General features: G+C 36.1%; 1 protein-coding gene across 1 annotated transcript; it reads left to right on the top strand.

Moving 5' to 3' along the window:
- The first annotated feature begins 1,095 nt into the window (after nt 1-1,095).
- LOC103221295 (uncharacterized) lies at nt 1,096-24,922 on the top strand. The gene is made up of 7 exons (XM_007972175.3): nt 1,096-1,329; nt 8,873-9,017; nt 11,595-11,688; nt 18,003-18,121; nt 20,339-20,481; nt 22,568-22,765; nt 24,631-24,922. Exons 1-7 carry the CDS (start codon nt 1,319-1,321, stop codon nt 24,674-24,676), a joined length of 756 nt encoding a protein of 251 aa, XP_007970366.1. The 5' UTR covers nt 1,096-1,318; the 3' UTR covers nt 24,677-24,922.
- Nucleotides 24,923-60,948: the final 36,026 nt, after the last annotated feature.

Raw genomic sequence — 60,948 nt, 5'->3', positions numbered from 1 at the left:
GGCAATACGAATGAAACTCCATTTAAAAAAAAATTGTACTAATGTGGATAGAAACAAATTAATGTATAAATCTTTAGCAAATATGTTACATTATATTTTTTGGCATAGAAGATTTTTCTGCTAAGTTTTAGCCTGAAGCATTTTGTGTGTAAAATTTAATTCCTGACAGAAACAAAGTAGAGGAGAACATATTTTCAGGTTTTGATATGAAACACATTAATAAGGTTACTGAAACATTTTTAGTCTATAGATGGATTACTACTATAGACTAAAAATAATATACTATACTACTACTATATTATAAAAATAATATACTATACTACTAATAATATACTACTATAGAACAGAAAAAAATAATAAAAAGAAACATGATGCTTTTTCCAAGATATGCAAATTATCTTGTTTTGAAACTAGATTTTGAATAAAATGGTTTCCTAAATATCTTTTTCTCTGAAGCAGTAAAGACTATGGGAGAGTTTACTATGATTTTGGCAGACAACGATTTCTTAGTACACAGAAACACACCTACATTCTTCTATTTTTGGGAAAGGAGACATACAACTTTCAGGTTTAGAGAACATTCGTTTTATCAGCTCATGAAGTTAAAAATTCACAGTGCTATCTATGTACATAGCAGACACTCAGAGCAGGATAGTTGGATCAATAAGCGAGTATGCATATACTCCTTTTTTTCCTGAAAAGTTGTAAAAAATTTGCTTTGAAATAAATAACTATTATTTCTTTCTTTTTATGAACACGGCAGAATTCCCAGTCTTCAAATCACAGGAGTTTTATTTGAGCAAACTTCAAGCAAGAATTAGATATCTTTCATTTTGCTTCTTTTCCTACAGAAGAGAAGCAGGAAATCAAATACTGGGGGATATACTGCACAAGTATAATTTCAAGAAACCCAAGTCAGTGCAAACAATTCAAAAAACAATGGAACCGAAGACAGAGAACTTTCCAGGGATGCTATGGACATTTATCCCCTCTGCTGACATTTATGTTTCTGTAGTTGAGGTTCAGTTATATCACAGTTTAGACAACTCCCTAGAAACAATGATCTCTGTTAAAGCTGCTCCAGGAGCACAGGAATTCCTTTGATGAACTCTAAGAGACTGGTAACAATACCTCCTGAAGGGCCATGTTGCTAGGTAACAGCTTGTTTCCTTGGTCACAGTGAATCCATGGAAGACCCCCAAAAGAGGCTGCAGATTCTTGGTGGACAGCTCTCGTATCCCCTCCAGGGAACATGATGAAAAATGTCGTCAGAAAAATAGCTTTATGAAGGCAAGAGGACTTTTTGCACCTGCAAGACATGTCTGAAAGGTAGGAAAATTAAATTAAAAGTGACCTTCGCCATGAGTTGAGCGAGAGAAAAAAGCCAAACAAATGTAGATAGTGTTACCAGATTAAATTTCCTTTAGAGACATAAAGTCATGCAGCCTGCATTACTGATTATGGTTCCTTGAGAGAGAAGCAAACTCAACTGCCACTGTCTCCCCTAATACCTGGTTACAAATGCAACGCAGTTTCTGTGATCATTGTTGTGTTGGAGAGAGGTGGGCTTACTCCTTTCGTAATGGTATATCTAAGAGACATAGGACTCTTCAAGAAAGCATTTGTGATTTTCATGAGAAAAATAGGCAAGATAGCTGAAAGGAAGTATCTATCAGTGTTTCAGTTTAAATGAAATTACTATCATGAAAATATGACTTATACCAGCTCATTAAAGCCACAAATTAGATTAAATAGAGGCCAAAACCCAATATTTGTTTCCTCACTCTTAAATTTTATAGCTGTCTGTAAGTGTTTCTCAAACATGCTGATAATTAAACAATATACAATTGGGGATTTGCAGGTTTCTTGAATTTTTTTTTATATTAGTATATAACCTGGCTCTCACTTTTAAAAAACTGATATTTGCATCTTCAGTTTTCAAGATTAAGTACATCGTGGTTTCATAAAAGTGTATAAAACTTAATTATAGCTTCCATTTACTACCTATAATTAAGAAATGAATTTTGTTTAGGTAGGGGATTAGAATATGAAAGGAGTGACAGAAGTTCTATTTGTTTAGCCAACTCTGGATATCTCAGTCTCAAGATCCTTGATTTTAGTATTAAAAATTAAATGTGTATTAATTTGGAGAAATTAGCATACAAAACAATAGTTTAAAATGGATAGCAGTTCTATGCAAAATTGTAAACTTCATTTTTTTCTCTACTTGCTAAAACTCTTTTAGTACACTATAACAAAAGGTTTATTTGTTCTATATAAAATAATCTTTACTATCAGCATTGTTATTTTTCAACTAGTAAATCTTTATAAAATGATATTAGAGACAGCCTAAAAAGTTATATCCAGGATATGACTTATTTTTATTTATTTTATTTTATTTTATTTTTTATTTTTGGATACACAGTTTCACTCTATCACCCAGGCTGGAGTGCAGTGGTGCAATCTCGGCTCACTGCAACCTCTGTCTCCCAGGTTCAAGAAATTATCGTGCCTCAGCCTCCCGAGAAACTGGGACGGCAGGCCTACGCCACTGCACCTGGATAATTTTTGTATTTTTAGTAGAGGCAGGTTTCACCATGTTGTCAGGCAGTTCTCGACCTTGTGAGTTCAGATAATCCACCCACCTCAGCCTCCCAAAGTGCTGGGATTACAAGGGTGAGCCACCACACACAGCCTACACCCAGGATACCACATAAACTTTAATCTTCAAATTGTGAAAGGCAAAAGGAGGAAGGAAGGAAGGAAGGAAGGAAGGAAGGAAGGAAGGAAGGAAGGAAGGAAGGAAGGAAGGAAGGAAGGAAGGAAGGGAGGGAGGGAGGGAGGGAGGGAGGGAGGGAGGGAAGGAGGAAAGGAGAGAGGGAGAGGAGAGAGGAAGGGAGGGAAGGAGGAGGGAAGGAGGGAGGAAGGAAGGAAGGTAGGAAGGGAGGAAGGAAGGGAGGAAGGGAGGAAGGAAGGGAGGAAGGAAGGGAGGAAGGAAGGGAGGAAGGAAGAAAGGAAAGGAGAGAGTAAGAGAGAGGGAAGGAGAAAAGTTTCCTTGATGCCAGTATTTCTTCAATCACATTTCTGCACATCATGAAACAAGAATCTTATTCATCCCACCTTCCTAAAACACTGTCAATTTTATTTGGCATTTTATTGTTTTATTTCTGCTAGCAAGATCTACCTCAATCACATATTTTCTTTTAGTATCTATATTCTTCTAGCTCATAGTGCTGTATGTGATTAAATTTGCAAAGCTGTAACAACATAGGAAGTAGTAGATATTCCTCAAATATTGAAAATTTCACCACCTAAGCTGCAGCTATAAATGTTGTTACAATAAAGCTCTAAAAATTTCTAAATATAATTTCAAAGAGGGAACATAGAGATAGTTCAGTCTATCTTCATTGGTTCTGTTATTTGAATATATCTTTTGCTTCTATAAATGTCAGTATACCCACTAGTAGCTATTGAAGTTTACAAGTTTTACCTCTAGAAAAGTGTTATAGGTCTTTGTTCTTTTACTTTTGTTGCACCTTAGTTTGATGGCCTATAAATGTTTAAAGAATGTTTATGGGGCTAAAATAATAGGGACCTGCAAAATTTATAAGAATAAAAATCGGGTCACATAAAATCGGACTCATTCAGACTGAGGTAGAGAAAAAGCAATTGCAATTGTGAATTTTTCAAAATTGAAATTTATTGTTGTGTGCTTTTAGAATCAACAATCTAAATCATTTAGGACACATCAGTTGAAATCCTAGGCTTTGGGATAAGTGAAATATTTTTGGATATCTCTAAAACACCTAGCTTTACAGAATAGTTCACAGATAAATAATTATTTACTCAATTTACATGTTTACTTCCAGAAACTTAATTTAAAACTATCAGTATATAGTAATAATCTTCAAATTAAAAAATCTAGCAAATTTGCCAGTGTAGAAATTAACAACTTATAATATCAAATTTCTTCCTGACTTCATGATAGCTCTGAGAGTACTTTCAGTTATCCCATTACCATGTCTGGCATGTAAAGAGTACAATCATGACCCATTTTACAAACAGAATACAAGCATAGAGAGGACAGAAATTCTGAGTTTTAAATATAAAGATAAAATAGTCTAAGAAATCAGAGAGGTTGAATTCATATTTCCTTTCATCCAAATTTAATGCTATAGAGTTCATAGTAATTCTATTCTAGCCCATGCCTCAGAAGTACCTGGTTTTGGCGTGATTCCACTGAATTTGAGATTCTAGCTCAATGTTTTTTGGAGGGAGAAGGAGGCTGAGAGATTGGAAAGTGTGTCCTTTGCTAATTGAAAAATAAAGTTGAACATGCTTTCCTTCCTTCCTTCCTAAATACAAAGCCCTCATGTTGAAGCAATGAATATAAATGGAACATTTAGAAACTGAGTCATATGCTATACTATTTCGACAACCCTACATGTCTTAAAGGAGCCCATGACCTGTGTATGATGTGTGCTCAACATATCTTTATGCAACTTAAGAGCTCAACTTCACCTTAGAAAGTGGGCCATCTGTCACTTCCTCCTTCACTCGCCTTACAAAGTTACATAATCACCAACTTGACATTTTAATTAAACAGATAGCAACCATTGCTGCAGACAATTTATGAGGCTTATAAATTTGTGATTGTAAAGAACATTGCAATCTTCTGATGAAAGGGCTCATGAATTGATAAGTTATATTATCCTTGTTCATCCAGCAGTCTCAGCTCACTTGATCCTTTTTGTTAGCCATTCTACATCTTTTTTCAACCAAGACTAGATGGCCAATTCAGATAACGCCAGCTGTTTTAAAGACACTATAAATCGTGGCTGGCAAATGCTGTACAGTTTCAGCCATGGCACCTTCTCCATGGCAGCTTTATATTGGAACATTAATAAAATTAATTCCTCTTTCATAAAGGTTTAGATTTGTAATTTATGATAACTGTTTGTTCACTGCAGGCAGAAAGATTAAAAATGAGTAAACCAATATACCAACTAAACTGCATTTGTCTGGCTTTATTTTCCTTTGGAGAGGGGAGGTGGGAGCATTGAAAAAACAGTTTGATGTTATCTGGAATGGCGTTCTCATAAGTTCTACTACTGAGGGCTTAACTTTTGTTTTCAGTAAATAATAACTGCTTGAATTTATATGTTCTATTAACTCGTACAATTATTTATATGTGTTTAAGTGAAGTAATTAAAATAAGAAAAATCAATATTAATGATTTTTCTTAATAACAACTGCACCCTAATAGTGATAGATCTCTTCAGCTATTTAAGGAATGACAGTAGTTATCTGCATCTTGTATGAATTCTAGTGGTTGAGATCTCTGGTCATTTACTAATGTAACTCGAGCAAGTTACCCTGTCTCTCTGTGCCTAAATTTCCTCATCTTTAAAGTAAAATAATGTTTCACTAAGTGATTGGAATGATTAAATGAGTTAAGTCATGTAAATATCTTAGTATAGTGCCTACCACATAGCAAATGTCAATGAATGTAAACTGTAGAAGTATAATTTTAGTAATAGTAACACTTGTCATTATAGCAGTAATATCACAAAACAAAACACCCTATCCCTGAGACACAGTCCACATTATCTCTGAATATTAAAGATACAGAACTGAGGGTCAGAGATTATGCTAAGTGCCTTGACCAGGGTCATAGCAGTCACTGTTTTTCAAATTCCTAGGACTTGCCGGTCTTGCAGTTTTGACTTCAGTGATGTGCACATTGAGGCAGTTGTAGATGGAGAAGTTTGAGTTATATAACCTGGAAGGTACCCTATTTTTTATTTTATTTTTAAAACTAAATGATCAGAAATGATCTTGTTTTGCTGAGATTTCTCCAAAGGAGCAGACTGAAGAAAAATTCCATACGGAATTTATAATAGAAGTGACAGAACTAAGATTCTGAGAATGTCCCAGAGGTTTTTAACACAAACTCCTCCCAGCACACTGCCCTTTATCACTGTACCCTGGTGTGGTGCCTGGAGTAATATAACAATGGGAGGAAAGGATCCAGACTTTGGGGCCTACAAGCAGATTTCACACTCAAAGACAGTCAGACTAGTCGTCTATTGATTGGAATTTTCTTAGCTTCAATTCATTTTTCAGTCCATTCTGAAAAAAATGAAATGCATTGAGAGAGAGAGAAGATAGAGAGAGAGGGAGAGAGGGAAGGAAGGAGAGGGAGAGACAGAGAGAGAAACATGGTAAGGGTGTTAGCTGCCTACTTATTTGTATTACTAAAGTTGTAATTGCCTTCTATTATTAATAAATGCCTGGTCATTACCGGGATAATGCCATAAAGAGTTTTAGTTTAAACCAGAAAGAAATCTAAGATGATGAAAGTAAACTAAGATGATGAGATAATTTTCACTTATACTTTTAAACTTAATTTCACCTTGAAGTTGTTAAGCTTAGGCTTGCAAAACTACACAAGAATGTACAATAAAAACCCAATCAACTGGATCTTTCTTATCAAATCTTGTAATTATGTGAACTTTATTTTCCTTGTGTCCTACTTTAAGAAGATTATATAAGCAAGATAAAACCATGTCTCATACTTTAGAGGGAGACTTCCAGGTTATTCTATTAACCCAATCCCTCACTGTGTAACCATCACTGGAGTTTGTCATCACAAGACAAAAGTCACTGAAGAAAGATTTACCCATATTCATTGTCCTTATTTTTCATATTTTATTTTGGCAGAAAATGGCTAGCATATTTCAGTAAAGACAAATGAACCCAAAAGTCAGTTAAACTTTCACTCCTGTTAATCCTCTGATATATTATTCTATTTCCCCTCAATTTTCTCTCACAATTACTGGCTAAAACTCCAGTTTTAGATGGTAGGATTTATCTGCTTTAGGAATAATAAAATTCAGAAATTTTGAGTTTGTTTCTCTAATGTTTGTTAATTTGTTTTTATAACATGATGCTTTTTGATAATTTCAAGAAGCAATATCCAAACTGTTAAATAATTGCTCAAGCGAGAAAGAAATGAGATGCATATATGTTATGATTGTTTTACATAATTAAGACCAAATTATTGACTTTTGAATTTAGTGGCAGATACAGAAACAATTTTCTTCTTGATCATACGTCACTTAAGAAAATTTAATTGGGAGGCGGAGACAGGTGGATCACGAGGTCAGGAGATCGAGATCATCCTGGCTAACACGGTGAAACCCCGTCTCTACTAAAATACAAAAAAAAAAAAAAAAAAATTAGGAGGGCAAGGTGCCAGGCGCCTGTAGTCCCAGCTACTCGGGAGGCTGAGGCAGGAGAATGGCGTGAACCCGGGAGGCGGAGCTTGCAGTGAGCCGAGATCGCGCCACTGCCCTCCAGCCTGGGCAACAGAGCGAGACTCTGTCTCAAAAAAAAAAAAAAAAAAAAAAAAATGTTAATGGCACAGTAATGATATTTTTAGAATATGAAGCTTTTTAAAGAACGATGCTATTTTAGAACATAATCGCTGTGTTCTTCTACTATACTAGCTCAGTTAATAAGTGAAAAATGAAAGATGTTTCTACATTGTACTTCATGAAGGCAACCTTAATAAACAAGAGGTGTGTAGTTTCCTATCAGCGAAATTGCTATTAGAGTCATAACAAATGTGCTAAAAATACTGAATACTTTCTCTTAAGATTCTTGGAGACTGAAAATAGTCTACCAAGAGAAAAAAAGAGGCCGTAACTATAGAAAATGTGGTTTCTAGTTTTATTTCACACACACAAAATATTTAGATTAAAATATTTTAAAATTATTGGCTTAACATAATGTACAGCATCAATTACAGAAAGAGAAACTTATCACTCTTTCTAAGGAGAAAGGGAAAAGTGTAAGAATAACAATGAATAATAAACCAGAGAATTAGTATAAAATATATTTTACATCTCAGTGGTATAAATATAGGAATACAAGGAGAATTGGACTGTTATAACGTGAAAGGGTTGAGTGACATTCCAAAGTGAGTAAAATTGATTAAAGAATCCGACTTTTTCAGTCGTTTGCCACTAATCTGAGGAAATATAATAGGCTTGGGGAAAATCTCGGGAAAATTTAAGTTCCAGAGTCATGCAGAGATTTTAAGAATGGCTATATGTGCCAGATCTGCAGCTGTAGCTCTACTAGGAACGATGTTCCAACATCAACATGAGGGCTGTACTCCTTGTTATCTTATAAGCGTGTGTGTGTGTGTGTGTGTGTGTGTGTGTTTTCGTGTATACTATTAGATGCCTTTTTCTAAGACACATAGTCTATGTAGACATCCTTACCCTTGAGGGGAATTTGTCTTAAGAGACCACTAGCCATAAAAATTTGCTTAGAACTATGAAAAGAGGTAAAAATCTTTCTAAAATCTACGGTATTATCTTTCTTGTAGGAGAAAACTTTATGCTTATAGTTTGTTGTTGGTTGTGTTTTTTTGTTTGTTTGTTTGTTTTCTGTTTCTTTGTTTGTTTTTTAGACGGAGTCTCTGTTGCCCAGGCTGGCGTGCAGTGGCACTATTTCGGCTCACTGCAACCTCCGCCTTTCGGGTTCAAGCAATTCTCCTGCCTCAGCCTCCCAAGTAGCTGTGATTACAGGCACACCCACCACCACACCCAGCAAATTTTTGTGTTTTTAGTAGAGACGGGGTTTCACCATGTTGGCCAGGCTAGTGTCAAACTTCTTACCTCCAGTGATCCCCCCACCGCCTTGGCCTCCTAAAGTGCTGGAATTACAGGTGTGAGCCACTGCACCTGGCCTGTTGTCATTTTAAACAAGGATATTTACATTAAAAAACTATAAAACAGATATATAAAACAGATATATATATATATATATATGAACACTTTAAGCTTTTTATTTTACTCAGCTCCTCAGGTCAAAACACAAGTAGTCAAGAGATTTGTCCATCTAATTCATCATACTACTCTGATCCAAGTGAGACCCACACTGGGTCAGCTCCATCAAGGAAAAGAACATTCCACCCACGTTTGGATTCTGGAATATCATCCTTGGTAAATATTTTTAATTAACTCTTTACCTGATGATAAGTTTATGGAACATATTTTATTTGATATTCAACATTTTAAAATAAGTGTATTAGTTGTTTACCCCTACCCTTGTAATTGTGAGAGGAGAAATGAAAGGTTGACACTCCCAGTCCCAATTCAAAGAGTAAAAAAGAAAGAAGTTGGATTGGAGGAAGGAAGATCAAAAAGGAGGAGAAGATGAGTAGAAAAGATAATGACCATTAAAACCAAAACGCCCCTCCTTTCTTTCTTCTGCTGAGTGCAAATTCTGTCTCTAGTCTGAGATTTACTTTCCTTTCTTTCTGGAATTTCCTTTGTCTGCAAGATACATTTTTCTTTTCTCCCAAACTCACCACTTCTAAGACATTCTAAGCCATCTAACTGGAACCATACATGCCTCTTCCCCCTTCCCTTCATACATAATTATTCCAGGCATCCCACTGGCTTAAGGTGAGTTATTCAAATGTCTGCCTACCAAATTACAGAGAATTAGTTTTTCAAGCACAATTATCATATTTTATTCAATTTTGTATCCCCAGTGTTTAACAGAGTGCCTGACATATAATGTGGTAAAATACATATTTTTGAATAAAATGTGATGAAGCATGCTAGCATCAAAAAATATTTATTGAAGAATACATTAATCAATTGGCCCATCAGAATTTAAAAAAAGAAAACTTGCAGGGCAAGACACAAATATTCGTTCTCCCTTTAGGAAGAAACAACTGTCACACAGCCGCACCACTCTGACAACCTTACACAGCAATAAATAAAAACATGCAGCAGCTCATTTTCCTACAATGTCAGAAGTTCCAAAGTCAACCACTTAGCTCCTTAAAAATAAACAGGTTTTTGTACAAAAGTAGATGCCTGGTGAAAAATGAAAACTTTCCTCTCAAATACAACTTTAGCTTAGAACAATTTTTCTTTTCCCAACACAAGCCTCATAAAATAGAACAGAGTCGATGGGTATGGCAGTCCTAGGGAACTTAACTTCCAAGAAATTTTTATTCTATAATAGAAGCAAGAAAAGAAAAATTCCAAATGCACATAAGGTGTTGGGAAAGAGGCTTCCATAACTATATAAGCCGAACAGCTAAGAGTAGAAAAGATAATAGAAAAGATAAGGAATAGTTAAACACGTGTACAAACAAACTCAGAATATTTAGTTTAAAAAATGTTAAGTATTTGGAACAAGCACTCTGTTTTTAGAACAGAATTTGGCACAAATACTCAGTTCTTTAGAACAGAATTTGGCAAGTGCTGCCCCCAAATAAGTTGGGCTATATTCCTTAATCATCTAAAATGTTTTGTGTTTATTGTTTTCCGAAAAGAATAGTACAAAAGGATGAGTTCATTCCCTGAAAGCACGTTAGCAAATCCTCAGAATATCTCCAAGAATTGCTCAAGCATAAGTTAACTTTTTAGTGTTACTGATAAGAAGGTAGACAGCTATTGTTACTAGTTCTATCTTTAAAATGAAGATATTGGGATATTTGTTGGAGCAAGGCCAAGGTCATTCAGTGAGTAAGTAATGCAGCTAAAACATTAAAGTTAAATTATTCTTAAAAAGCCAGCTCTTCTCAACTTATTTTGGGGCAGCACTTGCCAAATTCTGTTCTAAAGAACAGAGTATTTGTTCCAAATACTTAACATTTTTTAAACTAAATATTCTGAGTTTGTTTGTACACGTGTTTAACTTTGGCTAACAGAAGAATGAATCTATGGTGTAAATATTTAACATAATATTCTTTTCAAGTAATATGCCTTTTGTTTGTGTTAACCTTGAAATAATCACAAGTTATATAAAACACTGGAATTTTGATTGATTACAACCTCAATGTTAGTAAACAATTAAAATTGCCGCAAATATGATCTTGGTACATGTTCTAGTCAGTAACATACTGTCCAGAACAAGATGGCTATACCTGAAATATTTCATTCAGTTTGAACTACACATTTTGAGAGCAATGTCAATAAGTTGAAACTCTTTCCAAGAATAACCACCAAAACATTTACTAATTTATAGACAATTATCTAACAGTAATAATTGAATGACTTAGGAAGAGAATGACAACTATTATTAAACATTTAAAACAGTAATCATATGTGGAGGGATTCTCTGTGTAGCCTTAAAAAGACATAACTCGTACAATTGGAGCAAGTTAGAGGGATTATATAATAAACAGAGTCCATGTAATGAAGACATCTTAACAATTAGAACTGTTATAAATGGAATGAGACTGCTCATGAGATATTCAAAAATATTCAAGAATGATTTATATAAATTGGGCTAAAGGGGATCATGAATTGGGTACATATATTTATTCACACTGTCATTTACCATCAAATGTAAATCAGTTGCAGGTGTTGAGGATGCAAAGTTGAATAAGAACACATAATTTAGATTCGATAAGATGATTTCCACGAGCACACCATTAGATATTTGGAGTTCAATTTGGCTAAGTGTTTGGCATGGATTTACACTACTTTTACACACAGAAGTAAATGAACTACATATTGCCAGATGATATAGTATTTCTCTTTTCTCTTGTTTTAAAGCTTCCATCAGATTCTTGTAAGTACCTCACTTGGAATAAGGTAGAACAACATGACATTCAAGGAAGTCAACTGCGTTGCCCAAGAGTAAGAGAAGGTAAAAGAATAAATGTGTACCTTTTTCGTGTACATCCTCTGAGTAGACTTTTTTGTGGATTAAAAGACATTACTTGAAGAAAAAAAAAGGACATCATTTGGAGGTAAAATTTTCCTTTTTCAAGACCATAGAATTGTTGATATGTGAAGCCACCTTTGAAAGCATATTCTTATAACTGATTATATAAATAACTAACATTCAGTATTAATATTGGGAAAAGATTGAAAGATAAAGAACCTGTCACTGACTATCCAGAATAACCACTGTGACTTTTATTTCCATTTACTCTTTTATTGTAAAATATATACATACATACATATATGTATTTGTTTATTTCTTCTTGTTTTTCTCACTTAACAGAATGATATTGTCAGCATTTCTTCCATGCCATTAAACATTACCCAAAACATACTTTTTAAAACTTGCATAACTTTCCATCATATCATTAAATGTATTTAACCAATAATCTTTGTTGGAAATTTAGTTTATTTACTACTTTTTATGATAATGAATAATACTGTCATTTCAATTGATGACTTTAAGTTGACTTAATTCTATATATTTTTTTCCAACAGCATCAAAATAGAATCTAAATGTGTTACTCAGGGTTCTCCAGAGAAATGGAACCAATAAAATACACCTCTCTCCGTCTCTCGATATTTACATCTCTCTCTATATATACATCTATATATCAAGATATATATATATAAAAAGAGATAGATAGATAGATAAGACTTATTAAAGGAATCACATGATTATAGAGACTGAGAATTCCTACAATATGCCATCTGTAAGCTGGAGAAACAGGGAGGCCAGTGGAATAATTTGGTCTGTATCTGAAGATCTGAAAATCGGGAGAGATGATAGTGTCACTCCATCAGGGTCTATCAGGGGCCTCAATCGGTTACATGATGCCTGCCCACATTGGTGAGGGCAAATCATTGTTCAGCCTGCTGATTCAAATGCTCATCTCTTCCAGAAATGTCCTCTCAGGCTGTGATGGATAATTTTAATTTAATGCAATGTTAAATTGATTGCATTAAAGGATAACTAGATAAACTGGTAAAGCATTATTTCTGGGGATGTCTGTAAGGACATTTCTGGAAGAGATTAGCATTTGAATCAGTGGATTGAGTAAGGAAGATCTGCCCTCACCCAGTGTGGGTGGGCACTATCTAAGTGTTTGAGGACCTAGGGAGAGCAAAAATGCAGAGAAACAATGAATTTACTTTCTTTTTTGGAGTTGGGACACTGATCTTCTCCTGGCCTTGGACATAAGAACTCAAAGGTCTCTAGCTTTTGGACTCTAGGACTTGTATCAGCAGGCTGCCAGATTCTCAGGCATTCTTGGGCCTTCATCCTCAGACTGAGTGACACCATCAGCTCTCCGGGTTCTTAGACCTTCAGACTCAGACTGAGTTATACCACTGGCTTCATGGATTCTCCAGCCTGCAGACAGCATATGGTGGGACATCTCAGCCTCCATCATTATGTTAGCCAATTCCCATAATGAACCCCCTTTCATCTATTTATCTATCTATCTATCTATCTATCTATCTATCTATCTATCTATCTATCTCATATTGATTCTGTTTCTCAGGAGAACCCTGACTAATACACAGACATACCCAGGAGTAATGTTTCACCTGTTATCTGGATAGCCCTTAATTCAGTCAAGTTGATATCTAAAATTAACCATCACACTGAATAAACCAGGTAGTCTCATTTTACATTTTCACACAGCACTTTAAATTTGGTGGAATAACTATGTTTTGCTATTACTATTTTATTCTATCAGGTTTTACAAGGGTAATAGTATAACAATCTGAATAACCGCCATCTGCAGTCCTTGATATACATAATGTTTGATTTCAATAAGCAGCTTTCAATAGATTATAAATTCTGTAAGAACAGAGGCCATGCATTTCTCATGTATTTTTTTGCATCCACAAAAGCCAATGAAATAATATTAGACATAATTCCTGCTTCAGTGAGTGTTTAGTCTCTAGGAAACATCAGATCTTGGCTATCTTCCATCTATATTAGCAGACTTGCAGTAATATTGTATATTGCACAATTTTACTGTTGATTTAGGAAAAGTGGCTTTAGGTCTATTCATCTGCTCATTTTCCCTCTCTGTGGACCCCCACATGATACTTATCTTCTTTCACTCAAGCTCAGTTGGCTAAGGAAGGGGAACTAAAATAGCATAATTTTCTTATACTTTGAGTAAAATATGTTCTTATGCTTTAACTCTGTCAGTTATATTTGCAGACAAGCACTGACTCCTATTTTTAAAATGTGAGTAGATAGTACTACTAGGGATAAATTAGAGTTGTCCTTTCAGGACCTTGGGAAGATTATTTTTTTTTTCCAAGAGTGAGAAATTGTGAAGAATTAGGAAGAAAGGACCCCAACAAAAGTGGTGGCTGAGTGTGTCACATGTATCAGGAGTCCTCCAGCAAAAGGAAGAGAGAGCTACGTCACCGGCTAAAGCGGGAAGGATTTAATTTAGTCCTTAAGCTTTAGTGTGTGAACAAATCATCTTGAGGTGCATGAAAAGAAAGATTCCTGGGTCCTACTCCCACAGAATCTGTTGTAAGGGATGGGGCCCAGAATCCAGATTTGTAAAATATTATCACAGGGAATTCTGTTGTAGATTATTTAAAGGCTATATTATGAGAAACACTGGTTTAAGAGGCATGAGGAAAGGGAGAGAAGAAAGAAATTTGAATAGAAAGTGAATAGATTGATAAGTAAAAATGCTGACATGAGTGTGTGAGTGCAGGGGCAGGTGGTTGATAATTGTGGCAGCCATAACGAGGCAAAAAGAAATCGTATTCTGAGCACAAGTGCTGGATCGGGGTTTAGAGAGAACTCCAGAAATTGGAGATGACAAGAAAACAAAATGTGAGGGTAAACTGGAAAGGTGCTTGTGCAGAGAATGTCCAAAGGTCTCCTTCTCTCCCTGACTGAAGTGGCCAGGTTATGTGCTGAGGCCATCACTCAGCAAAACCAACCCAACGTAATGACTGACCATGGTGGCCATTCATGCAGAGGACATCATTGCTCTGCAGAGATAAAAGCACATTTTCCTTCTATAGATCATTAACAACACCCAATCTCTTGTAAGTAACTAGTCATAAAAGGACCAGAGCATGATCTAGGGGATGGAAAACAGACGAAAAAATCCCCTCACCTCAAACCAGGGAGAAATAGATGTCCTTCCTTCATTGCTCTTAATTTTGTTTAAGTGTGTTTTGTGACATGGAGAACAAATGCTTTTCAAAAGCACTTTGAGAAGGATTACCCTCCTTCCAGATTAGATCTGGAAACACCCATCAAAGCTACTTCAGTTTATCTCAATTGCCTCAATTGTACATTCAGGAAGAGCTCATAAGACAGGAAAGGTTATCTGGTGTGTGATAAGCAGCAATTGCCTAAGGCTTCGATTTCCAGATCAAGACTGACTTAAATTTTCACAATTAAATAAAGCAAAGAGTAAACTGCTGGCAGAATTCTTTTAACGAATAAATTCTTTCCATTCAAAAATATCTCAGGAAGTTAATTCAGTGACTGCTATTATGTGTTACAAATCCAGTGAGGGGACAAAGGACAGGCTGAGAGGGAGCAAGTGAAAGTCAACATCCCTGAACTGTCAGATATTCCAGACTGTAGTTCAGCTGCTAAGATATATCTTCAATTACCAACCAAGTCTGAGGAAAAAAAAAAAGAAAAATCCAATTTAATTCAACTCCTCACAGTGGAAGTGAACTTTGGCCTCCAACTTCAAAGAAAGCTTTGAAAGCTACTTTAAAAAGAAATAATTAAAAGAGTAGAAGATCAATAGCCCTCAAACAAACAATACAGGGAAGAGTCTAATAACTCTGGGTTATCTGGAACACAGGGAAAGCTGCCAAATTTGAAGTGGGGGTGGGTGAAAAACAATACAGCCTGAGGGTCTCCCTGCTCTATTAGGTGATTGCTCCAGTTTTCCACCTCCATGATTTTTAAATCCAACCACCCTCATCAATGAAGAAGAACATTTCCTAACATAAGGATATTTTATTTGTAAGTCGGTTGAAATACTGCCTCATTCTGGGTCAAAGGATTTCCTGGGTGGTAACAGCAGAGTTCATTATGAGAGAAATGACTGAAAGGGGAGGCTACACCCTGGCCTCCACCTGCCCCTGGTGTAAGAACTGATGTTTGTGTCGAAATAATAAAATATTGGACTCTCATATTGCCTTCCATAAACTCTTCACAAATGAACTTAATACTTTTTATCATAGTCCACAAAATCACACAGGCCACAAAAGCAAAGTTTGTTTTTGATGTCCTCAGTGTCCTTTTTCTGTATTGTTTTACCTTTGAAATGAGGGGAGTCACCCATTCCAGAAAAACAGAGTGGGAAAAGTGCATGCAAATGGTACCAGGTGTGACTCATAGAAATACACCATGATAGAGCTGGTAGGAAATCGAAGTAATTTAGTGTAGGGTTGCTTTCAGGGGCCTGGTTGACATCATATCAGAGTGAAGTTTGCCCGGGGAAGCACAATAGAGAGTGTAGGGGCCTATGGCAATAAAAAAACCTATATTATCCTTAAAGTACTAGAAATCAGTATTTTTATAAAGCACCATGCATGCCGAACCAACATGTTTTCTCACCAAATTCAGTTTATGGTCAGCACTTGATTTAGGCCTTCCCCCTATTCTTTGCAGACATGAAAAACTGAAGATCAGGATATTAAAATTAGTCATCTGGAGTCCCACATTTATCTACTAGCCAACTCCAGACTGGAAACAGGACATTCTTTCCCTAACCCTCAAAGTTTTGTGCAAACCTTATTTGGAGGAGGATAATGTTGGAAAATAGTGAGAAATGAGTTCGGAAATGGAAGTTGAGATAAGATTATGGAAAACCTTATCTGACAAGCTAGGATTTGTAAGCAAGAAGAAATTTCCGAAATGTTTTGAGTAGTGAGTCCTGGGGTAAAAGCTGTGTTTCAGGAAGGTTGTATGGTAATGTGTGTCATTTATATTGGAGGAGAGAACATCACAAGCAAGAAGATTCAAGAGAAAGTAATTATAGTTTAAGTAGGAAGACATGAGAACCTGGACATTGAAAAGGAAGGGACAGATTCTCAAAGGGAAAACTGCTAGGATAAGGTGACTAACCGAATTGAGACACAAAAGAGAAAGAAAATCAGGAAAGACTTCACAATTCCCAAAGAGAAAATTATGTGAAGATTAAATCACTATACTAGAGATTGTTCTCACTTGACTGGGCTAGAAATATTTATGTATGGTTAAAAGTTAATTGTAGGCCAGTAGCGGTGGCTCAAGTCTGTAATTCCAGCACTTTGGGAGGCTGAGGTGGGCGGATCACGAGGTCAGGAATTCGAGACCAGCCTGACCAACATGGTGAAACCCTGTCAGGTGATCGAGACCATCCTGGCTAACACAGTGAAACACCGTCTCTACTAAAAAAATACAAAAAAAAAAAAAAAAAACCACTAGCCTGGCGAGGTGGCGGGCGCCTGTAGTCCCAGCTACTCAGGAGGCTGAGGCAGGAGAATGGCGTAAACCCGGGAGGCCGAGCTTGCAGTGAGCTGAGATCCGACCACTGCACTCCAGCCTGGGCGACAGAGCGAGACTCCGTCAAAAAAAAGAACAATTTAAATAATCTATAACCTAATAACCTTATAACCTGTATTATAGCCTTAATATAGTTTTTAAAAAACTTTCTTTTGCTTTTTAAGCAAAGAAGATGAAAAAGAAATAAAGTTGCTGATTTGTTTCATATTTCCCCTTTTTTGTATCACTCATCTTGTTTTGAGAGGGCTCGGTAGTAAGCCCTTCACACACATCCACAGGCTCCTATAGCGGAAGAATAATGAGAAAACTGAGTGGTTTAGATATTTAATAGCCATACTTTGATTAATTTATTATTGTCATAACTGTGAATCTGATTTAGTGTTGTCAAATAAGAAGTATAGCTCAATTTTCCTTAGAAGATACGAGAGGAAAGTTAGTTGGCAAAATTTTAAAAAATGATTTTCAACTATTAGAAAATGAAAAATTTGGTGAAGTCCTGGATCTTTCCCTGTCTCCAATCTTTCCCCCAACCAGGTTAGCGAGACAGGAGTGGGTTAAATCATTTTATTACTGCTCACACTGTGTGGGTCAAATCATACTTTCCCCAGTTGTGATATCCAGTGGGAGTTTCAAACAACTGGCCAAATAGCAAGTGAAGGTGCCAGTCCTGCCCCCTAAACATACTTCCAAAATCTTACCTTGTGGTTCATATCTAGGACCCTCTGAAGAAGAGCAACTTTTCAGACAGCTAGAGTGTACCTTGCCCCCAAGGAAAAGAGTTCTTGAAAAAAACAAATGGGAAACATGGCTACAAGAAAACTGGGAAGACTGCAGGGTAAGAGCTTTTATTTTTATTTCTTTTTAAGCCTATTTTTCCATTGATTAAATTGTGACATCTTTTTTTTTTTTTTTTTTTTTTTTTTTTTTTTTTTTTTTTAGGGCATAAATAACACAACTTTTAGCATGTCTTCACAGCTTTCTGTAAAACTCCCAGTGTTTGGGCTTCTCTGTTTCTCTTTCCCCCTTCTTTTCATCATAATATGTTACGTATTTTCTAACCTTCATTTTAACCTGATATTGCTGAACTTTGAGAAGAAGTTTAAAATATTTGAGAAGAACGAAATTGTTAATAATAAAAAAAAGTCAAAGTTGGACAATAATCCATATCAATGAGTTTATGATGCAATCTGGAATCCTTTGAACAATACATCAGGATGAAACTTTTGAGCAGCCAGCTCAAACAAAGCTATGCTGGAATAAATCAAATTTTTCACCAGTGAGGGAACCGGATTTTCATTTCTAGTTGCTGAAAATCACCCTGCTGACTAAGCAACTAGCATTGTAACTTCCCCTGCAGTTCGTCAACCTGACCACTACAAATCTGTGGGGTTGCGACTCAAGCTTCTAACTCCAGTTGGATCAAGTCATGCTTAGGCAGAGGACTGAAGATTTAACTGGGACAAGTGCTTCTGGCAATAAAAAAATAAGTCAACTTCCTCACAACAGAGTAAGAGGCTAATATTTTTGTATATTAAAGGGATAAAATTATGCTTGAAAAGTTTAAGAAGTCTTCCAGAAATGAGACAGAGCCTAAAACTCCTTGTTGAGGACTCCTGACGCCTCCTTTGCTTCACAGACTTATATACCATAGAATTAAGAAATTAGAGAATGAGAAGGAGCTTCACAGAGGATCTGGTTTAAATTTCTTATTTTCAGAAAGGAAAAGGAAGTCCAGGAAGAGAACTGACTTGCTCAAAGTTATGCAATTTTTCAGGGAAAGATAAGAAAATAGAATACCATGTCCCAGTATGGTTCTTTCTTTACAAATTAAAGTTATTAATATATAATGAATGGTTACAATCTAGTACAAATGTAAACAACACACCCCCTTATTTATTTAAAAAATTTAAACAATACACCTAAGGCTTTGACATCCATTCCCGGTCTCTCTTTAGGAGTAGTCATTTTGGTGTTTATATTCATTCCTTCTTTATACTTGCAATTTTAACCTTGGGTATACTTTAAAGTCAATGGAGCCTTGCTAATAAACTATCATAGAAGAATTAATTATCCTTTCAATAACTAGACTGTAAGAGAATGGCTAAATAAACTCTAAACTATCATAGAAAATTTAGTTGGGAAATAGTGGTAAATTTTTTTAAAAACTTTTCTGAGGAGATGATTTTAATGTATTGGTGATACACATAAACTTTTATCATTTCTCAAGTTTTATTTTAAAATAAAGACTTTGCTTTTGGAAAATAAATTTTCATGTATCACATTTTATAAAGTATAGTATCTAAAAATATCAAGATGTTACTAATCTTCCTAAATATAATGTCTGTATTTCCTTAAAAACAGCAAATTATTTGGCCTCGAATTTTAAAAAAAGAGATTGTCATTCTATTCAATATTTTTATCGACAGAAATTGATGGCAAAATATGGAAATAAAAAAATTAAGCTGACTTTTAGGAATGCAGTTTAGAAGAGCAATGCAACCACTGAGAGTGGTAGCAATGTATTTTACACCAAAGTTCACTGCTGTTTAAAGTGAAAATAAAATATTCACTATCTTTGAAGCACACCAAGTCATTTTTGGCTATGTATCTCTAGTTACTTTAAACAAAATCATAGTTTTCGTCTTCCAAATTATGTTATCTTACTCTAAAAATTGTATAAATGTGATTTCTGAGAATTTCCAAGTGAGGCTAATGATTACTGATCATGTAAAGCAGTCAGAAGTTTATCCCTTCTATTCTACACCCCTAGAAAATCTCAGAATCTGCTTAAGAATCCTGTCCTTCTTCCTCCATACACCTGTGGAACCCTCCCAAACCCTGTATACTGCTCAGTAATTCTGATCAAGATCTTCACCCTCCCTAACTTGAAAATTGTTACAACATAATTGTATTTGGATGTATGAGTACTCTGGAGGACAAAAAAAAAAAAGGTTAAAAACTACTGGTATAATTAATATACACAATACATTTTAAATGAATAACTAAAGCTGACAAAAGCCTCACTTTTTTCTTTTTATTTGTTTTTCCTCAGAATTTGAACATTTCATTTCAGGATTTGGGGGATCCTTACCAAGTTGAAAATTTTAACAGAATTCTTAGAAGACTAATTCGAGTTGAAACCCTCTGGTTAGTGGATAATTCACTGGTGGACTTAAGTGCCATAAGATTGCCAAGGTATCTGCTCTGTAGCATGTCTAGTTAACAGGTTAAAGTTAAGTCTTCTCTATTTGGATACGTGTGATCATTGGCTGCACCTGGCCCCATGTGGTCAGGTCTTAAAGGTGACACTTTGTACTAAAGTGGCACATACAGCAAGGCCAAAAGAGAAATTTATATATCAAAATGTCATACTTTAGAGGGAAACATCTGTTTTTTTCAAATTAATATTTTATTACCATTTTTTAGGAAAGTTATTTGTATGAGTAGAAAAATTTGCCATTTTCATTGTGATGTAAACTAGAAAATGCAATTACATGACATATACATTATGGTTTAAGAAATTAATTTTTAGTTAGTCATATTTATTGAACACCTATGGGGAAAGACTTTACAAGGTAGTTGACAATAGTAGCCTGTAGGGTAACATTCTGTTATTGGAGCGGAGGCTGGTTATCAGATTAAGGACAGAAATAAACTAAAAATAAAAAAAATATATAGACTCTTTGGTTTCTCGAGGATTCCAAAGTCATATTGTTAAAAATAATCTCTTTCTACTCAGGGATTGCTAGAGAACCCTTTTTACAGGGAGCTGCTATTTGCTTCAGCAGGCAGAATGGGTAGGTGGAGTGAGCTTTGGTGGCAATGAGAGGGGCCAACAGAGCTCCTCAGGAGTGAATTAGATGAAGGAAATTGAGCATCCACAAAAAGGAAGGGTAATTTCTAGAGCAGGTTAAGATACAATTCTGAGCATTGGCTGAGAGAAGGTCACAGAAAGAGGTCATGATAGCCGTACACAAGAGGGAAACAGTCTGGCAGACAGGAAGTGCCAAGACAGAGAAAGTTGTGTCACCACCCACCTGCTTTGCCCCCCTTCTCTCCCCTAACATTTCCTATCGACTGGGGCAATCTGTGGTGTGGCGAATCTGAGATACTGAAAGGATAAAAGGATACCTATGAAAAAGGGAGAGCAGGACTGGTAAACAAGAAAATAACAGATTTCAGAGGAGAATGGGGAGAGAGGCACGGGGGTAGGAACTTCTTGGGCTGGTTTTTCAATGAGAAATTGTCATAGTACTGAAGTGCTCCTGAAGTCTGTATGAATTCTGGAAAGAAGCAGAAGCCAAAAGTTATCAAAGATAAGATGAGATCTATATAAAATATACATATGGAGAGGGACTGAAAGGAAAGAAGAAAAATAAAAATAATAGATTCAAAAAAATTACAATGAAATCTGGGTGGTTCAAAGGGATTTTTTTCCCCTAATGTTTCTGTATTGCAGTTCTCTCTTTACGGTACCCTCTTTCCCATTAGCAATGACCATTTACCAAGGGTCTTTGTGGGGCCCAAGGCCCATAAATATATACCCTGTATTTATCTCATAATATTAAATCCTAACTTATACATAAAGGAAGTTTTCCTTAAGGCAAGATGTCAGTGACAGGTTTTGAATTATTTTCTCTATTCACCCAGTCTTGTACAGTTATAGTTTTAAGGCAAACACATTGAGAAGCATTATCTATCGGGAAAATGTATAAATTTAAATGCCTAATACATTTTACTGTTTCTAAGGATACTTTAGTTTTCTTTTATATTAAAAATGCCTCCTTTCTGATTTAAAATGCTATTTTCTCAATATAGAGGTTTTTAAATTACAGAAAGGTAGTAAGAAAAATAACTATAATCTCACTACTTAGAAACAGTATTTTTCACAAGTTGTTATTTTGTGTGTGTCCACTTTTATATTGCTGAGATGATATGCAGCTATTCATCCTTTTATTTAAGACATATCAAGAATCCACCATGGGTCAAGTCAGGTACCAAGCACATTCATTGGAAAAGAAAACAGATTCCTGTGCTCCACAAACTTATGGTCTCATGTATCTTGCTTATTTTCTCTTAATATTCTAATATAAATATTTCTAATTTTCTTAGGAAACCATATTTGTCACATAGTTTGCATGTGACCATCATGACAGTAACATCACTGTTACTCTATTGAGGGGTTATTGCCTACATAAGGCATGCTAGTCCTATGTTAGATTTGCTAGTTAACCATTCTCTTTAGGAGACAAGTAACAAGATGTTTCTCTTTTGTATCCAGCTGCAGAATTTTAAATATGAGCAAAAACCATCTCACGTCTTTCAAACAATTACCAAAGACACCTCAGATACAGCATTTATCCTTGGCCGAAAACCACATTGAGACTCTCATTGGACTCTCCAGTTTACGGTGCACTCCACTGGAATCCCTTATTCTTAAGAGGAACCCTTGTGAGTTCCACCAAAATTACAGGAAGCGGTAAGGCCTCAGACACCCTAAGTCACCTTGGCACTTCATTGAATATTACACTTTTAACTATATTTTAAAATATTGTTCCTCTCTTGCTCAAATATACCCAGCAAATAGTTATAGAATCTGCACTATGTTGAACACTTTATACTTCTGATCTCATCTAAAGACTTTTGAACTGATCTTTCTTTATCTTTTAAAAATTTCTCTTAATACACTCTTTTCTCTTGGTTAATTTATAGTTGCTATACAGATTTTTAGGCTCCTTCTGTAATGACTTTACCTATACAAAGATGTTTAATTTTAGACTTTCAAATTCCACACATTTTCTCCCACATGCTTAATAGATATGATGTCTTTTAAAAAATTATACATATATATATTTTATTAAGTTGCATGTGACAACTTTATAAATGGTTTATTCTCTGGTATTACTTTCACTCTTTGGGCCCCGGGGCCAACATTAAGTGAATACAAAGAATTCAGTTTACTCCAGTGGTCGAAAGAGCTCAAAAACCTGCCAAGAAGAAACCATTTTTATTACTTTGTCACAACTGAGAACATTCCCAATGATAATAATGGAATCTAAACCTTGAAGTGTGCACCCAGTAATATGACCATCTATTTGTCCCAGCTAATTCCCAGTACCACTAATTATTGTGCTTATGGGAATTAAAAGGATAAAAACAAGCAAATGAATTCTACAGCCTGTATTTGCACCCATGACTGAGGTCATCTCCCCTCCCAGGCAAATCTGTCAAACAAAGATTTAGATCATCTCCAGGGTCTATTTCTATTCTACGATTACAATCTTTTGCTTACTTTCATTTCAGTAAAAGACATAGTTTTCATCATCTTCTTTCCTCACACTGCTCTTTTCCCATGAACAGCAACTGTATTCTAGAAGCCTATATGATATTAGACGCTTCAATGCCTCATGTACAATGAAAATTTGTCAAAACAGAAATTCTAATCTCTGTTGTTACATAAATCTCATTACTGCAGTTGTCTCCCCTATGACTGTAGTCTGGAAGCAAAATTTCATGTCTGTGATAATAGATTCTTAAACTGCTTTCACATAACAGTGAAAACTAGCAGCATAGTTGCTATAATATTGAGCTAATAATTAACCATAATAATATTTGGAGGTTTAAAATTATATTTCCTATAATCAGAGGAGGTTTAGCTGGACATTTCAGCATCATTCATAAGAAAGCACATTCCTAGTCATAAGGTTAATTTAATAGTATTGTATTTCAGTTTTGTTAATTCATATGTGGGGTTTTATAAAGCATTTTGGTACCAACTCAGCCTCTTACCTCTCTTCAAAGAATGCCTTACAATAATAGTATTAAGATAAATTGTCTGAAATCGGATATGCCCTGAGGTCTTACTATAATTCTGTCTACAAAATTCATGATGTGGTATAGAGTTATGTAGGAATGAGGGATATAATGAGGTTCTTCTGTTTTTCCAGTATTAACTCTATTGGATTGAGTCCAAGGTATATATATGCTGACTTTCAAGTTAGAAAAAGTCAGGTTATATTAACTTAGGTAGTGCAGGGTTGTGTTGAACAGAATGATGGAGTCATTTTAAAGTATGAGGAAAAGGTTTAAGCATCCACTCATGCTAAGGAACTAAGCTGGAGTCAGAAGTTCACTCAAATATGGGTTCAGTCACCCAGCCAAAAATCTGCACCTTGAAGATTGTAATAGCTGTAATTTTGTCACTGGGTATCTGTGTTGAGGATTTGGGCCAGGGCTTCAGGTGACTCCTTTTACACACCATGCTCAGAATTATTTAAATTACAAGCTTTTCTTGACCATTATCACCTAGAATTGTGACTGCTTTCCCTTCCTCCTTTGTTTCAGATCCTCCAATAAGAAGACAGCACAATTCAAAAGAGAAAGAACTTAATGATAGAACTAATAGTGTAAGTCCCAGTAGGTTAGAAGGTGGCCCCATTTCTGGGACACCTACAGGCAAACTTCTCTCTCATTCTCCAGGAGTCAAACATTATATTAGTTCATTATTACTTGACTTAAAAAAAAAAAATCAGTGGCTAGAAATTCTTGCCAGCTAAGTATTAATTTTGAAGCCAGAAGACATAGATTTTAATATTTGCTTTGTCACCTACAGGCCTTATGATTTGGATAAGTTACTTTAAATGAAGGATAAAAACCAATCTGACAGAGTTGTTGTGAGGATTAAAAGAGATGCACAGGAAGCAATTAATGTTAAGAAAATCATGCAGCCAATGGGGGCTTTCAAGGAGGTCAGCACCATCATTAGTTGACTTGGCATATCTGCTAAGAGGTTTCCATATCTTTCATGCAGGCAAATTCAAATGCCATAGATTCCCCCCAGCCTGAGCCCTCAGAATTCCCAGATCTAGAAAAGCTGTCATTCTAAAGAAAATGCTGCTTTTTAATGCCGCTATGTATATGATCACTGTTAACTGGATTGAACTGAAGGATCTGTTTCTGAACATAGAAGTGACTCCCTGAATTTGAAATACGAGCTTTAGAAGTGCTCTCTTTCAGGAAAAAAATAACAGCACAATATTATTTCCCACTCCCTCTTCTATATTTATCAGCCAGAATTCTTCTTTAACTATCACTGAATATCGTGGGCTTACTTTACTTTCTCTCTCTTTCTAAACTTTTAACTTTATAATGAGCACATATATCATGATCTCATTCTGTCTCTCATGGTTAGTTGGCTAAATCCACTCATTGATTTTTTTTTTCCCTTATAAGACTGTAAAAACTGGAATGAAATTCTCTTATAAAAACAGATTGTAGACAGTCCCACTTCTCTGATCAATATTTACCACCTGCTGAAAGATCTATTAGATCCCTGAAAGGGCAAGCTATGGCAATATCATCAGGTCAACTAAAATGAGTAATATTTTATTTTAGCTCCACTGCAAAGATAAAGAACACAGAATGAAGTGATAGCCATTCATCTTCCTTATAACAATAGCAAAGTCCATTCACTTATAAAGAGAATAAGTGAAATAAAATGCTTTTTTTTAACTTTTGCTTTAGAGTATTCTCCTGTTTGCCAAACTTAAAAATGCTGGATGGAATCTTGAAGCTACCAGAAGGTTGCTCATCACCAGAAACCAATATTTTTTCAAAAATATGTCTTGTATCCTAATGGAGTCTGTATAGAAAGAAAGCAATCATCATTGTTGCTAATAGCTAATAAACACAGGAAATGCATGATTAAATATTGCAGTTTATTTCGTATCTTTTTGCTTTTCTAAATCAAGGTAGGAAAATATTTTCTGTAAAGGACCAGATGGTAAATATTTCAGGCTTTCTGGGCCTTATGGTCTGTGTCACAACTACTCAACCCTGCCATTGTAGTGCAAAAGCAGTCATCGATAATATGTAAATGTATGGGTGTGTCTGTGTCTCAATAAAACTTTATTTACAGAATGATGTGGCAGGCTGTAGCTTACTGATCTCTGCTCTAAATTTTAATGTTACATGGTTGATTGCACTACTCCTCACCAATATCCATGTGCGTTCCTTGGAAGAGGTGTATGATTCCCTCACTATTGAAGTCAGTTATGTCAAACAACTTGCTTTGAGCAGTGAAATATAAACGAATGTGATATAGGTCACTTGCAGGCAGAAATTTTGAGAAAGTTTGTGCTTTGTCACACTTTCTTTCCTTGTGCCATACCAGTGGGCAAATTTCCAGATCAAGGCCTATCTGCCTAGCTTCTGAGGTAAACTGGCATGGAGCAGAGCCACAGTCATTCTATAAAAGATGGATAGTTAGAGAGTAAACCTCTGTTATCATTTGATGTTGCACCATAGCCTACCCTCTCCCTACTAAAACACCTCCTTAAATTTAGGGACTGCAACATAACTCATTCAATGACGTATTCTTCCCCCAAAATAGGATAGCAGGCACTCAAAATGTTGAATGAATGAATAAATGGCTATGGTAGGAAATTATTAATGAGTGGCAGAATTACCAGGTAGGATATAACTTCAAAAGTTTAGGTGAAATGAATGCCACGTGTTCTTACTTATAAGTGGGAGCTAAACATTGGGTCTCATGGACATAAAGATCGCAACAACAGACACTGAGGACTACTAAAGGTGGGATGAAGAGAAGGGGAAAAGGACTCAAAAACTAACTGTTGGGTACTATACTCAGCACCGGGGTGATGGAATAATTCAAACCTCAGCATCATGAAATATACCCAGGTAACAAACCTGTATGTGTACTGCCTGAATCTAAAATAAAAGTTGAAAAAAAAGCTTAGGTGAAATATATTAAAAGCTTTACTTAGGGCAACAGTGTTGGAAATAGAAAGAAGTTATAAGGGCTTAGGAAATTGGAGAGTTATGACAGTCAACAAATTATTTTATTGTTTAAGCTGCTTTATGTTGGACTATCTGTTTCTTGCAGGCAAAAACATGCTAACTGACAAGAAAATCATGGGTTTTATACAAGGATGACAAGTGCTGGGTTGCTTAGCTATGAGGAAGACTAGGCTCACTGATAAGGGTCTCAAGATGTATATCATGCTAATCTGAAGATATGTGTTGATGTTGCAATCTGATGTCCTGTACAGGCTTCTATGAGCAGTGTGGCCGAAGTTGGTGATATCTGTCTATGCCAGAGTGGCACTGATTAGGAGACCTATGAACTAGATAACATCAAACCCCAAAGTTGAGTCTGTCTGCTCACTGTAGTGGCGGTAGTTCTACCGGTCATCAGTGGTGACCCATAATGACATATCCAATAATGGCATTGCTATAGTTTCTAGTATATCTGCTCACTTGACCTTTGTAATACTTTCTTGCATCTTCTATAATGCACAGAGATCTGAGCCACTCTCTCCATGGTTTTAGCATAACAGAAGATGTCCAGTGTTGGAGAATGCAGGGATTTTTATCAGCAATCAAACTATATTTGTGGAAATTTTGTGCATAGGTGCCAAAGATGGCTGACTTCTGACTACATTCTATTTAACTCAACAAATGACACCAAGCTCTCATTCTGAAACTTATAGTTACATCTACCCTTCTGAAATATTCAATTATTCTCCAATACACTGGAGGTAATAGGTATAACAAGAATGTGCATGTGCAACTTAGCATCTCATATCTAATTTTGTGTCCCAAATTCATTCTTCCCCTGAATGTCCCACGTCTACCAGGTGCAGGATTATCTGGATGGGTCAGTTCAAAACAATTTCAGGGAATAAATTGTGTAGGGGATACAATTTTCTGAGACAGAAACATAATGCAAATAACTCCTTTGTTAGAAAATAATTTCAGTGACAGAAAGCCTTTCAGTTCATAAAGAAAACTTACATAACAACAAGTCTAGCTCTTCACCGGTCCCGATGAATGTTTACGTCAATCAGCTCTACAATATCCAGTAAAGGACTTTCCAGTTCGCCTTTGAATAAATTGAGGTATTGGAAACATCTTAAGAAAATGGTTGTTAATTCTTCCTAATCTTCAGGGATTTCTTCCTTATATTGGGCTGATATCTGCCTTCTGCAACTTTCAACCAATTATTCAAATCTCTCAAGTGATTATAATTAATTCCATCTTATAAGGAATTTTTCTCAGCTTCCAGGCTCTTAAAAACACCCTGATATTTTCTCTAATATTCCAGTGGAACTGTAAATGGGTAACGTAAGAGTCTGTGGGGTTAGTAGGGTGGAGGAAAGGTAAGGGAAAGCTAATGAGAAATAACCAAAGCAAGAAAAAGAATTTTATTTTCTTCAAGTTCTTTATACATCCAAAGTGGAAGATTCCTAAAATAAATTCCCTAAATCAAATTTTTAAAATTAAGTTAGCAAGCTTACTTTTTAATTTACTTAGAAGCCAACTACTTTCAATTATTATTTCTTTCCAGAATAGAACAATTATCACTAATTGTTTGTCATATCACTAATTGTTTGTCATTATAATACCAAACTATGTTAATAGATGTCTATTTTTTAAAGGCTAATAGAAATCATGAAACCAAATATCTAATTAGTTTTACAGCTTTGGAGCAGATGCATCAATATTTGAATCATTCAGGTGTATATTTGTTTATCTGCTTTTTTTCCTCTTCAAAAGAAGTATTATATGCGTTCTGTTTATAATTTTTAAATGGTCATTTCAAAACCAATTATATGAGTTTATACAAATCATAGTGAAATTTATTGCTTAAAAAATCATTTTTCTCTAAACTCTCAGTGTCTTTGAGCTATATATATTTTATGGCAATCTTTACTTAATCATTTGTATGCTAGTTATTTTTGACAATGACTACTAAAATGCAAGTTTCTTCAAAGGCAGATTCATTTTAGTTCTTCTTTATACCCCTCAAAATCTCAGTGTTTTTCTCAATGAGTATTGAGTAGATGAGTGAACTTTGATTGTATACTCCTTGAAATTATATTTCTGGAGCTGGAAAACTTTTTGAAAAATGTATATCATGGGTCTAAAGAAATAAATGTTATATGGCTGAAAAAATATTTTGTGAAAACCGAAAATCCCACAGAATCATAAACTTATCTATGAGACAGATGTTAGCTTGGGATTGTTTGGGCTTCTTTTCTACATCCTTCCGATGACCAAATCAGCTCAACAGTTAGCAGTGTTATCCTTCCTCTCCTTCTCCTTCCATCTAAGGAACTAGAGCTGAACTGCTTGGCCACTGATTGATGACATGCTGAGTTTTCTACAGGTGGAGTTTTCAAGAGGGCTTTGATTTTGCTTTCCCCAGTATTTCTTCTTCCACAATTGAAAAGTGGTAAGGGTACCAGCTTTCTGTCTATCTCTGCCTCTCTCACTCTCTCTCTCTCTCTTTCTCTCTCTCTCTCTCTCTCTCTCTCTCACACACACACACACACACACACACACACACACACTATTTTTTCTTCCACCCTCCTGCACAGCAGGAGACCTTGCCTTGATCTTTGAAGGTCTACAGCAAGTGGTGCAGGCTAACTCAGTGCTAGGCCAATGGAGCAAAAACTCTTTTTTGCTTCCTTGCCTCCATGTCTTTTGGAGCTAGCAGATACCAGTTTTGTTCTATAGGAGTGATTCTTTCTAAATGTCAACTCAACAGGATGATGGCCCCTCTTGTGTATCACGTAGGCATGAGTTCTATTGAATCCCAGCACAATTTACCGGAGTTTGTCAGTGGCTTTTGGGGCAGCAAAGACTTAATTTTTAATGAAGTGTTATTTTGTTTAGCTGGTCATTGTCATCTTCATTTATATCTTTCCAGAAAATTGTGGGAGGTATTTTTCTAGAGAAGGATTTTGGCATTCCAGAGTCCTGTGGCTAAAATGTGATGCTAATCTCAGCTTACTCTCAATATTAAAGTATGTGGTTACATATAAAATACAAATATGCTGATAGTTTCAAATTGAACATTGTATCTTATTTGACCTAAGTCAGAACCTCCTATAAACCATTAAAGCAATATCTTGAATAAGTCTCATAGATTCCAGTCATCTGGATTCTCAATCTATTGCCAATATGGTCTTAGATAGGTAAAGGATGCTCCCTACCCATATCACATTACAAAAAAGCTAATAATATAGCAAGCCCTTGTTGCCCAAATGAAGGATTAAAATAAGGAACTAATATAAATGTATATTTATTGTCACACAGAGCTGTAAAATGAAAGCAAAGAGCTGAATATTGGTCTGTATTATTCAGAGTAATTATAGTCTCTCTCTTTCTAGCTTTCTAAAATAAAAATAAAGACACAGTAATTGATCACCAAGTAAAAGATCTAGCATGCCTTTCAAATGAATTTGTATTAAGTATCCACAGAATATATTGTCCATCATATTTTAGAAGTTAAACTCATTCTGATGAAGAATTGTTTTTAAATGGTTATTTACTTCTTTTTGCAAGCACAGACACCTGTTCAATGATTACATATATTTTCTCTGCTTTTAAAATCATTACCCATCCATAATACATTTTAAGAAATCTTGATGTCATTTTCTCTCACTAAATTACCATGTATAAATGCAGAAAATAACTCAGTGGTGAAAGAATATAAATTTGTACAGAGAAAATTAATTTTATTATGCGTTATTGTTCTAGTACTCAAAACTTTGACGGATAGTATCTGCACATCTCTGCCCATGCCCTTCCCCATACTTAACTCTCCCCAGCTCTTCCAACTACACAAAAGACGTTACATAATCTAGCTCTGATTTAAAAGCTGCAATAGTAGGTGAACCGTTAAGATATGAATCAGAAACTTTATTTTTTACAGATATCTACGTTTTGATAGCTAAATATTTTTTCCAGGGCAACTAACATTTCTTTAGCAGCTACAATATTCAAGATACTGGAGTAATCTTTTTCGATCTTGTGCTATTCTATATGTAGCTTCTCTCCCCACTTAAAAAATTCTAACAGTAAATAAAGTTTTAAGATATGCGGATCCTCATGTTGTCTCTCTGGTATATAAAGTTGTCTCCTATGAATCATTTTGCATTTTGACCCTAAAATCTATCTAGGAGCAGATACTGTTCCTCCTTGAATTTTGGCTGGAGCACAACAGAAAGGAGAGAGTAGGAGATCGGTTTCGTAGAGGTGTTACAGTACGTAGCTAGCCAGGTATGAGTGGGGCAGGAGATGCCTCCCCCAACCCCACCAGGAATGTCAGGCAACCATCAGGTGATGGTGAGGTGTCAGGTGATTGTCACACTAACTCTCTAAAATAATAATTGGTTGTAGCCCTCACCAGGTTAAGGCAGTTTCCCAATAGATAAAATTTCCTGTAACTGGTGATCAGCAGCTTCCCGATAAGATTTCAGGAATTGTGTGACTGGGCTTGAGCATGTGCATTAAGAGACAAAATGGTGGAGTTTAACTGGTGTCTGACCTTCTGGGGGCATTTCACTGGAAGAGGGAAGAACACCTCATGTAAGTATGTGTACAACTCCAGTAAACATACTGCTCATGCTCACCTCTCAAGTACTAGCAGGCCACCATGCATGCAGGCAGCTTACCCTAAGAGAAGAATCAAAGGTAATGGGATGCAAGACACTGGAAGTATGCCAGCATATAAAACCCCAACTCAAAATGTCAAATTCTGCACTTGACTTCCAAGATGCCCACTTGGTCTTCTTTCAAGTGTAATTTACTTTCTTTTCATTCTTGCTCTAAAGCTTTTTAATAAACTTCCACTCCTGCTGTAAAACTTGCCTCCATCTCTTCTTCTGCCTTATGCCCCTCAGTTCAATTCTTCCTTCTGAGGAGGCAAGAATTGAGGTTGCTGCAGATCCCTATGGATTTGCCACAGGTAACAGAAGCACAACTGGGCATATACTAGCTGTGATGGTTAATTTTACATATCAACTTTGTAAGGTAACTGTACACAGAAATTTGATCACACATTATTCTGAATGTTTCTGTGAGGGTATTTGTTGGATGAGGGTTACATTTAAATTGGTGAACTTTGAGTAAAGTTCAAAGGTTACATTTAAATTGGTGAACTTTGAGTAAAGTAAAACAGATTACTCTATATAACGCAGGTAAGCCTCATCCAATCAGTTAAAGACCTGAATGGAGTAAGACTCCCCAGGCACCCTCTTCCTCCTACATGAATAAATATTTTTTAGAAGTTGGCCTTTGGACTGGAACTGCAAAGTTGGGTTGCAGTTGGCACTGGGTTGCATTGGCCCTGCCCTGGGTCTCCAGCCTATAAATTGACCCGGTAATTTTGGATTTGCTATCCTCTATGATCACCTGAGTCAATACCTTAAAAATTTCTCTCTCTCTCTTTCTCTCTGTATCTCTCTCTCTCCCCTCTCTCTCCTTTTCCTATTGTTCCTGTTTCTCTACATCAGGTAGCCAGCCTAAGACATGCATCTTTTGTTTGCTTCCAGTTTTCTCTAAGAAAGTAGTCATCATTAATATTTTACTCTCATTTCTGTGTAGTTGGAGATGCCTCTTTCAACATAGCCTGATATTTTCCTCTTATGTAGCTCACTTACACTCTATGTCTGAGTCCAACAGTTTCTGACTTTTGATACTAGAAAGAAAGATTTTGGAATTTAGAGAAGCCTTTTCTCTCTCAAGAGCCTTGCCATTGCCATTGAAAGTCTAGCTTTCAAATTCTTTTTGATAAACACTTTTTAAAGTCTATTTTGAAAATCAAAGGTGAACAACGACTTTTTTGCCCTTGGCTTTTTCTCTATCACACCCTAAGGCAATGGATGCTTCAGCATGGACACTTAGAGAGCAAAGGCAAAAAAATTGAATCCATCAGCAAATATTTGTAAATATTTCTACTCTGCAAGAGAGTGGCATAAAATGTGACTCTCCGCCAGGCGCGGTGGCTCAAGCCTGTAATCCCAGCACTTTGAGAGGCCGAGACGGGCGGATCACAAGGTCAGGAGATCGAGACTATCCTGGCTAACACGGTGAAACCCCGTCTCTACTAAAAAAGAAAAAGAAATACAAAAAACTAGCCGGGCGAGGTGGCGGGCGCCTGTAGTCCCAGCTACTCGGGAGGCTGAGGCAGGAGAATGGCGTAAACCCGGGAGGCGGAGCTTGCAGTGAGCTGAGATCCGGCCACTGCACTCCAGCCTGGGCGACAGAGCAAGACTCCATCTCAAAAAAAAAACCAAAAAAAAAAAAACAAAAAAAGGGACTCTCAGCCCTGGCTTCACTAGAGTGAGGCTCAAGTGTCACTATTTTTGCTAGACCCTTCAGGTGATTTTTCTTTTTGAGATGGAGTCTCACTCTGTTGCCCAGGCTGGAGTGCAGTGACACAATCTCGGCTGACTGCAACCTCCGCTTCCTGCGTTCAAGCGATGCTTCTGCCTCGACGTCCCAAGTAGCTGGGACTACAGGCGTGTGCCACCATGCCTGGCTAATTTTTGTATTTTTAGTAGAGATGGGGTTTCACCATATTGGCCAGGCTGGTCTTGAACTCCTGACCTCGTGATCCGCCCACCTTGGCCTCCCAAAGTGCTGGGATTACAGGTGTGAGCCACTGCCCCTGGCCCCTTCAGGTGTTTCTAATGTGCAAGCAGGTGGGGGAACCACTGGTGTAGAGGAAAAGCCACTGGGCAGGGCTCTAGTGCCTGGTTTTGCCATGAAGTAGCAGGGAGAGCCAGAGGCATTGATTTCACCTGTCTGTATTCAGTTTCTCATACAGAAAATGTAAAGTTCAGTTTCAATGTCTTCCAATAAACATTGTAACACTAACATTCTTTAAACCAACCATTGTGACAACTAAAAGAGTGACTTTGTTCAGTGACTGATTCCAATATCAAAAAAAGAATTAGTCTAGGCACACAAATGAGATTTCTACTTTGTTCTAAAGAAATATATGGTGACTAAAAGAACCCAGTGCTCCGTTTAATGTGATGATCGTTCCCTGTTTCACACTGTTGGACTGTTTAGGCATCAATTTAGAACCACCACCATATGTAGTTCCACATCCTTTGCTGCTCAGCTATGCTCAATGAGATGAGCCCCAAGTATTTTCTATGTTGAAAATATATGTCTCTATAAAGAGTAGAAGAATTGGCCAGCTCTCACTAGCAGAGCATTTTGCAAAATGTGGACTGTGTACAGGGAATTTCAAGTAGTGCATTAAATAACACTGAATTAAGTGGGTAGAACTTTCTCCCTTTTAATTGATTTCTTTTAGTGAGTCAAGAATAGTCTTTAGAGTTGAGATATCTTCATTACATTGTTAAAACTAATGTATTTTAAGAGAGTAAATTTTCAGACTAAGGCTCAAGCAGGCAATGGTATTTAGCTAATATTTTAAAACAATGTTTTACTTTCATTCTATTTAAGATATGGTACATATCTAAAAAAGATTTATATGAAGGCAAGATCTTTCACCAGCAAAAACATTATGACTCACTGAGGTTCAGATAATTGTTAGCATTTTTAAGCAATAAAGTATTTTTAAATTAAGATATGTATTTTTTAGACATAATGCTACTGCATACTTAATAGACTACAATATGGTGTAAACATAACTTACATGCACTGGGAAACAAAAAATTCATGTGATTTGTTTTACAGCGATATTCACTTTATTGTAGTGATCTGGAACCAAGCCTGCAATATCTCTGAGGTATGCCTGTAAAACCATAGAAAAATATGTGATATGCAGGCAATGACCAAAAAAGCTGGAATGACCATACTGAGTATATGAAAAATAGGCAAATTTAACGACAAATTGTTACTAGAGACAAATAATGATATTTCATAATGATAAGTTGCTAATCCATCAGGACAGGTATTAATATTAAAAAGAGGCTTTTTTTTTTGAGGAGTTACATGTTCTGATGCTGCTTATCTAGTTATATGTAACACTTGTTTTTAAAGCAATTCAGTTATTCTTACCCAAATTATTTATAGTGAATGGGAGGATGTAAGTAAGGTTGTGGTACTTTGGTATAAGCAGTTTATTGGCATATTCACCAGTGTCTAGGCAGATTCTCTCTGATTTACACACAGTCCAGGAGGCTCAAAGAAGACAATCTGAATCTAGTTTGTATGGGGTGACAAGAAACAATAGACTAGAGTGAGTCCCAGTGGGTACCCTGAGAGAGCAATCCACATACTTGAGAAAAAGCCTGGTGTGATAGATCAGGTTCAGCAATATAGTCTGTGCCAGATAAAACTGCAGTAGGTGGAAGCTGGGGTAAAACTGCTGGTATGTGAGGGGCATGTCTGGAAAGCTGGAGAGGATTGTGTAGTAAGTCTGCGAAAATTCACTCAGGAGAGACCTAAACTCCTCCAGTAGGAGCCCCTGTCCCTCTTTCCTGAAAGAAGAATATATATAGTATTTTATAACCAGTTGGCGAGAAAGAGGTAAATTAGACCCAGAGACAGGTCAGGGAGATGGGGAACAGAGCAGATTCCTCAGGGAGATCAGGGCCATGCTGAAAGATGTGAGTTAAACCTGAGCCTGGGCAGCCTGAAGCTGTGTACCTAAGCAACCAGCTCGCAGCAACAGCAGACTCCTGAGCACAGAGAAGGCAGACGCACTGGAAAGCATTCAAATTAAATGTGAAATGAGTCTCCTTGGAGAACATGACAGATTCAAGAAAATTTTAGAAATGTCAGGAAAGGTCTAGAAAATCATAAGAAGTTCAAATAAGACCATTTCCTACTGAGAGCTACTGATTGATCCAACAACCTTAGGGATAAACTGCAAGATAAACGTGTGAATAAAATGTAGAGGACCTATTACTGTGCAGTTATGTATTTGAATACACTGTGTAAAAATTTCTTCTTGTATTATTGCATGTAATCACCAAAACGTGTCCATGAAGTGATATTATTTCCATTATATGGTTCAGAAAACAGACTCAGGGAGGTTAGAGTGACTTCCCTGAGATCATCCAGCTAGTAAGTGTTGGAAATAGCTCAATCTCAACTCTTATGACTACAAAACCAGAGATCTAGCTACACACTTCTAGTTTTCACAACTTTCAGTATGAATCTACTGTGACCCTATTAAAGTCATTCTCCAGAAGCCCAAACTGCATTTTCATCAGTCAGGGTGGACACAATAGACCCAGTAGGTAGCTGGTCACATGCTGCTGGTAAGGCAAGAGTGTTGCCCAAAATAGTCTCTTTCACTGTACCTGGGGCCTTAGACAAAGTCATCAATCTCATCCCAGATATATAAAGCCCTGACACTGCCATTTCCTACTTGTATCATCTCAATAGTAAAAGTCTTCTAAGCCTACAAAAGTGCAAATACCTGAAGAGATGCATTACATACTAGGGCAACTAGAGGGAAGCAGGAGAGAAAGAGACTGTGTGTGGTGCTGACTCAAGATAAAATGTGGAGATAGACCTTGTCATTCTCTAGCCTACAGAACTCACCAAAAATTGACAACTATTACTTGTTTCAGGTTCACTAAATATCAGTATTTCTGACATGTCTGGAGCATATTATTAAGCTAGGATCTGACCCCATATATCTGAACTGATTAAGAGAGCAGGTGACTATTTCTTCTTTGTTCCAAAAAATAAGGACTAGAGAGAACCACATTTATTGGCAGTATAATCCTTCAAAGGTTTGTACAGCTTTGCTAAATGAGTAAATGAATCCGTTTTTTGTTTGTTTGTTTGTTTGTTTGTTTTCCTGCAGGTCTCAGATTGGAGAATAAGAAAAGTAAAAAGGGGTAATTTGGGACAATAATTTGTACATAACTGTAGTTATTGATGAGCCAGAACCTCTTTCTCCACTAAAATGCCATTTTAGAAGCTTTTGTGGCATTATACCAAGATATCTCAAAAGATTAAATGCCTCACTTCCAGTGACAGAGTCAAATGGTGCCCTTGAATGTAAAGTTTGCTGTTCCAGGAAGAGGATAAAAGAGACACATATTTTAGATTTTTAAATTAGAGTGATCTACATCAGTAATATAAACGTCACCATCATCATTATCATCACCATCATGATCATTAAGAATTCTAGGCACATATGGTAGAATGGAAGAAAATTGTGTTTACAGGCTGGACGCGGTGGCTCACGCCCATAATCCCAGCACTTTGGGAGGCCGAGGCAGATGGATCACCTGAGGTCAGGAGTTTGAGACCAGCCTGGCCAACATGGTGAAACCCCATCTCTACTAAAAATACAAAATTTAGCCAGGCATGGTGGCGGGCACCTGTAATCCCAGCTACTTGGGAGACCGAGGCAGGAGAATCGCTTGAACCTGGGAGGCAGAGGTTGCAGTGAGACGATACTGCGCCACTGCACTCCCACCTGGGTGACAGAGTGAGACTCCATCTCAAAACAAAAAAAAAAAGAAAAGAAAATGAAAATTGGATTTACCAAAAAAGAAGAATGCCAAAAAAAGGAATGCTTTTAGTAGAGAAAAATAATTAATACTCCGTTACATATGCTTTATTCATGCTATCTTTAAGTTTTTGAGAAATTAAACAGGGGAGCCAAGTAAGGAAGAACAAAGAATGGTAGTAATTGCCTATGTAATAGATGCATATCCATATCCTAAAGCAAACTCACCCCATGCCTCACTTTCTCTCTCCAAAAATATCCTATGGGAATTTCATCTTCCTGATGTGCTTCATCAAGATCCCCTGCTTCATAGATCATTGCTCAATTGTGAGACATCCAATAACAGTCAACACAGACTGTTCTTCCAAGCTTCTGACTTTCATTTTATCCCTTCTTTCTTATCTTCCATTGGAAAATGTGTTACATTCTTTTCTTGCATGAAAAAATTAAAGATCATTAAAAATGCCACAGACGTAAGAAAAATAAACAAGTCTAGCATCTTGTTGAAGATCTTTAAAAAGTTGAAAACAAACTATTTCAATATTGTAGAGGCTGGGTGTGGTGGCTCACACCAGCAATTTGGGAGGCTGAGACAGGAGGATTGCTTGAGCCCAGGTGTTCAAGACCAGCCTGGACAACACGGAGAAACCCCTGTCTCTACAAAAAACACAAAACAAAAAACAAATTAGCCAGGCATGGTGGCATGCACCTGTAGTCCCAGCTACTTGTGGGGCTGAAGTGGGAGGATGGCTTGTGCCTAGGAGCTCGAGGTTGCAATAAGCCATGATCACACCACTGCACTCTAGCCTGGGTGACAAAGAGAGACCCCGTCTCAGAAAAGAAAAGAAAAAAAAAAGCATATTGCAGAAATATGAAGAGTTTGTTCTTGATAGAGTTTTTCCTCTCGATAACATCTATGTCAGCATGCCTAGTTTTTATTTACAACCAGTTTCTTTATTATCATCTAAAAAGGAAATATCCCTAAATTTATAGCATTTGCCTTTATATAATTCATAATTTTTACTATTTATCTTGCTATTCAGTTTAGCTTACTTTTTATCCCCTTTTTTTCCAAAAGGCAAGACTTTATCAGTGTTGGAAACAGTGAGTTAATCTACATGTTGGGACAACCTCCTTGATTTGGGTAACTACTCCGGATTATTTTCCTGCCATTACAACTATACCGTCAGAATTTATTCCCATACTAAACTCAAACTCTGGACCACATTTGTTGACAGAATAATCACCATCATATTTAAATCACACACCTATGAAAGAATTGTCATGTTAGCAGTATCTATGCATGTATCACATTGTGATGAAAAATACTTTGCTAGCTTTCTTTATTCTGACTTGGTTTTCTGTATCTTTCACCAGTTCCAGAATACATCAAGCTGTGATATCATTGTAAGGTACTTAAGCTACCTTCTCTGCTGCAAAATCTCCCAAAGTTTCCAAGCAAAAATCTTTTATACATTCTTTTGTTTAAGATTCAGCATTTGTATGTGTTGTTACATTAGAGGTAACCTATAAAGCACTAATGTTTACAAGTGAAATGGTGAACATCTACTTCTGCTGGTTTTTTATTTAAATATTTTTTCTTTGGAAGAATTCTTTTAGATTTGAATGTTTCTTTATGCTATGAATGCACGTTCTGCTTAAGTGTTCCTGTTATTACTTCATTAGCCAGCGCATCTCCAGAAGTATCACACTGAGGTATTAACAGATTTCTCCGTCAGCGGCAACCATGAAACTAAACTCCCTACCCGAGGCATCAGATTTCCAGCTAAAACTAGTATGGATTCTTTTGATCTCCCATTCTTGGAATCACACATTTAATTGCCACATTCAGAAAGAAGTATTTTCTCCAGACCTAAAAAAAAAAAAAAAATCAAATGAACTACACTTAGGAAAAGGTCATATGCAAATTGGAATTAAATACAAATAATATGAATTTTACTTCTGAAATCATAGCTAACAATGTTACATTGTAAAATTTAAAATTTTGAATTAAAAAGTAAAATAACAGGTTATAAACATTTAATGCTTCTCTATTCTCAGATTTTAAAATAAATGTGGGTTCTAATTGACAGAATAACTTTAAAATATCACACATGACTAGTACGCAGGTGAACCACACACAAATTCCCCCTCACAAATGCAAGTTCAACAGTATCCATACTGATCTATGTCCTCTCAAACAAAATGAGTTCACTGATCATGAGCTTGGATACCACGGTATGTCAATTGTAATAATGGTTTCTAAATGCTTACTCCCATTTTCTATACATTTTTGGCATTATTTTTTTGTAAGCTGGTAGTCAACAGTTTGCACACTGGCATCAAATGCAAAGCCCACTTTGACACTTAATCATACCGTCATTTCAAATGTACCACATCAAGTGTATGTGTTGGAGTTCTCCAGAGAAATGGAACCAAGAGGATCTAACGATCTATCTATCTATGTGTATCTATCTATCTATCTATCTATGTATCTATCTATCTATCTATCTATCTATCTATCTATCTATCTGAGATTGAGAGAAAAATTGCATTAAGGAATTTGCTCTCTCAAATGATTATTGTAGGGGCTGGAAAGTCTGAAATGTGCAGGGCAAGTCAGGAGGCTGCAGATTCAAGTAAGGGTTGATGTTGCAGTCTTGAATCCAAAGTTCTGGAAACTCAGGCAGAATTTTTATGTTGTAGCCTGGAGGCAGGATTCCTTCCTCTCTGAGAAACCTCAGTCTTTGCCCTTATGTCCTTCAAACAATTGGATGAGGCCCTCCCACATTATGGAGAGTCATCTGCTCTACTCACTGTAGATGCTAATTTTGCTTAAAAAATACCCTACAGAAACATCTAGACTAGTGTTTACCAAACAACTGGTCACTATAGTCTAGTCAAGTTGACACATAAAATTACCCATCACACTGAGTCAAAGAACTGTCTTAAAACAAGTATGTAGGAGCTCTATTTCTAATAGTCAAACCAGGAACCTCCAGAGGAAGAGTCTGTGATAGAGTCTATGTTCTGCTACTTCATTCAAGCTCAGTTCAATGACTGGAACAAAACTAAAACAAAGACTGAGAATTTGTAATGAATTGGGAAACAGCTGAATATACAGATATTAAAGCAAAAAAGTCCACATAGAGTATCAACTTTCTCCATTATATTTCATATTTTAAAGTATTCTAAAAAACACACTTGTGGATATAACTGTTAAAAATATTTCCCATTTGCACATGATCTAGCAAATTATTAACCTTAAAAAACTTTACCAATATTTTTTCCCATTAAAATACATTTGGTTTCATGCTACAAATATTCTGTTTTTCTGCTACAATGTAACTTTTGTCTTCACTATTACCTTCCATTCTATGTTTTCCAAAAAAAAAAAAAATTTGTATAAATTAGATTTGTTAAGTCATTATTATCATTATTTAAAACCTAATATTGGCTGGACACAGAGGCTAATACCTGTATCCACAGAATATTGGTAGGCATTGGTAAGCAGAAGCACTGCTTGAAGCCAGGTGTTCGAGACCAGCCTGGGCAACAAAGTGAGACCCAGTCTCTATAAAAGGTAATTTTAAAAAATTAGCTAGTTGTGATAGCATGCACTTGTAGTCCTCTCTATGTGGGAGGCTAAGGCAGGAGGATTGTTTGAGCCCAAATTTGAGGCTGCAGGGAGCCATCAATAGGCCATTGTAGTCAGGTTTAGGTGACACAGGGAGACCCTTTCTCTTAAAACCAACCAACCAACCGACCGACAACAACAACAACAACAATAAAAACGTTAATGTTCTTTTTTATTTCAAGAAGTGTACCCTGGTAGGCATTTCATTTATCCCTTAGCAAAGCCCCTAAACTCGCCTCACAACTATCCTGTAGTAAAACTCACTAAGAAAATTATTTCTTAGGTTTTGAATATGTTTTTAAACATATATTTTAAAAGCATTTTCTTTAAATTTTTTTTCAAAGAGAAAATCTGACTGTTTCAGCATCTTTTTCCCATCCTGCATGAGAGAGACCAACATTACCTTTTTAAAGGCTGTCAAGCAGAGATTACAAAGGATTCTTTCAGAGAAGAGAAATTGGTAGCAGCCCTTGGGAGAAAGAGAGTCCCTGGATTCCAAATGGGAAGGTAATTGCAGGTTTTGTGAGTATTAGGAATTTATTTCCCATTCCCTTGCTAAAATCATGGAGGGTAGCAAGACTGCAGAAAGCACAGTGCCATGATGAACCTAGGAAGCCTAGACTCAAGACGACAAGGCTCCGAGCCTTGGCAAGGACACGGCTTGTCAAACCTTGGCAGAGATGCAGAAGAGCAGATTGCCTCCAAGGCAACGTGCAAGTGTATCAGTGATCATGCCAGGAGAAAGAAACCAGAGGGCCGTTGCCAAATTTTCTGGACCTCATTAGCTTCCCAGGACCTATACACAGCCCTGACAAAGGACAAAGCTGTCAGTGATTAATAATATTGAGTTATTTCCCATGTTGTTGACCAAATAGGGACTCCATGCAGAAATATGACTTAGAGAAATAAAGAGCTATAGAATTTGCAAGTAACACTAACCACACACTCAAATTTCTAAAGAATAACAGCTAGTAAAAATGTTTCACATTCAGGTGATCTATAAAAGGTTTTTGATGCTATTGGTTTTGTGACAAGCCATTTCAACACTTCTAGCTTCTAGAAACACAACAAAGCTTCTAGATAAATCTTTATAGTATTCATTCAATTATTTGCTCATTCACCAAAAGTATATTGAATTCCTTCTATGTACTGGGAATTGTTCTAGATGCTGTGGATACAGCTGGGAACAAAAGAAACAATAGCCGCTGCCTCCATGAAATTTCTATTTTAGTGGAGGGAAAGAGAGACAATAAATTAAGGAAACGTAGCTCATAGCATGTTAGAGAATACGTCCTAAAGAAAAAAATAAAGCACTAAAGTGGAACATGGGTTGTTGTCTACACGTTTCAATTTTAAGTGGGGTGATCAGGGAGGAGTCCATTAGAAGAAGACTTTTGAACAAAGCCCTGAAGGAGGTAAGGAAGCAAGCAATATGAATATCTGGAGGGAAAGTGACCCAGGCACAGAGAACAGCAAGTATAATAGTCCTTGTTTGGGGGGCTTTCTGCAATGTTGGAGGAAATGCAAATCGGTTACTGTGGGGAGCAGAGTGAATAAGGCAAGAAGAACTGAAGATGAAACCCCACGGGCAATGGAGAGCCAGATTATGCAGGGTCTTGTAAGCCATTGTAATGATTCTGGCCTTGAGTAAGGTAGAAGTGATTGGAGAGTTTTGCACAGAAGAGTGACAGGATTTGAGTTATGTTTTAAAAGGTCATTGTAGCTGCTGGATTGTGAAGATACTGCAAAAAGTATTTTTCTCCCACAATGTCCAGCTGCAAGGAAGTAAAGTAATCACACAATAAAAGGAAGTTTCGTGACTTAATTCCTTTTCTTCCCTGTTATTTATTAGTAGTTAATGTTTATTCAATAAATATTTACTACAATTGTGTATCCATTTCTTTCTTTTTCCTTTTTGATCCACCAACACTGCTATTATTACCACTACCACCCAGATACAAATGTCATCATCTGGAAAGTGGACAAGAGCGACCAATGGAAGACTTCCTAAACATCAACTATATTTATACTCTTTAATTGGTTTTATAGGGACTTGGCTTTAAAATAACTGCTTCTGCAAGATAATGATAGTACCAGAAATGTCCTGGAAAAAAATCTATGCTCTAGGTTGTGTGCTATCAGTGTTTACTGGTGTGTCAGTAATACTGCTCACTGATTCCTTTTCTCTTTAATCAATAAGTTATTAACTACAGTGAGCAAGCTATTCAAATAAATATGGTATTTTTTCTTCCTCTTTTTTCTCTTTTTATAACTAGAGTCACAAATATAGGTATTTACTCATATTAATTTAATATCTCAAGATTGTGTGTGGGAGGCAGCTAAAGCAGCACTAGAAGGAAATTTGTAGTGTTCAATGCTTGTACTAAAAAGAAAACAATATCTAAAATCAGTATTCTAAGTTTCTTCCTCAAGAAGCTAGAAAGATTAAAGCAAGTTAAACATAAGAAAGGCTGAAGGAACAAATGTATTTAATATATGTGTGTATATAATATACATGGATTATATATAAGGTATTGATATAATGGTGTATATGTATTATATATGTATGTGTGTATAATATACATGGAATATGTGGGGGGGGGCTGTGAGGATGTGTACACACACATATATATATCCTATCAGTCTGTTCCTCTGCAGAACCCAGACTAACTCATGGATTACATACAGATTATGCAAATAAATATGTAATATAAAGTTATATAACATATAAAAATGTCATTTATATATCATGAAATATATATGTTTTTGTTACATATATATGTAACATAAATTTTATATATATATATATAGAGAGAGAGAGATACGGAATTGTCTCACAGGTTATGGAGGCTGAGAGATCTCATGATCTGCAGTCAGTAAGCTGGAGACCCAGGAGAGCCAATGTTATGTTCTAGTCTGAATTCAAAGGCAAGAGAAGACTGATGTTTCAGCTCCAAGACAGTCAGGCAGACAGAGTGAATTCTCCCACACTTAGCATTTTTGTTATACTCAGGCCTCCAATACATTGGATGAAGCCTACACATAATGGGGAGGGCAATCTGCTCTACTTAGTCTACCAATTCAAATGTTAGTGTTTTCAGAAATACCCTCATAAACACACTCAGAATAATGTCCACTAAATATGTAGGTGCCTCCATGGCTCAGCCAAGTTGAAACACAAAATTAGCCATTAAAGCATATTTTATTGAACAATCTGCCCAGGATAGTAAATGAAATCATAGTCATTCAACAAATTTGATAAGTATTTAGTAGATCTTATTATGGATGTGTTCCCAGTGTAGGCTCTGGGTTTAGAGTAGTGATTAAAATGGATAAAACTCCTGCCCTCATGGAGGTGACATTAAGAAATGTAGTTCACAGTTCATAGGCAATGACCTTCCTTCAGATGGTCTATTGAAGAATCTCTAGGCTGTTGCAAAGTTGTCTGATTACACAGCATCCAAGCATTCTAGAAATTTAGTCAATTAGTCAACAATTACTTGCCGAATGAATGAATATTAGCCATGTTCTTCTTTTCTCATTTCTGAGGCCTGTGTTGCATCTGTGTAGTCACATGAAAGTGTCTTACATCTGTGAACATCCAAGGCTCAATGCTGACTCAGCTCTTGATGGTCACTGCTGCCATCCTCTAGGATCCTTGAAAGGCCAAAGGGATCTTCATTCCCTAGAGTCCTCAGATTAGGAAAGACATTCTATATTTCATGCAGAAGTGGAGATGGGTAGATGGGGTTTGAGTGCACATCCCCAACTCTCGCTCTTTGATATTATGCTATGAAACAGGTAAATAGAAAGGGCTGATTCTTCCCAAATAATTTAAAGAGCTGTTATTATAGGTTTATGATAAAAATTATTTATAATACCTGAATTAGTCTTCTCCAGAGAAACAGAACCAATAGGATAGAAAGATAGATAGATAGATTGATAGATAGATAGATAGATAGATAGATAGATAGATAGATAGATAGATAGAAGGATAGACAGACAGATAGATGAGAGGGGATTTATTATGAGAATTGGCTCGTGCAATTGTGGAAGCTGAGAATTCTCACAACATGCTATCTGCAAGTTGGAGAGCCAAGAAAGCCAGTGGCACAGCTTACTCTGAGTCTGAAGGTCTGAGAGCCTAGGGGGCTGCTGGTGTAACTCTTAGTTCCAGGCTGAAGGCTAGAGATCCTGGAGTTCTGGTGTCCAAGGGCAGAAGAAGAAGAGAACCGCAGCTCTAGAAGGGAGAGAGAAAGAATTGGCCTTTTTTTTTCTGCCTTTTTGTTCTATCTGTGTCTTCAACTGAATGGATGGTGTCCACCCACACTAGGTAAGGGTGGCTCTTCCTTACTCAACCCACTGATTCAAATGCCAGTCTCTTCTAGAAATACTCTCACAGACATACCCAGAAATAATACTTTACCAGATATCTGAGTATTGCTTAACCCTGCCTGTCAAGTTGACACCTAAATCTATCACAATTCCTAAAATGTACACGAATGCCAGAAAATTGGAGGAAGGTTGGGAGGCTGAGAATCTAAGTAACATAAACCATGCTATCCTCAAAATTACCTGTCAGGTGACTTAGTCTTTGCCATTGAACCAACCCCACATATCTGATTCCTTTTCCCTCTAGGATGATTTATGTCCTAGAAGGTGCTTCATTCCTAATATAAATAGATTTCTGGTGAACCAGTCTCACTTGTCCTCCAGACATGCCTGGTCATGTTTTAGCTCCAGCAGGGCACTCAGCTGCAGACCACACTGGCACCCCCACTACACACGTAACGGGCTTGAATCTGCACTACCACCTCCTTGAACAAATCAATAATAAACTTGTTTTCTCTTCCTGAGGTTTTAAGACAAATGTGTTCAGTGTCTTGACATATGAGTAGAAAATTCAATCTTGTGAGTCATAAAGGATCTGAAAAGTTGGTTTCTTTAGAGGCCTTTAATTCTAAGAAGTTCATGACTTGAAAACGTCCTCTGAAAATCTCTGCATCAAGTTTCCTATGTGACTAAAATCTAAAAATTATATTTCTAGACTTTGCTTCATCTTCTTTTAACGAGCCATACCCCAGCAGTATTTAAAGGCCACAACAAAGAGAAAAGTTTCAAACTCGATATCTCCCTTTCTGCCCATCATACAAAATCTGACTTGCAAAGCTGATAGCACAGAATCTCCTAATGAATGATGCAAAAGAAATGTGACATAGCAGTCTCCTTTCTGGCTTGCGCAAACTGCTGAGATTGTCCCTGATGCCTTTTGGTTATGGATGCTCCATTTGTGATAAGTTAACTCCACACTTCCAGGTTTGTAACAAGTTTCTCAAATTCTTTACTTGCTAATGAGTTAACCCCTCCTAGTTATTTTGTGCTTACGTGTTCAGTTTTATCATGTTTTGTCTTTGTACTGAATTATCAACAATTGTCATTAATGAGAGCTAGGCATGGTTCTAAGACAATTTCTCTGATCTGCATAACAACTTGCAAGGCAGATGTTATTCTCTTGATTGAAGGAAATGTAGCTAAATAATAACTTGACTCACTTTCTAAGGTCACCCAACCAGAGGCTATAAATTGAGGTTTAAAAAAATTTTTGCTAAATATCTCATAGTCCTGGTATGTCCGTAATACTTAATGCAATGATGCATGATACCATTACAGCACAACTGTGGTCGGAAAGAAAGAGTGAAATGTTGTGGTTTAGTTAATGCTTTGGAAAAAATGTTTTTAAAACCGGCCTCCACCCAGTTTCCTGTGTTCAACTTGCTGATACTGCTACTTCAGTTGGTTCATCATCTTAGTGATCCTCTTAAATACATTTTGTACAGAGTGCATAGCCCTTTAATCCATTTTTCCTCTTTAAGCAGTCTCATTTTGGCATTTAAAGAGTCAGTGTCAATTATTCCTAAAATTCTGCCTCTTTATCTAATATAGTGTTCCTCTTTCCCTTTTCCCCTTTGTAGGCTATCTAGTTCTCATGTGACTTGGAAAGGAGGCATCCTCTGCTTACATCCAGCTTCTTTGTGGTTTCCTCCAGCTTCCTTGTGGTTCCCCTGCCCTCTCTGCTATCAGGCAGGAGGAAGGTTGGGGGAGGTCATTCACAATGGCTCAGAGACAGTTGGAAGCCCTTGTTTGTTCTTTATCACTGTTTCTTAACACTGTCTGGCCAACTGATTTCCATAAGAGTCTGGTTTCTAAATACTGGTTTTATCATGGGGAACAGGCTTCCTACTTCCCTCCCCTGTTCTACGTGTTCCAGACAGTTTGATCTCTTCCTCTGTCCCTGCTGTTCATTCTGCAATCTATTGCAGATGTGGTCTGAAAAAAATGGCTCTCTAGGATGGGAGAACTAGTGGAATTAATCAAGTCCATGATATTTTGGTGTCCAGTTCCTACAAAGGACCACATTAAAATGACTATTATAAAATGACAATCAGGAAAACAACAACTAGAACACTTCAAAGACATGCATTTCCAAGAAAAAGAGACAGGAGAGGAAACAACAATAAAAAAAAGATGGCAACAAATTTTCCAAGAAACAAGGTAACTCAATCTGTAAAACCCCAGGCATGCATGAATTGGAGTCATCTGTGTGATGGAAAGTGTTCAGAGTGGGGCTAAAAACAGGTGGATCTGTGGAAAACATTTAGATGTGGCACTTAGACCTTCACACCAAACCTATATACTGCATAACCAGGCATATACTCCCTTCCTTTCCTTGGCAGAAAATTCAAGGTTCAGTCTTATAGAGATAAGACAATAGATCCAAGGACATTGTGTACAACCAAGGCAACATACGAGGCATGAAAACATTATATTAAAGAGAGTGGTACTAAGAGAAAGATGTAGATACACACTGTATTAGTCTGCTAAGGCTGCCATAAAAAACACCACAGAGTAGGTGGCTTAAATAACAGAAATTAATTTTCTTACAGTTTTGGAGGCTAGAAGTCCAAGATCAAAGTCCAGAATGATTGGTTTCTGGTGAGCATATGAATATAGAGGAGACACAAACGTTCAGCCCATGACACCTTCTAACCCGTTTCATTTGCATGGCTCTCAACATACCAGAAATAAGCCTCATCCCCAAGAGCAAAGCAAGAAAGATTCCCTTCTGGGGAAACTGAGTAGCCTAACAAGAAAAACCTATAAATACTCACTTTTGGAGAGCTTCTGATGCACCCTATAGTAAGCTCACCCCTAGATAAGTCCCACCTATACATGTAGAACTTCTAATCAATATTCTAGTGATTCTTTCTTAAATATGAACAGACATTAAAGGCTCATCAGGTATTTATGCCTCTGATGCAAAATAAAAAAGCCAAAACAAACAATGAAATTCGAGGAGAAAGAGACAATTTAGGGAATAGAATAAAACATAAAAGGAAAAAATGTATAATTAACTCCCATAGAGATATAAAATATAGTGTTTATAAAATAAGAGCAACAAGCTACCACAAAGAAATATTGATAAAATAATAAAAGAGCTTTAGAAATGAAAAATATGCACATATAAAAATCTGTATTGGTTTGGGTTCTTCCAAGAAACCAATAGGAGATACACACACACACACACACACACACCAAGATTATTTACTATAAGAAATTGGCACACACAAATATAAAGGCTGGAAGGCTGAGAATTTTCAGGATTGCAGTTGGCAAGCTGGAGACCTAGGAAAGCCAACAGTATAGTCCTAGTTCAAATCAAAGGCCTGAGAACCAGAAGAGCTGATGGTGTAAGTTTTACCTCAAGTCCAAGTTTGAAGGCAGAAGACCAATGCCCCAGCTCAAACCCAGTTAGGCAGAGAAAGCAAATTCTCTCTTACTTAGCATTTTACTCTTTTCAGGTCTTCCACAGATTGGACAAGACCCACTTACACTGGGGAGGACAATCTGCTTTACTCAGTATATTAATTTGAAAATTAATCTCATCAAGAAATACCCTTATGGATAACCCAGAAATAATGTTTAACTAAATATCTGGTCAAGCAATGGCTCAGTCAATTTGACACATATACTTAAGCAAATACATATACATACATACATATACACACAATGTATGTATGTATACATGTATGTATGTATAGACATATCAAAAATAAAAATTTTAATACAAATTCTGGAAGATAGAATTAAGGAAATTTCATAGGATCTAGCTTTTTTCTAGAAAAGAATAAAATGATGGAGAAAATTGAAAATTAGAGTATGGGTATAAGAAGTCTAATGTTCAAAACAGCAATACTCAGAAATAGAAAATGTAACACAAAATTTCCAGATAGAATGCATCTTCTGAGTTTCCAACATAGTGAAAGAAAAAAGATCTACATGAAGTAGAGACTTAGGGAATTCCAGAACACCGGGAACAAATAAGTAAACATAAAAGCCCTATAGAAAAATATCATTATTTTATTAAAAAGGTCAGAAATCAGCCTGGCACTGGTCTTATTAAAAACAACATAAGAAGGTAGAGGAAAATGTAAAACACCTCTTCAAAAATTTAAGAGGAAAAATATATTCAACTTAGAATCTTTGCCCAGCCCAAATTAATCAGAAATGAGGGTTAAACAAAGAAATTTTCAGATTTGAGGTATCAAAAATTGTACTATCCATACATCCTTTCACAGAAAGCTATTGGGGAATTTAATGATGATCCCCACCAAAATAAAATAAGGATGTAAATACAGAAAAAAGATAAATGGCATATTTGTCAAACTGAGATCTTACACTCACGGAGATCTTACAAACTGGGTGAAAGGTAAGTTTGATAAAGGGATGATAGGATAGCCTGAGGCTAGCAACTGTGTGAAGCTATTACAATCACTAGTCCCAAAAAAACAGGAACAGGAGCAATTACCAAAGACATGAGTTTTTCAGGAAAGTCTACCTGGCAAGAGATGTGGCCTTTAGCATAGGACACAGCCAACCTGTAGTCACCTCTCAGGGCACAAGCTAGAAGAATAAATGCCTCAAACTTACTCTTTTCCAAGCTGCCAGCTCCAGCCAGCATCCATCATTGACATAACCAAAAAGAAACCATAGAGGTCAGTATCCTGGGCAAAAGGAAGGGTGAGAAAAGTTTGAAAAGAGACCTAAGGGGACAAACAGAAAATATCTCATATATGCAGTACCAAGAAACAGTGAATCACGCAATAAAGACTTCCCAGTAAATGATAAAGAACAGTCCCAGGCAGATTCACTTTAAAATGTGTGTGGTCTGAGACAAAAGTACATTTAACCCCCACAGCTGCACCCCAACTCGCATGTCCAATATTCCTCCAATATTGTGTTCCATTTCCTGCACAATTTTTTAAGTGGAGAAGAAGAAAACTCTGAACATTAAAATAGAAGGCCAACTAGTATAACTGGAAGGAATGATAACTAAAAGAATTCACATCACAAGGAATGAAGCAAAGCAATATCATGTGCCTCACTGAGAACACAAAATCATTTTCATAAAATTTTTACCACAAAATATTACCTGAATCTAATTGTGAGAAAACAACAGAGAAGGCCATATGGAGGAACATTTTACCAAACAACCAGGCTGTACTCTTCAAAAATATCGGAGTCATACAAGACCAAAAAAAAAAAAAACCAACACTGAGGAAAATTATCTATTGGAGGTGACTAAAAAACAATTATAAGTAAACACAGCACATAATCCTGGATTGAATTTGGACCAGAAGAAAAAATATTTGATATAAAAGCATTATTGGAGGATTCTAGCCAGGTCAATTAGGTTTTTCTAGATAAAAAGAAGAAAAGCTATTTCTATTTGCACACAATATTCTGTACAGAAATATGGAACAATATATCATAATTTTCTGTATAGAAAATTCTAATGAATATACTTACAAAAATCAGTGATATTTATATGTATTATTAATTAACAATTTGAAAATTAAATTAAGAAAACAATTTCATTTGCAATAGCATCAAAAAAATATTTTTCAGGGACAAAAGCAACAAAAGCAGCAGCAGACTTGTTCACTGAAAACTATAAAACATTGTTGAAAGGAATTTAAGGACATCTAAATAAGTGGAAAGACATACCATGTTTATGAATCAAAAAGACTTAATATTAAGATGGCAAACCTCTCCAAACTAGTCTACAGATTCAATTCCAATCAAAATCTTAGCTGACTGCTTTTTTTATTTTATTTTATTTTATTTTTCCAGCAATTGACAAGCTAATCTTAAAATTCTTCTGGAAATACGAGAGACTTAGAATGACCAAAACAATCTTGATAAAGAACAAAGTTGGAAGATTTGCACTACCCAACTTAAAACTTATTATAAAACTACATATGCAATTAAGAACATGCGGTTCTACCATAATAACAGACATACAGATCAATTGGTAGAACTTAGGATCCTGAAATAGATATTCACATTTATAGGCAGTAGGCTAACAACAAGGGGGCTAAGTAATTTAACGGAGGTGGGGGGGAACAGTCTTTTCAACATATAGTGCTAAGACAACTAAATATTCACATGCCAAAGAATGAAGTTGGACTTTTACCTCACACAATAAATGAAATTAACTCACAATGGACCAAAGACCTAAATTTAAGAGCTAAACTATAATACACTCTGAAGGTGTACATTTTTATTACCTTAAGTTAGGTAATGTTTTCTTAAGCAAGACCCCTAGTACATACACACACATACAAAAAAAAAAAAAAGGCAAAAAGTAGGTAAATTGGACTTTCTCAAAATTTTAAAATGTTCTTCAAAGGGCACTATCAATACACAAAGAACTATTGCATAAAACTGAATCCAACAGCACATGAAAAAGATTATACACCATAATCAAGTGAGATTTATCCCAAGGATGCAAGGATGGTTAAACATGTGCAAATCTGTAAATGTGGTATATCATATTGACAAAATGAAGGACAACAATCACTTGATTGTCTCAATAGATACAGAAAAACTATTTGACAAAATTCAACATCTGTTCTTTATAAAAATTCTTGATGAATTAGGAATAAAAGAAATATACCCAAGCACAATAAAGGGCATATATGACAAAATGACAGCCAATATTATACTACCCAAGAAAAAGCTGAATGTTCTCCCTTTAAGAACTGAAATGAGGGCCAGGTGCAGTGACTCATCCTTGTAACCTCAACACCTTGGAGGCTGAGGTGGGAGGATGACTTGAGCCCAGGAGTTCAAGATCAGCCTGGGCAACATCGTGAGACCCTGTCTCCACGAAAAAAAAAAAAAAAAAAAAAAAAAAAAAAAGCCGTCTGTTGTGGTGCACACCTGTACTCCCAGCTACTCAAGAGACTGACAGAGGATCACATGAGCCTGGGAGGTCGAGGCTCCAGTGAGCTGTGACTCCAAGCTGGGCAACAGAGCAAGACCTTGCTCAAAAAAAAAAAAAAAAAAAAAAAAAAAAAAAAAAAAAAAAAAACTGGAAAAAGACAAGGATATCCACTTTCACTACTCTTATTTAACATAGAACTGGAAGCCCTAGCCATAACAATTAGGTAAGAGGGAAAAACAAAGGACATTCAAACTGGAAAGGAGAAAGTCGAATTGTGCCTGTTTGAAGATGACATGATCTTATTTACAGAAAAACCTAAAAACTCTACAAAACAAAAAAACCTCTCAGAGTTATAAAGGAATTCAGTAAAATTGCAGGACATACATAAGCATATAAAAATAAGTAGTGTTTCAATATACATGAATAAGAAACTAGCTGAAAAAGAAATCAAGAAGGCAATCCCATTGACAATAGCAAGAACAACAAAAATACCCAGGAATAAATTTAACCAAGGAGGTGAAAGACGTCTACTAGAAAAACTACAAAAGAAATTGAAGAAGATACAAACAAATGGAAAGACATATCCCATGCTCATGGATCAGAAGAATTAATATTGTTAAATGACCATACTACCCAAAACATTTTACAGATTTAATGCAAGCCCTATAAAAATACCAATGACATTTTTCATAGAAATAGAAACAAATTTCTAAAATTTGTATGGAACCACAAGATACTTTGAATAGCAAAAAAGTCTTGAGCAGGAAGAACAAGGCTAGAAGCATCACACTAGCTAATTTCAAAATGTACTATAAAGCTGTAGTAATCAAAACAGCATAGTACTGGCATAAAAACAGGCATGTAGACCAATTAAACAGAATAGAGAACCCAGAAACTAATCCATAAATCTACAGCCAACGAATTCTGCCAAGAACTCTCATTGGGAAAAGGTCAACGTTTTCAATAAATGGTGCTGGGAAATCAGAATATCCATATGCAGAAAAAATGAAACTAGACCCCTGTCACCATACACAAAATCAACTCAAAAAATTTCAAGATTAAAATGTAAGACCTGAATCTATTAAACTGCTTGAAGATAACATAGGAGAAATCCTCCAGGACATTTGCCTAAGCAAACATTTTATAGTGAAGACCTCAAAAACACAGGCAACAAAAGCAAAAATAGACAAATGAGATTATTTCTAACTATAAAACTTGTGCACAGTAAAGGAAACAATCAACAGAGTGAAGAGACAACCTGAAGAATGGGAGAAAAATATTTGCAAAACATTCATTGGATAAGGGATTAATATTCAGACTATGTACTGGAACTCAATAGCACAAAACCAAATGATCTTTTTTAATATTGGACAAAAGATCTAAGCAGACATTTTTCAAATGAAGACTTACAAATAGCCAACAGATTAATAAAAAATGCTTAAAATCACTAATCGTCAGGGAAATGCAAATGGAAACCGTAATGAAATATTATATCACCACAGTTAGAATGGCTATTAGCAAGAAGACAAAAGACAAGTGCTGGCGAGGATATAGAGAAAAGGGAACTCATATACTATAAGTGGGAATGTAAATTAGCGTAACCATTAATGAAAACAGTGTCAAGTTTCCTCTAAAAGCTAAAACTAGAACCGTATAATCCAGCAATCCCGCAACTGGGTACATATACAAAGGAGAAGAAAGAAGTATGCCGAAGAGATATCTGCACTATCTTGTTTATTGCAGCACTACTCACAATACCTGAGATATGGAATCAACCTATATGTCCATCCACAGATGAATAAAGAAATTGTAATAGACATACACAGTGGAATACTATACTGCCTTAAAAATGAATGAAATCCAATCATTTGCTGCACCCTGGAAGAGCGTGGAGGACATTATATTAAGTGAAATAAGTCAGACACAGAAAGATAAATACTGTATGGTCTCACTCACATGTGAAAACTAAAAAAACGTTGATCTTAATAGAAAGTAGAAAGTAGAATAGTGGCTACTAGAGTCTAGGAAGGATAGGAGGAAGAGAGGATTGGAAGAGTTTGGATAATGAATTCAAAATTACAGGCAGATAGGAGGAATAAGTTCTAGTATTCTATAGCAATGTAGGGTGACTATAATAAACAATAATTCATTGTATTTTTTCAAAAAGAAGAGAGAATTTTGAATGTTACCTATACAAAGAAATGATAAAAATTTGAGGTGGTAGATATTCTAATTACCCTGATTCAACCATTATTTATTTTATACAAATATCAAAATATCACAATATACTTCATAAATCTAAATGATTATTATGAGTCAATTAAAAATATGCATATTTTTAAATTGTTAATAAGAACTGTTTCATATATAAAAATCTCATAACATACATAGAAATAACAGAATTTCAAAATGAGAAAACAATTTGAATAGAAAATATTCAAATTGTCAATAAGAACATGAAAAGATGCTCAACACCATTAATCATTAAGGGAATGCAATTCAAAGTCACAACGAGATACCCCTTCACACATGCTAGGAAGGCTACAATAAAAAAGACAAATAATAACAAGTACTGCTGAGGATGTAGAGAAATTAGAACACTCAAACAGTGCTTGGTGAGAGTGTAAAATAGTACAGCTCCTTTAGAAAACAGATTGTGAGTTCCTCAAATGGTTAAACATAGAACTACTAGATACCCCAGAAATGTCATATACGCCCAAAAGACATGAAAACTTACATGCACACAAAACTTGTATAGAATATTCAAAATAGACAAAAAGTACATACAACTCAAATGTCCATCAACAGATAAAAGGATATGCAAAATGTAGTGTATCTATACAATGGAGAATTATGTCCCCATTAAAAGGAATGAAATATGGATAGGTGCTACAACATGGATGAAACTGAAAACATTATGATAAGTGATTGAAGCCAGGCACAAAGAACCAAATATTGTATAAATCTATCTATATGAAATGGCCACAATCAGCAAATCTGCAGAGATGGAGAGTAGACTGTAGTTAGCTAGAGCTAAGTGGGGGAAGGAGGAGAATAACCAATAATGGGTGTAAGGTTTCTTTAGGGAGTGATGGAAGTAATCTAAAATTAGATTAAAGTGATGGTTGCACTACAAATGTACTAAAATCATTGAATTATAAACTCTTAACAGGTGAACTTCATGATAATGTAAATCATATCACAAACCTATTAAAAATAATATGCACATATAGAGAAAATGTAAGTTCAATGTAATACAATGTTAATAACTGAGGAATCGTGTAATAGGTATATGGGACTTTTAAGTTTTGTAGCTTTTATGTAAGTGAAGTTTATTTCAAAATAAAAAGTAAAAATAAGCTTCATGGTGGTGATTTTTAAACTAAATACATGTATCATGGTGATAACATTAAAGATACAAAACAAATATGGGTTTAGAATGAGGCAAAAGATGATATGGTCTATTGAGGACCACTCCAGAATTCCAAGGAACATCATTTAAAACTAATATAATGGCTTGACATTCTCTACTTAATCTGTATCTCTAAATTCAATATGCGTGGTCCATGTGGCAAAACAGGCAAAGCTCTAGTGTCAGCCATCGGTTCAAATGTCAGCAAATTTTAGTTGTGTTGCCTAGGAAAATTATTTATTCACCAGCAGTGGACCACTCCCTGTATAATGTTCTGCTCCTTGTGTGTGGACGTGAACTATCAATGTTATAGAGTAACCATCCCATGGCTTAATATAGCGTAACTGATTTTAAGAAAGGATGAACCTAGGCCGAGGCGGGCGGATCACGAGGTCAGGAGATCGAGACCATAATACGGTGAAACCCCATGTCTACTAAAAATACAAAAAATTAGCTGGGCGAGGTGGCGCGCGACTGTAGTCCCAGCTACTCTGGAGGCTGAGGAAGGAGAATGGTGTGAACCCGGGAGGCGGAGCTTGCAGTGAGCTGAGATCGCGCCACTGCACTCCAGCCTGGGCAACAGAGCGAGACTCCCTTTCAAAAAAAAAGTGGGGGATGAATCTGACCTTACCACAAGAGCCTTTTAAGTCTGGATCTAGACGTCCGAGACAAACAAGTCAGAGATTTCTTTGTCAAGAGACATTTCTACTGTCTTCTTTAAAGATGGAAGGGCCACATGGCAAGGGCATGTGGGCAGCTTCTAGGACCTGAGTGACCCCCAGCTGACAGCCAGCAAAGAACCGGGGACTTCGGTTCCACAGTCTCCAGGAACTAGATTCTGCCAACGACCTGAATGAGCTTGGAAGTACATTCTTCACCAGAGGCTCTAGATGGGAACGCAGCCCAGCTGACATCTTAATTTTTGCAATGTGAGATCCCGAGAAGAGAACCAAGCCATGTGGCCCCTGGACTTCTGCCCTACATAACTATGAGCTATTAAATGGCTATTATTTTAAGCTGCTAAATTTGTAGTGATTTGTTATGAATAAATAGAAAACTGATATACAGAGTATCAGTTTCTTCACATATAAAATGAAAAGAACGGCACTATCTACCTCATAAGACAGTGTAACCTTATCAAATAACTATATAGTACATGCTTAATTTAGGTTAGCTCTCATTACCATTGTTATTACTATTGTTATTGAGATTAGGTAAAGCAAAATCTCAAAAAGAAATTGGAATCTTCTCCAGTAAATCCAGAGTCAACAATATTTTCATTAATATGCCAATCAAGATATTTTGGCATACCCAGGACATTAATAGTATTCCTAAAAGTTTTGGCTTTTATTCAAAATCTGATTCATCCCAATGGTAGCATTTCTTAGTGAAAGATAATGCTCTCAGTCTTTTAAAGTATTCATCACAAGGCTACCTGTCAAGTTTTGATGATGGGTGGAAAATGATGTAGACAGCAGGGAACACTCTTATAAATGTCCCCTGAATATGGCATTTAAAGTTTTATATATTAACTGTAAAACTGAAGTACTCTTAAAAACGAAAGGAGCCAAGGTGATACTTATAAAACAGACAAACCAAACCACCCAGAAAGAACGTTACACTTGTAAAATGGACTAAATAATTTTGTGTCGTCTAATTCCAGCTGTGGGCTAACACTCAGCATAGGTGATGCCCATATTCTGAAATTGACAGATTGCAAATGTGCACTTGTGTTCATGTGAAGCAAAATAGCACTTACTCCCAGGAGGTGTTTATCTTTAGCAATGAAGCAGAGAAATTGTTAGCCCTTATAATCTTAAGCAAAGATAGCCTTACCTCAGACATTATAATTTCTATTGATGTTTCATATCACCAAAATTGCCATGAAGTAATCCTCTTTATTACCAAGTAAGGACTTCATCCACTCCTTGGTCCTCACTGTCTATCAAATTTAAAACAAATTTAAAAGATAGTAGTATTTTTTAACGTCTGGAATTGACACAAATGTATCATCCAATTGTCAGAACAATAGAGAATGGCATACCTTCTAAAGTAGGCCCAAAGATCTACAGTTAAGCTATTAAAAATTTAAAAATTGCTAAAGAAATGAAATAGAAACATACCTTTAAAAAAAGGAAAACTATCATTAAGCTGTATGACTGTTTTTGAGGAGAGTCATAATTTTGAGAAAATTATTAACCGAGAGGCATCAGATACCTGCCTATGATAAACAACTTTCAATAACTGGCATTTCTGCTAAGAAGATTGATTTTAAAATTTATTTAAAATCTCATTCAGTTCCCCTCATCTTAGATATAAGTCTATTCTAACCTATTGAAGTCATTTCATATGACATTTTACATATTTTTAAAATCATGATCCGTGTTTTTTTAAAATTATTTTAAGTCTCATGGTCACACATAATTTATAAATTTGTCTATATCTCCTCTACTTCATTCCTTCTAATGACTTGAAAATCATCATTACCAATCACACATACATAATAGTTCTACCATTTTCTGGGCTCTTGAATAGCTGTTAAAAGAAAATTCGAAATTGTAAGTTAGTCTGACTTAGTAAAGAGTTCAAAAGCAAAGTTTAACATGCTGCTATTTCTTGTCACACTGACTTTTAAAGACATCTGACCTTATAGATTGTCTGTAAAATGTGAAAAGTGCTAAATATTCTTTATGTGATATTATACATAAACCACATTAAAATGCCTTTCAATAAATAAATGCAGCATTTGAGATTCAGGTAATTCTAATTAGATTGGCATAAAAGCCAAAAATATAAAGCAGACGTTGCTACCTTCTTCAGCCCTTGCCACCTTATCTTCAGCCCTTGCCTTTAACAAGCTGAGGAACACAAATTAAAACCCAAGTAAATCATGCTTGGTTCTGAGACAGAGAACGAATTTCCCCAGTATTTAAATATATTCAGTTATATATTATTATCATATATTAATATATAATATATTTATCTATATTTATGTAATATATTTATTATTATATTTAATATTATTTACTATATTTTTATTATCTTTAGATTTCTATGACTGAATATATTTAGTCATAGAAATCTAAATATGAAACCAATCTCCAAGAGGTTGTGAGATGACATTCCCCCATCTCTGTGAAAAGTTGAACAGTACTAATTAGGCCTAATCATATCTTTTGAAGGAGAAAAGAGTAATAGCATTTACTTTTTTATGTTTTTGTAAGTGGTTATATATTAAAAAAAAAAAAATTGCTGGAGAGAGCATTTCTTCAAAGCCCAGGACAACTGGCAAAGCTTATTCTTATGAGTGCAGAGGCCTCACTTCCATAAATTGAAATGTTAAATCTGTGGGTCTGAGGTAGCCTCTAAGAAAAAAACCAGCCCATGCTGAGGTACATTGGATTGTTATATCTGATATTCAAAACAACTTCAAAGAGGTTTGTACCTAAACTAAGTTTTAAAAAAATTTTCCATAGGTTTTTTGGGGAACAGGTGGTATTTGGTTACATGAGTAAGTTCTTTAGCAATGATCTGTGAGATTCTGGTGCATCAATCACCTGAGTAGTATACCCTGAACCTGATTTATAGTCTTTTGTCCCTCACCCTCCTCCCACCCTTTCCCCTTGAGACCCCAAAGTCTACTGTGTCATTCTTATGCCTTTGCATCCTCATAGCTTAGCTTTCATTTATGAGTGAGAACATAGGATGTTTGATTTTCCATTCCTGAGTTACTTCACTTAGAATAATAGTCTCCGGTCCCATCCAGGTTACTGCAGATGCCATTAATTTATTCCTTTTTATGGCTGAGTAGTATTCCATTGTATATCTGTACCACAGTTTCTTTATCCACTCATTGGTTGATGGGCATTTGGGTTGGTTCCACATTTTTGCAATTGTGTGTTGCGCTGCTATAAACATGAGTGTGCAAGTATCTTTTTCATATAATGACTTCTTTTCCTCTGGGTAGATACCCAGTAGTAGGATTGCTGGATCAAATGGTACTCCTATTTTTAGCTCTTTAAGGAGTCTCCACACTGCTTTCCACAGCGCTTGTAGTAGTTTACACTCCCACCAGCAGTGTAGAGGTTCCTGGTTCACCACATCCATGCCAACATCTATTATTTTTTGATTTTTTGGATAATGGCCATTCTTGCAGGAGTAAGGTGGTATCACATTGTGGTTTTCATTTGCATTTCCCTGATCATTACTGATACTGAGCATTTTTTAAAAATATATGTTTGTTGGCCATTTGTATATCTTCTTTTGAGAATTACCTATTCCTGTCATTAGCCCACTGTTTGATGGGCTTGCTTGTTTTTTTCGTGCTAATTTGCTTGAGTTTGTTGTAGATTCTGGATATTAGTCCTTTGTCAGATTTATAGATTGTGAAGATTTTCTCCCACTCTATGGTTGTCTATTTACTCCGTTGACTGTTCCTTTTGCTGTGCAGAAGCTCTTTAGGTTAATTAAGTCCCAGCTATTTATCTTTGTTTTTATTATGTTTGCTTTTGGGTTCTTGGTCATGAAATCCTTGCCTAAGCCAATGTCTAGAAGGGATTTTCTGATGTTATCTTCTAGAATATTTATGGTTTCAGGTGTTAGATTTAAGTCCTTGATGCATTTTGAGTTGATTTTTGTATAAAATGAGAGATGAGTATCTAGTTTCATTCTCCTACATGTGGCTTGCCAATTATCCCAGCACCACTTAATGAATAAGGTGTCCTTTTCCCAGGTTTTTTTTTTTTTTTTTTTTTTTTTAGACAGAGTCTCACTCTGTCACCCAGGCTGGAGTGCAGTGGCACAATCTCGGCTCACTGCAACTACCGCCTCCTGAGTTCAAGCAATTCTCCTACCTCAACCTCCTGCGTAGATCAGATTACAGGCATGCACCACCACATCTGGCTAATTTTCTGTATTTTTAGTAGAGATGAGATTTCACCATGTTGACCAGGCTGGTCTCAAACTCAATCCACCTATCTCAGCCTCCCAAAGTGTTAGGATTACATGTGTGAGCCACCAGACCCGGCCTTTTCCCCACTTTATATTTTTGTTAGCTT

This window comes from Chlorocebus sabaeus, chromosome 15 (genome assembly GCF_047675955.1).
Source record: "Chlorocebus sabaeus isolate Y175 chromosome 15, mChlSab1.0.hap1, whole genome shotgun sequence".
In the NCBI taxonomy this organism is placed as follows: domain Eukaryota; kingdom Metazoa; phylum Chordata; class Mammalia; order Primates; family Cercopithecidae; genus Chlorocebus; species Chlorocebus sabaeus.
The sequence above is the reverse complement of the archived record's forward strand: the minus strand, read 5'-3'. Positions and strand labels throughout refer to the sequence as shown.

Excerpts from the sequence above, each read along its gene's own strand:
- LOC103221295 (XM_007972175.3), top strand. Across the intron at positions 11,689-18,002 it reads TTGCCCAAGAGTAAGAGAAG|GACCCTCTGAAGAAGAGCAA; the intron begins GTAAAAGAATAA and ends GTTCATATCTAG. Across the intron at positions 18,122-20,338 it reads AAAACTGGGAAGACTGCAGG|AATTTGAACATTTCATTTCA; the intron begins GTAAGAGCTTTT and ends GTTTTTCCTCAG.